Here is a 72089-nt window from a genome sequence, read left to right on the forward strand (position 1 = left end):
AGAAACTGGAGGATCATCGGGGAAAATATATATTTCCTTAATTTTATGGGGTTTACATTCTACAGGAAATGATACAAAATAAAGGAGTTGACGAGTAGGAAACACAACAATTTCAAGTAGTTATGAAGGCTTAAAGTTTAAAAATACATTTTCATCTTCATCATCCTCCATCATGATTCATATTTAGTAGTAAAGGAAAAACCTCTTAGCAATGTGAGAAGTTGAGGTCTGTTAGATAAAAGGAGTGAGTTTTTTAACCATCCTTGTATCCCTTATTCTATCTGAAGTGAGCGGCATTTATAAACCTGAAGGCTAGATAAAATTTGTTTTAGTAATAGAAAAAATAGTGCTGCTAATGCAGAATGATAAAATAATACTAGTATTAGATGAAGTCATAAAGTTAGACAGTAATACATTCATTTAAAACTTTGAAACATACTAAGAAATTTTTACATTTTTCTTAGTAAATTTTTAAAATTTTATTTTATTTAAAAAAAAATTAATGTATATCTTTATTTTTGAGACAAAGAGAGACAGAGCATGAGCAGGGAAGAGGCAGAGAGAGAGGAAGACAAAGAATCAGAAGTAGTCTCCAGAATCTGAGCTGTCAGCACAGAGCCCGACACAGGGCTCGAACTCGTCAACTGCGAGATCATGACCCTAGCCGAATTTGGACGCTCAACCACTGAGCCACCCAGGCACCCATAAAATTTTATTTTAAAGATTTCAAGATAGGAGGGAAGTAATTTGACATTGTTGTTGTTATTTCTTTACTTGTTTGCACTCTCTCTATATCTCTTTTTTTTTCCTTATTTGTTTTAAGATTAAATATCACTGGCCTGCACAGAAATATTTATTGAACAAGAAATAAACTTGGGAGATGGTTTAGGTGGCTTTTGTGGTAACATAACAAAGAATTGTAGTGGTGTGAACAAGTAAAGTCACAGATGATATGAATAATTGTTTTTAGATATCAGAGATATTTGGAGTAGGAGAGAATATTACTTGATATAAATTATCTGAAAAGGATAACATGAAGTAGAAAATCATGACCAGATCCTTGGGTTCCACTAAAAAGTAGAAGCTGAATTAAGGAGAAATTCAATGCAGGATAAAAAAGGGGGCACTTGGGGCAGAAAATTATGAGTGTATAGTTGTCACAGATGCCTAGAGAATATCATGTTTGAAGAATGAGGAGTGGTCAATGCTGTTGAATACATAGGCAAAAGATTATTTCCTGCTAATCATTAGTAAGAGAATTTTGCAGCTACGGTGGCTTTTGGACATTAACTTCAATGTCAGCTCTTCCCTGGATTTCCAGTAGTCAACCACTGGGCTTGAACTGACATATCAGCTCTCCCCTGGATTTTCAGCCTTCTAGCACACACTGCAGATTTTGCAATGCCAGATTACATAATTGCATTAGCCAGTTTCTTAAGATGTGTGTATTTACTTATCTACAAAGTTTGACTTTTCTTTTTATTTAATTCTACATATAGATAGTAACATAGAGTGTTTTTTGCTTGTTTCACTTAGAAATATGTCCTTCTGACAACTTATCTATAGACAAAGATAGATATATAAATGATAGCTAGATGATGTATAGATAGATACATAGATGATAGATAGATGGAAAGATAGAAAGATAGATAGATAGATAGATAGATAGATGATAGATGGATAGACCTATCTATCTATACACACATCCATCCTATTTATTCTGTTCCCTCCCTCCCTGGAGAATTTGAATATAGAGATCATCCAAGATCACTTTTGCTAGGGAAAGACATAGATTGGGAGAAGAAGGACCTGGGAAATGTGGACACAGACAATACTTGCAACTTTGAAGCTAAAATACTGGAACATTCTTTGATGATGTAAGAATTCCACACCATCCCCCTTACTTGCAAGAATCAACTAACACATATGCAGAATTTTTCCATTGGCTTCACCTATGAGAATTGTTTACCAGGTGAAATTCTCTTCTTGACATGTTTCCAAACTTTCCTAATTTCCTCCAATAACATAGGGAGACTAAGTTTCCAGCACAGCATTGCAGAAGCATAGAGCCTGTATTGAAAAATATTGCTATGAACTAAAAATAGTCACAGGATATTGACAACCTATGGTGGAAGAAATGTGGATAACATGTATGGAAGTTGATTCTAAGGTTATTAGATCAAAGAGAATGTAATATAAAACTGGATAGGACAGTACTCATTTCCACAGGTATACTCATCCAAAGTTTATAATTTATTGTGTTGTTTGAGTACCTGAGAAGAGTACGAATAGTCTACGGTATTGGCTAATTGAGGTCTGAATTTAAGGGTGGCCTATAGTAAATGAGACTGAGGTGCCAAAGCTTCTGTCAGTCACAGTTTAGCAAGGACACAAAGGCTCAGAGAAATGGGGATATGTTACCATCAATTTCCCAAGTCATATGTTATCTGTACCCCTTAGAAGGCCCAGAGAACATTTTTTTGTTGTTGTCCTTGTTTTGTCATAATAATATACATATTTGTAAACAGCACCAAAATCCTACAGCAGCTCATGCTGCTAATCCTCAGCAGTCCATGAATACAAGTAGGGATTCCACTTTGATTCTATTTGTTTCCCTAATTTCAAATAGTTGTAGGTATCTTAAAGTGGTTTAAAAATCAAATGTCTGCAGTGACACATTCTTCATGAAGGTTTTAGAAGTGAAATATATAAATGGATAAAGAGCTAGGAGACAGAAAAAATACTGTTCTAATTAGCAAAAGTATACCTCTAATACTTATAATATGGATTTGCAGGGATTCAAGGCAAGTAAAATTCAAAGTCATATCTATTGAGAAGATCTCTCTTTGAGGAGTAATCCTGCAATCTACCAAACTTGTAAATATTTATTTTTTTACATTTTATTTTTCTATTATTATAAAGTATAATTGATGAATAAAATTGAATATAACTAAAGTGTACAATGTGATGATTTTATACACATATACACTGTGAAGTGATTATAAGAATTAACATATTAACTCACATAATTATCTTTTTTTTGCCACAAAAATTAAAGATCTCAGAAAATTTCCTTTTTATTATTTCAAGTTTTTATTTAAATTTTAACATAAAGTTAACATAAAGTGTAATATTGGTTTCAGCAGTAGAATTTAGTGATTCACCACTTACATATAACATCTGTGCTCATCACATCACATAGAGTGCCCTCCTTAATACCCATCACCCATTTAGCCCATCCCCCACTTAATTTCCAGCAACTCATAGTTTATTCTCTATAGTTAAGAGTCTCTTATAGTTTGCATCCCTCTCTCTCTTTTTCTTCCTTCCTCTATGTTCATCTTTTTTGTTTCTTAAATTCCACATATGAGTGAAACCATTTCTTTCTCTGGCTGACTGACTTATTTTGCCAGGTGTAATACACTCTAGCTCCATCCACGTCATTGCAATTGTATTGTATTGTAAATAATGCTGCAATAAACATTAGAGTACATATATCACTTCAAAATGATGATTATATTACATTGCATAAATGCTTAAATGTGACATTGCTGGATTTTACAGTGGTTCTATTTTTTTTTTTTTTTTGAGAAACTTCCATACTGTTTTCCATTATGACTCTATGAATTCACATTCTAACCAACAGTGTATTAATGTGGCCTGTGGTCACATTCAGGTTGTTCCTGATGATGATGTGGGAGACAGCTTTAAACAGGAACCACAAGTTCTTGGTGTGGTTGGCACAGGTGAAGTGCATGTAGATCTCCTCGGTATCCTTGCTCTTGTGCAGGGTCTCAGACTTACCTTGGATGTGGCTGGCTACCTGGTCATATTTCTTGGCCCCTCTGTACTCAGGGAAACAGGTGGTATTGGGGTGTGGGTGATCTGCTCAAACAAGTTATTCTTGTTGAGGACAAGGATAGTGGACCAGTGGACCACTGGTTGTTGGAGAAGTCATTGTCAAAGAGCTTCATGTTCTGGTGCATGTGGTGCATCTCCTCATCCTCTGCTAACACAGGCAATGCGTGCCCAAGGTTATGCAGGAGATGATGGCTGTGACACTCTCAAAGCAGTGGATCCACTTCTTTGATTCAGACCGCAGACTGCCCACATCAAATATCTTGAGGGTAAGTCCCTGAAGGTGAGGTGTGTCTCCACGATGCCAGTGGTCTTCTCTTGAGACCATGGCACATCCTGCTCTGTGGGGATGTAGTTACTCCGTGTGATGCTCCCCAGGGCAGTGAGGTCAAAAGCAGCAGAGCGGTGGAGCTGGCACTCCAGCCAGCAGCCAGAGCCTACTTGCAGGCCAGGGTCAGACCTAAGCCTGTGGATGACACTGGGCAGACCCTCAAGAAGAACCCCCTGCCCTCAGCAGTTAAGGACAGTGAAAACAGCTGCCTGGCGTCATGTGTACAGGAAGGGCCAGCAAATTCTATCTTCAGATAGTCCATGGCTTTGACAGTGGCCATGATGGGTTGGATGGTGATGCTGTAGAGGACTGCCTGGGACTGCCAGCTTCCTGGATGTTCTTCCTTTGCTTGACAGTGATGCTCTTCCCTGACTCCTCAGCACCCAAAAGTAGCAGCTTCACCTCCCGTATCACCTTCTCACCATCACCCAACAGGTTTTGTAGATCATCTTAGAGCCCTGAGCCCCTGTCCTGTCCTGGGCACTCATGCTGCAACCCATTTCCTATCCCCTGCCAAGCCCCACTGATACATTCCACTCCCACTGCCAACCTTCCACAGTGCTTTGGTTGTCAGTATCCAATCTTTATATATCGAGTCTCAAAAACTACAGTCACATAGGAATTAAAGACATGACTATTTGAAGAATCACAATTAATTAAAAAAATAATAAAATAAAAAGTAATAAAAATTAAATCTATTCAAATGAGATATTAAAAATCCAATCTCAGAATACTAACATTAAATATTAAAAATAGTTTATTTTAGGGGCACCCGGGGGCTCAGCAGGTTGAGCAGCCAACTCTTCCTCAGGTCATAATCTCACATTTTGTGGGTTTGAGCCTGCAGGGAGCTTGTGGCTGTGAGTGCAGAGCCCACCTCAGATCCTCTGTCCCTGTCACTTGGCCCCTCCCCTGCTCCCTCTCTCTCTCTAAAAAAAAATACACTTTATTTATTTATAATAGTGGATAAATACACTAATATATTCCATATAAAATAAAAATAGTGTATAAAAATTAGCAGATAAAGGGATAAAATCTAAATTATTCCTCAAAATTATGAACATATTGATACGTTTTTGTTCTTTTCAATATGTTTTAACTTTAATTAAAACTTTTAGTTTCATAGTCTGTATACTTATTCTGAACAAATTCTGATTTAAGTGATTTTATACAGACAAGTATTCAATGCTTTTGTTAAATTTTTGTTGCTGCTGTAACAAATTATCACAAACTCTGTGTTTTATCATCACATACATGTATTATTTTATTTTATTATTTTTAATTTTTTAAGTTTATGTTTTTTATTTTTTAATTTTGAGAGAGTGAGAGACAGAGCTTGCAGGAGGGGTAGAGAGAGAGAGGGAGAGAGAAACAATCTCAAGTAGGCTCTGCACAGTCAGAACTATAGATCATGACCTGTGCCAAAACCAAGAGTTGGATGCTTTCCCAACTGAGCCACCCAGGTGCCTATAAAGTGCTGTAATTTAGAAATCCAACACCAATCACACAGGGGGCTAAAGTGCAGGAGCAGCTGGTATGGTTGCATTATTTTCTTGGGTCTCCACTGAACTATCTGTTCCTTGCATTTTCTAGTCTTGAGGCTGCCTCTGTCTATATCTGGGCTCATGACCACCTTCCATATTTGAAGCCAATAAGGGAAGACCACTCTTCATAAACACATCTCCTTCTAACAAAGCTTTGAGAAGTTCCGCCTTTAACAGTTTATGATTAGATTAGGACCCCTTAGGTGGTCCAGGATAAACACTTTAACTAATACTCCTTAGTTGAATTACATCCACAGAGTTCCTTGTGCCACGTAAAGTACTATATTAAGTTTAAAAAAATTGGTACGTGGACATCTTTAGTAAGCCACTTGAAAAACTGTCATATGTCTATAAAGCTTAATTTGCATGCACAAATTCTAGGTAATAAATATGCACTCTTGGAGGTTCTGAGATAATGACTGTTTATTCATAAGCATAAACATGTCAACTTTATCCTAGCACTTTTAAATAAGGTAAATATTTTATTGTATAGATATTGAGGTCCACATTAGATTATAAGAAGCCAAAAGATTAAAAAAATGGACTTTGGCTTTATAGATACTAGTTCTATTGTTTTTCTCCATAGAGTCTACAATGACTTACTTTCCACAGAAACTTCCTCAGAGCTTCCTTAATTTCCTTGTTCCTTAGGCTGTAGATGATGGGGTTCAAAGATGGAGGCAATACAGAATAGAATACAGACACTAAGAAATCCACAAGATGTGGGGAATCAGGGACTGGCTTTAGATAGGCCATGGTACCTGTTACGATAAATGTTGTTACAACTATGAGATGGGGGGTACAAGTGGAAAAGGTTTTTGACCACCTTTGTGATGATGGTATTCTCAACACTGTATTGAAAATGCAAATATATGAATATCCAATGGACACCAAACAGAAAAGTGCATACATAACCCCAATTGCCTCACTAATATCAATGGTGATATGAGTCTTTGAGCAAGAAACCTTCAGTAGGGAGGGGACATCACAGAAAAACTGAGGAAGATTTCTAGAGCCACAAAAAGATAAAGAGAAAGTGCCAGATGAGTATAAGACCCCAAAGATACTCCCAAGAAGCCAGGAGGTGACTGTCATCCCCATACAGACTCTCCTGTTCATGATGATATTATAGTGCAGTGGACGACAGATGGCCACATAGCGGTCATAGGACATGGCTGTTAGAATGAAAAGCTCAGACCCAGCAAAGTGAATCACCAACAACACTTGTAATATGCATCCTGAGAAAGAAATGGTATTCTCATGGCATAAAGTGCTCATAATACATTTTGGAACTGTAATTGAAATAAGGCAGGCATCAAAAAGTGATAAGTTCTTCAGGAAGAAGTACATGGGAGTATGAAGATACTGATCCAGAGTGATTAGGACAAAAATGAGAAGATTTCCCATAAGAGTTACCAAGTAAATAAGCAAAAACAGAAAGCCATGTATAATCTGGAGCTCCCTGGTGGCAGAGACTTCCATGAGGAAGAATTCCATCACTGCTGAGTGGTTGGCCATGTTTTCCACTCTATGCACATCCTCACTCTATATGACACAAAGGAGAGTAAAGACACAACATCAGGTACATGCTAAGCCTTCCTCCTTTCCAATACTGTTTTTGATTCCTGTAAGAATTCATCTGTTTTGTGTTATAAGTCATGTACATTTTCGGTCTTCCTACATGCATGTCAAGGTTTATGACCTCCTCAATCTGCCACTTTTAGTATGTGTCTGAATTTGTAATAGGTTAAGTGAGCAGATCAGGAAGAATAAGAAGAAAGAATAGGAAAATTGCTTTCATTTATGGGACTTCATAAATTGGCTGATGAAACATGTATCTTTATAAAATATATCCTGAATTATTAGTTCAATATGCTAAACAAAGCCTTTACTACAACAGAATCATTTTTAAAGCATTTCAGGCAATAGAAGGTAATCAATGAATATTATTGTAAAAGCACATGCTTTTACACATTACCTTTATCACCCCAAAAAGTAAGAAAACATTTTGTATTTAATTTTATGATAAAATACATCACACTACATGGTAAAAAATGAGGGGTCCCTGAGTAGCTCAGTCATTTAAGTGTCTGACTCTTGATTTCAGCTCAAGTCATGATCTCATCGTTGGTGAGATTGAGCCCCACATCTGGTCTGCATTGACAGCATGGAGCCTGCTTGGGATTCTCTCCTTCTCTCTCTATCCCTTCTCCACTTGCACCTGTGTGCAATCTGTCTATCAAAATAAAAAATAAACATTAAAAAAAAACAAATAAATGAAAAACAATGAGATTTATGGTATAAAGAAAATGCAAATGTGAACAGGAAATTAATAAATATGGAGTTGTGTCATTACCATGAAATAAGCAATAGTAGTGATAGATGTAATGTGGGAGAAGGATATGGAATATGGGGGAAGGTCTACCTCTCCCAACTCACTGGCTGCTTATACATCTACTCAACCACATGTGTTCATGAACACTCACAATCTTGCAGACACTCATTCCCAGGATGTTTATCCAATGTTTTTTATCATCAAAATGGTAGCACACTTTACAGAAAAAGCGGTTGAAATAAAAGTGAATATGATAAATAGAAACAGAGTAACGATGAATAACATCCCTGGCAAAAATATTTCCTTTAATGATAGGTTATTTAGTATCTGAGAAAAATACAGTGTAGGAAATATTTTATAAAAACAACACAGGGGCACCTGGGTGGCTCAGTCTGTTGGGCGGCTGACTTTGGCTCAGGTCATGATCTCACGGTTCATGAGTTCAAGCCCCGAGTCAGGCTCTGTGTTGACAGCTTGGAGCCTAGAGCCTGCTTGGGATTCTCTGTTTCCATCATTCTCTGCCAGTCTCCTGCTCACGATCTGTGTCTCTTTTGGTCAAAAATAAATTAAAAAAATAAAACAAAATTAAAAAAACTAAAAGCAATACTGAATAATTAAATGGAAAAAGCTTGGAACTATTTATTAACATACGAGAAATTTAGCTGTAGACCCCTTGTGGCTTTCTACAAAATATCTACTTGTTACTAAGTTTTTAAATTATTTAAATTCAAGTTAGTTAACATATAGTGTTACTACTTCTGCAGGAGTAAAAGCCAGTGATTCATCTCTTACACATGACACCCAGTGCTCATCCAAAAAGTGTCTTCCTTAATGCCCATCACCCATTTAACCTGTCCCCCACCTCCCCTACAGCAACCCTTAGTTTATCTCTGTACTTAATGTCTCTTACGGTTTGCCTCCTTCCCTCTTTTTTTAAAAAAAATATTTTATTTATTTTTAAGGCAGAGAGAGACAGAGCATGAGTGGGGATGGGGCAGAGAGAGAGGGAGACACAGAATTGGAAACAGGCTCCAGGCTCTGTGGAGCACAGAGCCCCACGTGGGGCTCGAACTCACAAACGGTGAGATCGTGACCTGAGCTGAAGTCCGACGCTTAACCAACTGAGCCACCCAGGCGCCCCTCCTTCTCTTTTTTTTATCTTAGTTTTCTTTCCCTTCCCTTATGTTTATCCGTTTTTGTTTCTTAAATTCCACATGTGAGTGAAATCATATGATATTTGTCTTTCTCTGACTTATAGGCGTTTATTAAAAGGATACAAAAATACCAATTCAAAGGGGCACATTCACCCCAATGTTTATAGCAGCGCTATACATGATAACCAGATTATGGAAAGAGTCCAAATGTCCAACTGACAAATGGATGAAAAGTTGTGGTATACATACATGTATATCTATCTATCTATCTATATATATATACACACACACACATATATATACACATATATATTCTTTTTTACTAATGTTTAAAAAAAGAAAGAGGATCTCAACTGAATTCTATTTGATATGTCAAGCTTTCACAGATTCTTGAAAGAGAGGAGTAAACAACTATTCTAGATAATACAGTAGCACCTTTAAAAGGCTCATATTACATGGGTGGCATCAATATGAATTTTAGAAAATTAATGTGTAATTCAAACTAAGAAAGCTATCAATGTAATGTGTAATTTATCTCCTAGTGTAAGGACTACAGTATTTTTGTTTTTATAACATCCAGTGCTCATCACAAGAAGTACCCTCCTTAATACCTATCACCGCTTTAGCCCATTCCCCAACCACTTCCCTCCATTAACTTTGTTCTCTATCCTTAAGAGATTTTTAAGGTTTGGTTCTCTCTCTCTCTCCCATTAGTAAACAAATATTCTAGATAATACAGTAGCACCCTTAGATGGTTCATATTAAAAGTGTGACATCAATATGAATGTTAGAAAATTAATTTGTATTTCAAACCCATAAGACTATCAAGGTAATTTATAATTTATTTCCTCATGTAAGGACTACAATTTTTTTTAATTTTTCTTTTATTGAGGCATATCATAAAAATATAGTGACTGCATTCATCATGAATGTAGAATTTGGTGTAAGGACCATTTTAACCTGGTACTTTTATGGATGTTTCCCGTGAAAAAAAGTATAAGAAGTTGAGATGGAAGGAATCTTGTCTGCTTTGGTGTTTGGCAATTAGGAAGCAGTGAAACCTAAAAAAAATCTCACTGCTATGTTAGAGTGACTTTCTTTCCCAGCCAGATTGCACTGTTGAGTAAAAGGTTAGCAAATTTTCCCAAAATATGCAAGAAGATACAGTAGGTTTTTATTATATCTTTACTAATAAAATCATTGGATATATTTTTTTGGAATTACTTATTCCCATAAAACTCAGAACTTTTCACTGTTTTATTTATATTTTTCCAAGTAACTATCTTCTGAGAGGACACATTTAAAAAAAATTAAGTTTATTTATTTATTTGAGAAAGAGAGGGAGAGAGAGAGGAGAGAGAGAAAGTGCATGGGTGGCGGAGGGGAAGAGAGAGAGAGGGAGACAGAGAATCCCAAGCAGGCTCTGCACTCTCAGCCCTGAGCCTGAATAAGGGATCAAACTCACAAACTGTGAGATCATGACCTGAGCCAAGATAGAGTCAGATGCTTAACCAACTGAGCGACCCAGGCACCCCTGAGAGGACACATTTAGAATATAAATTTTTGTGATGTAGAAAAAGAATCATTTGTCTAAGTCTTCTTTCAATATCCTATTTTTCACCCTTCTGGAAATGACAAAACTAAAAGCAATTTACTGGAAATGACTAAAAACTAAATGCATTGACAAAAGTTAAAGGAAAATGTGGAGACAGGATGGTAAAAATGACAGAAGACCAAAGAAGACATTTTTCCATTAAGCACTGTAATTAACATATTTTCTTATTGAGGACATTTGATTTTTACTGTCTGGCCCTTCTCCTTTCCACTACAAAATAGAGAGATTGGATTCATGTTTCCTGTGAAACTTTCATCTTTAACCTGGGTTTATTGTTTACAGTTCATAATATATTGATGAAATTCAAGTGTGTAGCAAGCACTATCTTAATAATTTTGAATATTATATTTCATTCCAATTTGAATGCCACAGCAACACCCTCAGTTAAGAATTGGTGTTATCACCATATTGTACAAGATAAGACAAGCTTAGGGAGCTTTAAAAATTTGTTCAGATTCACACTTATAAAAAGTGAAAGAGAGGATTCCTTTTGCTATGTAGATTTGTTTTGACTCAATATGTTTTTATTCTTTATGAAATATCATTGAACAGTTAGTGTCATTTTTTTTTTAGGTCTAAGATTTCATAGAGAATGTTTAGTGAGATTTTCTCTGTGATATTATAAATATGATTCAAATTTAGTTTCATGTCCATGGTAAAAGAAGGCAATACATATCTTTGATTCCTAATAATTTCCATTGGAATCATCATTTTCACAGAGCCTGAATCAGACATAACACCTCGTAGATATGCTGTCTAGACAAAGACTGTGATCTTTGCTATCTTGGCCTCCTATTTAATTCTGGCCATTTTAAGGGGGGGATTCTTCAAGCAATTAAAATGAATACTTAATAGGAAATGTATATAAACATTTGTATATGTCATGCTACTTACATATATCAGCTATTTGTTTGAAATGAACTTTTTCAAAGAGAAAGGCATTTTTGCACCTTTCTGGTCAAAAGTAGCCCATGGAGGCTTTTTTTTTAACCCATTTATGCTCCTACAAATTTGTGAATCCCCAATGTTTATGCTCACCTGCTGTGATTCAAAATTCTAGTGTTATGTTGATTACCAAAATCTTCTTTTTCTTTCAGCTCTTCTGCTATCCATGGTATGAGAGGGAAATTAATGAAGTTCATCTTGTCTGAGGTTTTCCACTCATAGTTTCAAAGAACATAAAATTCTTTTCAATTTGTTATATGTGACCCTTTGGGGAAACTATGGTCTTGCAGAGAAGCGATTTTCCCTTAAATACTATGGGTACATTTCTGTGTGAAACATTTCAACTAGGAGTAATCATGGGATGTAGCCCTGGCATGAATATCTGACACCTCACAGTCTTGCTTTTGAGCTGTCATCTTGTCCCAGGTGTATCATTAGAAATATCTTATCAGGCCTCTTCAAATAGGAAAAACAGGGGATAGAGCCCAGTGCACTATATTTAATGTTAGATTTAAATCAAGAGAGAATGAAAATATATGTTCTAAATTATATAACAAGCTGAATATTGATCTGGTATATATATTTGAGGGTGCAAATAAATTTGGTTTTAATTGTTTTGTTATTTATATTTATAGCACTGTGTATTGTTTTTCCCAAGTTTGTAAAATCTGCTTTCATTTAAAATATTTACCATGAAAATCCAAGAGAAGAACACAGACAGCAACCTCTTTAACCTCAACTGTAGCAATTTCTTACTAGACACATCCCCAGAGGCAAGGGAAACAAAAGCATAAATAAACTATTAGAAGTTCACACACACACACACACACACACACACACACACACACGTTCTGTCCAGCAGAGGAAGAAAAAATCATCAAAACAGGCTACATAAGGGGAGAAGATATTTCCAAATGACATATCTGATCAATTGTTAATATCCAAAACATATAAAGAACTTATCAAACTCAACACCCAAAAGCCAAATAACCCAGTGAAGAAATGGGAAATGGGCAGAAGACATAAATGACACTTTTCCAAAGAAGACATCCAGAAGGCTCACAGACACATGAAAAGATGCTCAGCGTGATTCATCATTAAGGAAATACAAATCAAAACCATGATGAGATACCACCTCACACCTGCCAGCATGGCTAAAATTAACAACTCAAACAACAGCTGATGTTGGTAAGGATGCAGAGAAAGGGGAACCCTCTTATACTGTTGATGGAAATGCACACTGGTGCAGCCACTCTGGGAAACAGCAAAGAAGTTTCTCAAAAAGTTGAAAATACAACTATCCTACCACCCAGCAGTCACACTACCCTGTACCAATAGAATATGAAAATACAGATTTGAAGGGGCAGATGCACTCCGATGTTTATAGCAGCACTATCAACAGTAGCCAAACTATGGAAAAAGCCCAAATGTCCATCAACTGATGAATGGATTAAGAAGAGGTGGTATAAATATATAAAAGACACTATTACTCATCCATCAAAAAGAAAGAAACCTTGCCATTTTCAATAATGTGGATGGAACTAGAGTGTTATGCTAAGCCAAATGGGTCAGAGAAAGATATATACCATACATTTTCACTAATATATGGAACTTAGGAAACAAAACAAAGGAGCAAATGGAAAAAGAGAGAGATAAGGCAACCAAGAAACAGAGTCTTAACTATGGAGAACAAGCTATGGTTACAGGATGGGAGTGGGATGGAGAGATGGGTTAATAGAGGATGGGGATTAAGGAGTGAACTACTTGTGATGAGCACTGGGTGTTGTATGGAAGTGTTGAATCACTTGATTGTACACCTGAAACTTATATTACACTGTATGTTAACTAGCTGGGATTTCAATAAAACTTTTAAAAAAAGAATGAAATTAGATGTTGTATTACACCACACATGAAAGTTAACCCCAAATGGATTATGAGTTGACTTGAAAGAGTAAGTAACTAGATGAAACATATGGAAAAAAGCTCTTTGATATCAGTCTTGGCAAAGATTTTTCAGCTATGACCAAAAGCACAAGCAACAATTGCAAAAACCAACAAATGATACTGCATCAAATTAAAAACCTTTAGTAGTTTGTGACATGGGAGAAATTATTTGTAAATCATATTTTGGATAAGGTATTAACATGTAAAAACATTTAAAAATCATATAATTAAAATGTTTTAACTAAATATGGATATATATAAATATATATTAAAATATATACCTACATTTAATTAATTAAACATATGTAAATGCAAATAAACATATGTGAAATATAGATTTATAAATAAAAGTATATAAAAATCATCAGCAAACAATTTTTAAATCCATTAAAAACTGGCAAAAGACATAAAAGTCATTCCTCTAAGGAAGATATATAAATGGTCATCAAGTATATAAAAAGGTGCTGAATATCACTAATAATCAAAGATATAGAAACTGAAATCACTATTTGTCACATGATACACATTATTTGCCTTTTATCAAAATGAAAGTTGAAAATAAGTGTGGTGAGACTGTAGAGAATAGTAGATCCTTGTATGTTATTGAAAGGCATGTAAATTCCAACCCCCATTATGGAAAACAGTCTGAATGTTTCCCAATATATATATTGTATTGTATATGTGTTTTCAATATATGTATTAACTACATTTTTTTCTATCCATTTTATATCAATGAAAAACAATAACACTTTTGTACAATGATGACAACAAATGTTAGCAGCTATATGTTTATTACAGGGTTCAGATAAATGTTGATTTACAGTAATATACAAATATTTTTAAAAACTTGCAAAAACCACTGGAGAATATTGGAAAATAATACCCACTATTGGAGAATAATATCAAAATATGTCTTTAGCTAATACAGAATAGTTTCTTTGTTAAGTTTAGATGGTTATAGTGTTAATTATTGGCTAACCGACTTAAGATTCATTTCTTACCATTTATTGATTCCAATTTTTTGTATAAAAGTCAGTAGTAGTTATCTTTCAGAATGTTTATGCAGAAATAAAGGAAATAATTGGCAAATTCACACATATAACTTAGATATACTCAGAAATCTCATTCTCATCATCAAGTTCTCTGTTCCAAGACTAGAACAAACTAGCATCACATCACCTCCAATATTATCACAAAGAGGAAACATAAGGAAGAAACTTATGGGTAAAAACTAGTGAGATGCCAGAGAAGAAAACAACCAAATAACAAAGAAATTATGCTATAATTGATGACAAATCTGGAAAAATTTTTAAGAAAGAAGAAAAATAAATATGAGGTAAATGAGATGGACAGAAAGACATATAGAAGGTCAAGAGTGTGAAGATAGTAGGGGGACATGAAGGGAGAGATAATTGAATAAAAGCTAAGATAGTTTAAAAGTAAATTGTTTTTTTATTCAAAGGTATTCATACACATAAGTTAACCAGAAGTACATTTAAAATAATAAGAAATTAGGAGCGCCTGGGTCGCTAAGTCGGTTAAGCATCCGACTTTGACTCAGGTCATGATCGGTTTGTGGGTTTGAGCCCCACATCAGGCTCTGTGCTGATAGCTTAGAGCCTGGAGCCTACTTCAGATTCTGTCTCCCTCTCTCTCTGCCCCTCCTCTGTTCATTATTTGTCTCTCTCAACAATAAATAAATGTTAAAAAAATAATAAGAAATTTAATGTTAAAAAACAAGCATAAAAAGAAAAAATTAAACTAAGAAATAAGTGAAACCAAATTTACTAAAATTTAGAAAGCAAATTAAACTTTACTTTCAATTTCTTGCTATACAAATTTAAATTTCTACATAAATTTATGTGAAACATAAAAAGTTCAAAAATAAGTGTATAAAGAATAAGTGTAGGAATAAAACGTGTTGTCTTTTTTAATTATCCTGTTACTGGATATGTGAGATTAACATACTATTTTTTACTGTTTGGATTGCATAATGAGTATTGTCTCCTTTACAAACCAATTTCAGTACTTTAAAAAATGTCATTATGTGACTCTCACTGACACCAGCTAACATTATACTATACTTACAAAATTTTTCAAAGTCTGTTATAATTGTAATATTTGCAAGTCTAATATTGTGAGACTAATTTAATAAATCAGTTAAAATGAGCTTGTAATATTATTCTTGCCAATACAAAGAAAGGAAAAAAATATAACAAATTTGGTATTACTGGTTTTCCATAACTACTGCAAGAGTAAGTTAGAAAAAAAATTGCAATCTGTGACTATACTAAATTGTGTAAAATTTGAAATTATCATAAAATATTCCCAAGTGAGAATTAACCCAGGGCTGATTGGGTTAAATTTGAAATGAAAAACAATATTACATTATACCAGGGGCCTATTGATGTGAACACAGAGATTGAAACATTTCCCCTGAGTTAGAAATTGCTAAGACACTCCACCAACATTCAGACCCATGTAACCATGTAAATGCAGCATCCTGTGGAGCAGTACCAATGATACAATGGATATCTAATAACTTTACAACAATTTGTATTAACCAGATATTTTGAAATTATTTGAATTTGTATTAGAAAATATTTTTATTTGTGATTATTGAATTACATGTACAAACCAATAGTTTGATGCTGCCAGATCATTATTATTGATAACAATTTGAAGGTAGGTAATAATTTGAAGTTAGTAGGTATCAGAGACATTGACATTTTGCATATTTATATATTTGGTATCATTTTCTCACCCAAAAATTTTCCAAGTGCCACTTTCATGTCCCTGTTTCTCAGGCTGTAAATGACAGGATTCAGGCTGGGAGGTAACAGAGAATATAACACAGACATAAAGAGGTTCAGTGATGATGGGGATTTTGAGGTTGAACCTAAATATGCAATACATCCAGAAAAGAGGAACAAGGCTACCACAGTTAGATGGGGCATGCAGGTGGAGAAGGTTTTAAACCTGCCTTGTGAAGAAGGAATTCTTAGAACTGTGGAAATAATATAAACATAGGAAGCAACCATTAAAATAAAACATACAAAAGCAAAACAACAACTAACAATAATAAACATATATTCTAGACTTTGCTCCCCAGAACAAGCAAGAGTAAGCAATGCTGGAATATCACAGAAAAATTGATGCACCATGTTTGGCCCACAGAAATGGACAGAGAATGTACCTGCAGCATGAATGGATCCATAGACACACCCACTAAACCATGATGCTGTCACCATCTGCACACAGGTACCTCTACTCATGATGGCCTCATAGTGCAGGGGACAGCAGATGGCAGCATAACGATCATAGGACATCACTAGAAGGAGGGCAAACTCTGTGCCAGCAAAGAAAACAACAAGAAAAACCTGTAAGGCACATCCCACAAAGGAGATGGAATGACTGTTGTTCAGAGAGTTCATGATGGATTTGGGGACAGTGACAGAAATATAACAGATATCAATCAAGGACAGATTTTTCAGGAAGAAATACATAGGGGATTGGAAATGCTGGTCAATGGTAGTGATTGTGATAATGAACAAGTTGCCCATCAGTGCTTCCAGGTATATCAACAAGAAGAATGTGGCATACAGTCTCTGAAGCACCTCATTATCGGGAAGTCCCAGGAGCAAAAATGTGTTACTAGGGTCACATTGGTTAGTTTCTCAGGCATGATGATTCTTTTATCTGGAAACATAAGAAAAAAAATTCTTGTCATCTTCAGAAACTGTCTCTTTTTGTTGGTTCTGTTTTCAGTTTATTGTGAGAAAGTATTATATTAAGACAGTCATTTAGTCAGATGAGGAATTTTTTTCATGTGATATCCTAAAATTTGTGCATAAAATAGAAAATATTACCTCAGACATCCATAGATGAGGGATTTTTTTTTTACCTTGATGGAATAGGTTAAAAGTAGCAGGAAAATTTGGAATGAAATGAGTAATTTCTTTACCCATTCTTGGAAATTTGCTTTAGTTCATTGTGACCTGTGTTCTTGGTATATTTCTGGTTTATTTATGCTTCAAGTTTGTATTTAAGATCTAGTTAGTTAACATACAGTGTAGTATTAGTTTCAGGAGTGCAATTTAGTGATTCACCACTTACATATAACACCCAATGTTCATCACAAGTGCCCTCTGTTATGACCATCTCCCTTCTAGCCCATCCTCCTCCTACCTTCTCTCCAAGAAAGCTCAGATTGTCCTCTATAACTAACAGTCTCTCTTATGCTTTGACGACTCAGTATGAATAATGGGGAGGTTATTTCTCTACTTATCTCTATCCTATTACAGCATAGGTAAATAAGGAGGGAAGAGATGGGTAGAGCTGAATATTATCTTTGTATATTTTTCTGTGACAATGATAGAGACTGTGACAATAATATACATTTTGAGTGTAATCACGGTCACAATAAAATCACTACATTCATACCAAGACTTTAAGAAGAAAATATGTAAGATTTATTTGAAGTCAATAAAATCCAAAAAGTATTTATATATTATGAATTATGTATTTTCCTTCAATAAGGACACATGACTACTAGGCAGCTAATAAACAAAATTAAAATACAATACTATCTTATTTTCATGAAGGAAAGTGGAATGTAAATGGTGAAATAAACTTACCTACTTAGACATATCAACAGAGATGGAATTACATTGGGATGCTTATAATGAATTCATAGAGGTTTGAAAGAAATTCACTTACCTAATACAAATCCAGTTTCCCTAATTTTAGGAGTCAATTATTTAAGACACTGTGGACCTTAAAGAGAAAAATGAAGCTAACAAAGTACACTTTCTCACTTCTGAATCAAGTTGAAAGCTGGATCTTTAGTCCAACAGGTAAAAATTTCTGTTTAAATGCTGCTACTGCTCTGGTTTCTGGTGCATTGCTGAATGACAGTCTCCTCTCCGCTGGAGCACAGATTCAGTGGGCACTTATATGGGTCTTAGATTTTTGTGTGTATTTACAATTGACTAACTAGAATGAGAGCTAATTAACTGCATTAACCATATGCTCTGATTGTCTCATGTTGTCATCACATACAATATGAAGCTGGAAGTGCAAGCAATTAGGTCCACATTGAGATTTTTTTCCCCCAGTAAGGCTGCATACCATGAAACCTTCTAATTAGTAACAAGAATACTGTTAATAGACCTTTGTGAAACTTTACTTTGTCAGGTAATGGATTGATTTCAGTTATAAACTAATATTTTTAAAAATTTTTATGTTTATTTTTGAGAGAGAGAGAGAGTGAAAGAGAGACAGAGAGAGAGACAGAGAGAGAGAGAATGGGAGAAGGGGAGGGGCACAGGGAAAGGCAGACTCAGAATCCCAAGCAGGCTCCAGGCTCGAGCTGTCAGCACAGAGCCCAACTTGGGGCTCAAACTCGTGAACCATGAGATCATGACCTCAGCCAAGTCGGACGCTTAACTCACTGAGTCACTCAGGTGCCCCTATAAACTCATATTTGAACAAAAGTGATTGACTCTTTCTTTTTATTTTGCTAATTATTTGATTTTTTAAAATATTTGTCATAAGCAGGACATCATTCCTTACACCATATAAAATATGTAAGATATAAGATGATGGAGAAACTTAAATTCCCCTTTTTTTTAAATCTCTGCTGTATTTTATTTCCTTGGGGGGAAATATCAGGTATGTTACCTGTACTCATTTTTTGCAGTTTCCTGTGTATTTGGAATATACAAATGCAAAAGGCATATACATTGATATAAGTAAGATCTTACTAGGTTTTTTTTACCGACTTTTTAAAACATTTTTCAGAAGCACATAGAATACTATTACAATTTAAAATTGATTGATTGCATAACTAAACTCATAATTCTTCATAAAAGTCAAAATTATTCCCAATTCCAAATTTACCAATGTATGTACAGTAATTAAGTAAAATATCAGGGAGCCTGGGTGGTTCAGTTGGGTAAGTGTCTGACTTGATTTTGGCACTCCCAGTTCATGAAATCAAGCCCCCTGCCAGGCTAAGTGCTGACAGTGCATAGCCTGCTTGAGAGTCTCTCTCTCCCTTTCTACCTGTTAAGCCCTCAAATTAAATAAATAAACATTTTTTAAAAGGTAAGTAAAATGTCATTTTTTCCCACTTAACTCTTGGCTACTATATACAATTTATTTTCAAGTCTTATACAATTTGATTGATGTTACCAAATCATGGAATTGGAGTTTTATACATTTTACCCCCAAAAAGCACCAGGTTTGACAATTACCTATGGATAAGAATGTCTTTGCTTGAGTCCAGGAGTCCAGTACCAAAGCTCAAGCAAACCATTATAGCAAAGTGTCCATGACTGAATGCATTGAAGACAGAAAGGGAATATTTCACTCTACCCATGTCACCATTTTCCTATGGCAGCACAGATCCATGTCAAGAGAGATCCTCTTGCTTTAAAATGTCTTCCAAAGAGGGAAGTAAGAGCATGTGAATAAGCACTCCTATCTCTACATTATGTGGGAAACTGCCAAAGAGACCATGCACAATACTGAGGTGATTTCCAAAGTGAGAGGTGGGGACAGGCCTGAAACAGTGAGAAAGGCCAGAATGCATCAAAAGTAGATGGATCCTATTAGCCATTTCAAAGACTCCATCATGAAGCACACACAGGAGCCATTTGTTACATTACACATGCAGATCTTCCAAGTGGTTCATGGGTACCCTCCATGCTCTGCATGCTTCATTCACACACACACATCCTGCCTTATGGCCAAGTCCCTGTGCATTTCTCAGAGGGAAACAAACAAACAAAAATAGAATGAGTTTGCAGACAGTGAGTGAACATGTATATAAAGGTGACCCAAATCTGTGGGATTAGAATGAGTACATAAACTTAAACATTCAGCATTACAATAGGGAAAACAAATAAGAGGTTTCCAGCACTTATCTCACTTGGCAGGTGGAAGAGAAGGCATAATATCTTGATTCCTCCAAAAAAGGAAACAGGAAGTGTTGAGTCTGTATATAGAAGAAAGAGGTTTGGAAAAACCTGAATACCTAGTAGGTCTGACAGATGATGGTTCTTGCTTGATGCCATCCATTAAAGACTAGAGGAGGTGACTACTTTTTCAAGTGCAAGACAGTAATATAAGACTTGAAGGAATTTGAAAAATCCATTAAATATACCACCAAAGGAATATAATGATTTTCTAGTAATTGGTCCCCTCAAGATAAAGAATTCTAGTTTGCCTCCTAAATAATTCAAAATATCTATTATAAAGAAGCTCAGTGAGAACTACAACAAATCAACAGAGACAGAAAACAATAAAGAAAAAAATAGAATTCAAGAGAGGGAAATCATAAAAATGAACCAGATGAAAATTCTGGAGCTCTGGAGAATAGTAAATGAAATTTTGAAAAATTGCAACAGAAAAATCAAGAATAGATTTGATCAAACACACAAAGAAAAAAAAGGTACTGCAAACTTGAAGACAGGTCATATAACATTAACCAGTCAGAGGTGAACAAACACACAAAAAGAATGAAAAAGAGTAAAGAAAACTAACACAATTGGGTGCCTGGGTGGCTCAGTCGGTTAAGTGTCTAACTTTAGCCCAAGTCATGATCTCACGGTTTGTGAGTTCGCGCCCCACATCAGGCTCTGTGCTGACAGCTTGGAGCCTGGAGCCTGCTTTGGATTCTGTGTCTCCTTCTCTCTCTCTGCACCTCCTCAGCTCATGCTCACACTCTGTCTCTGTCAAAAATAAATAAAATTAAAGAATTTTAATAAAAAAATTAAAAAAAGAAAACTAACACAATTAGGGAATATCATCAAGGAAATGTGTGTATATATATATATATATATATATATATATATATATATATATACACATATATGTATCTATACACACACACACGTACACATGCACTACAGAAGCCCCAGAAGAGAGAAAGTGTAAGAAAGTGTATTTAAAGTAATAATAACTGAAAATGTCCTAAATCCAGAGAGTGGATGGACATCCAAGTTATTAAAGCTCATGGTGCCCAAGATTTATAATTAAACTATATAAAACAAAGATAAAAACACAATTTTATAAAAAGGAAGAAATTCCTCACATACAAGGTAACAAATAATCTATCAGCGTATTTCTCAGAAGTAAAAATACAGGCCAAAGGGGCCCCTGTGGCTCAGTCTGTTAACCTCCAACTTCAGCTCAGGTCATGATCTTGCAGTTTGTGAGTTCAAGCCCTACATCTGGCTCTGCGCTGGTGGTGTAGAGCCTGCTTGGGATTCTCTCTCCCTCTTGCCTTCTCTCACTCTCTCTCTTTCTCTGCCTCTTCCCCCATTGTTCTCTCTCTCTCTCTCTCTCTCTCTCTCTCAATAAATAAACTTAAAAAAAAGAAAAGAAAAAGAAAGAAACAATACAGGCCAGGAGAGGTAGGGTGATATATTGAAGGAAAGAAAGAAACAAAAATGAAAGAAATTAGAGAAAGAGAAGAAGAAAAGAAAGAAAGAAAGAAAGAAAGAAAGAAAGATCCAACCAAGTATTCTTTACCTATAACAGTTGTTCTTCAGAACTGAGGAAAAATAATTTCCCAAACAAACAAAAGCAGAAGTAGTTTAACATTAAATCTGAATTAAAATAAGTGTTAAAATGAGTTCTACAAGCTTAAATTATTATAAAAAACACGAATGCATGAAAATATATAACACATTCATAAAGGTAAGTATATAGTTTGAAGCATCATTCTCTAATACTGTAATATGGTTGTGAGTTAATCACTTAGCTTTCATATAAAGGTTAGAGTGCAAAACTATTAAAATAACAATAGCTACAATAATGTGTTAATGGACATACAATATAAAACAATATATATTTCGGAGAGAGAGAGGGAAGATGGCGGCGTAGGAGGACGCTGGGCTCACCGCATGTCCTGCTGATCACTTAGATTCCACCTACACCTGCCTAAATAACCCAGAAAACCGCCAGAGGATTAGCAGAACGGAGTCTCTGGAGCCAAGTGCAGACAAGAGGCCCACGGAGAGGGTAGGAAGGGCGGCCAGGCGGTGCGCGCTCCATGGACTGACAGGAGGGAGCCGGGGCGGAGGGGCGGCTCGCCGGCCAAGCAGAGCCCCCGAATCTGGCTGGCAAAAGCAGAGGGGCTGGATGGACTGTGTTCCTCCAGCAAGCGCGACTTAGAGTCTGGGAAGCCATAAGTTAACACCTCTGCTCAGAAAGCGGGAAGGCTGGAGGACAAAAGGAAGGAGAGTTGCTGAGCCCCCGGACAACAGAGCTCAGCTTGGCGGGGAACAAAGGCGCTCACCAGCGCCATCCCCCCCGCCCATCCCACAGCCAAAATCCCAAAGGGAACCAGTTCCTGCCAGGGAACTTGCTCGCTCCGCGAAAACACCCAACTCTGTGCTTCTGTGGAGCCAAACCGCCTGCAGCAGATCTGACTCCCTCCCATGCTACAGGGCCCCTCCTGAAGTGGGTCACCTAAGGAGAAGTGAGCTAAGCCTGCCCCTCCTGCCCCCATGCACCTTGCCTACCCACCCCAGCTAATATGCCAGATCCCCAGCACCACAAGACCGGCAGTGTGCAAGTAGCCCAGATGGGCCACGCCATCCCACAGCAAACCCCACCCCTAGGAGAGGGGAAGAGAAGGCACACACCAGTCTGACTGTGGCCCCAGCGGTGGGCTAGGGGCAGACATCAGGTCGGACTGTGGCCCTGCCCACCAACTCCAGTGATACACCACAGCACAGGGGAAGTGCCCTGCAGGTCCTCACCACTCCAGGGACTATCCAAAATGACCAAATGGAAGAATTCCCTTCAGAAGAATCTCCAGGAAATAACAACAGCTAATGAACTGATCAAAAAGGATTTAAATAATATAACAGAAAGTGAATTTAGAATAATAGTCATAAAATTAATCACTGGGCTTGAAAACAGTATAGAGGACAGCAGAGAATCTCTTGCTACAGAGATCAAGGGACTAAGGAACAGTCACGAGGACCTGAAAAGCACTTTAAACGAAATGCAAAACAAAATGGAAACGACGACAGCTCGGATTGAAGAGGCAGAGGAGAGAATAGGTGAACTAGAAGATAAAGTTATGGAAAAAGAGGAAGCTGAAAGAAAGAGAGATTAAAAAAATCCAGGAGTATGAGGGGAAAATTAGAGAACTAAGTGATACACTAAAAATAAATAATATACACATAATTGGTATCCCAGAGGAGGAAGAGAGAGGGAAAGGTGCTGAAGGTGTACGTGAAGAAATCATAGCTGAGAACTTCCCTGAACTGGGGAAGGAAAAAGGCATTGAAATCCAAGAGGCACAGAGAACTCCCTTCAGACGTAACTTGAATCGATCTTCTGCACGACATATCATAGTGAAACTGGCAAAAGACAAGGATAAAGAGAAAATTCTGAAAGCAGCAAGGGATAAACGTGCCCTCACATATAAAGGGAGACCTACAAGACTCGTGACTGATCTCTCTTTTGAAACTTGGCAGGCCAGAAAGGATTGGCACGAGATCTTCAATGTGCTAAACAGAAAAAATATGCAGCCGAGAATCCTTTATCCAGCAAGTCTGTCATTTAGAATAGAAGGAGAGATAAAGGTCTTCCCAAACAAACAAAAACTGAAGGAATTTGTCACCACGAAACCAGCCCTACAAGAGATCCTAAGGGGGATCCTGTGAGACAAAGTACCAGAGACATCACTACAAGCATAAAACATACAGACATCACAAGGACTCTAAACCCGTATCTTTCTATAATAACACTGAATGTAAATGGATTAAATGCGCCAACCAAAAGACATAGGGTATCAGAATGGATAAAAAAACAAGACCCATCTATTTGCTGTCTACAAGAGACTCATTTTAGATCTGAGGACACCTTTAGATTGAGAGTGAGGGGATGGAGAACTATTTATCATGCTACTGGAAGCCAAAAGAAAGCTGGAGTAGCCATACTTATATCAGACAAACTAGACTCTAAATTAAAGGCTGTAACAAGAGATGAAGAAAGGCATTATAGAATACTTACAGGGTCTATCCATCAGGAAGAGCGAACAATTATAAATGTCTATGCGCCGAATACCGGAGCTCCGAAATATATAAAACAATTACTCAAAAACATAAGCAACCTTATTGATAAGAATGTGGTCATTGCAGGGGACTTTAACACCCCACTTACAGCAATGGATAGATCTTCTAGACACACGGTCAATAAAGAAACAAGGGCCCTGAATGATACATTGGATCAAATGGACTTGACAGATATATTTATTTATTTTTTTTTATTTTTTTATTTTTTATTTTTTAATATATGAAATTTACTGTCAAATTGGTTTCCATACAACACCCAGTGCTCATCCCAAAAGGTGCCCTCCTCAATACCCATCACCCACCTTGCCCTCCCTCCCACCCTGCCCTCCCTCCCACCCCCCATCAACCCTCAGTTTGTTCTCAGTATTTAACAGTCTCTTATGCTTTGGCTCTCTCCCACTCTAACCTCTTTTTTTTTTTTTTTTTTTCCTTCCCCTCCCCCATGGGTTTCTGTTATGTTTCTCAGGATCCACATAAGAGTGAAAACATATGGTATCTGTCTTTCTCTGTATGGCTTATTTCACTTAGCATCACACTCTCCAGTTCCATCCATGTTGCTACAAAAGGCCATATTTCATTTTTTCTCATTGCCACGTAGTATTCCATTGTGTATATAAACCACAATTTCTTTATCCATTCATCAGTTGATGGACATTTAGGGTCTTTCCATAATTTGGCTATTGTTGAGAGTGCCGCTATAAACATTGGGGTACAGGTTACTGATGCATAGGGACAGATATATTTAGAACTCTGCATCCCAAAGCAACAGAATATACTTTCTTCTCGAGTGCACATGGAACATTCTCCAAGATAGATCATATACTGGGTCACAAAACAGCCCTTCATAAGTTTACAAGAATGAAAATTATACCATGCATACTTTCAGACCACAATGCTATGAAGCTTGAAATCAACCACAGGAAAAGCCTGGAAAACCTCCAAAAGCATGGAGGTTAAAGAACACCCTACTAACGAATGAGTGGGTCAACCAGGCAATTAGAGAAGAAATTAAAAAATATATGGAAACAAACGAAAATGAAAATACAACAATCCAAATGCTTTGGGATGCAGTGAAGGCAGTCCTGAGAGGAAAATACATTGCAATCCAGGCCTATCTCCAGAAACAAGAAAAATCCCAGATACAAAATCTAACAGCACACCTAAAGGAAATAGAAGCAGAACAGCAAAGACAGCCTAATCCCAGCAGAAGAAGAGAAGTAATAAAGATCAGAACATAAATAAGCAATATAGAATCTAAAAATACTGTAGAGCAGATCAATGAAACCAAGAGTTGGTTTTTTGAAAAAATAAACAAAATTGACAAACCTCTAGCCAGGCTTCTCAAAAAGAAAAGGGAGATGACCCAAATAGATAAAATCATGAATGAAAATAGAATTATTACAACCAATCCCTCAGAGATACAAACAATTATCAGGGAATACTATGAAAAATTATACGCCAACAAATTGGACAACTTGGAAGAAATGGACAAATTCCTAAACACCCACACTCTTCCAAAACTCAATCAGGAGGAAATAGAAAGCTTGAACAGACCCATAATCAGCGAAGAAATTGAGTAGGTTATCAAAAATCTCCCAACAAATAAGAGTCCAGGACCAGATGGCTTCCCAGGGGAGTTCTACCAGACGTTTAAAACAGAAATAATACCTATCCTTCTCAAGCTATTCCAAGAAATAGAAAGGGAAGGAAAACTTCCAGACTCATTCTATGAAGCCAGTATTACTTTGATTCCTAAACCAGACAGAGACCCAGTAAAAAAAGAGAACTACAGGCCAATATCCCTGATGAATATGGATGCAAAAATTCTCAATAAGATACTAGCAAATCGAATTCAACGGCATATAAAAAGAATTATTCACCATGATCAAGTGGGATTCATTCCTGGGATGCAGGGCTGGTTCAACATTCGCAAATCAATCAACGTGATACATCACATTAATAAAAAAAAAAAAAAAAAGAGAAGAACCATATGATCCTGTCAATCGATGCAGAAAAGGCCTTTGACAAAATCAGCACCCTTTCTTAATAAAAACCCTTGAGAAAGTCGGGATAGAAGGAACATACTTAAAGATCATAAAAGCCATTTATGAAAAGCCCACACCTAACATCATCCTCAATGGGGAAAATCTGAGAGCTTTTTCCCTGAGATCAGGAACATGACAGGGATGTCCACTCTCACCGCTGTTGTTTAACATAGTGCTGGAAGTTGTAGCATCAGCCATCAGACAACAAAAGGAAATCAAAGGCATCAAAATTGGCAAAGATGAAGTCAAGCTTTCGCTTTTTGCAGATGACATGATATTATACATGGAAAATCCGATGGACTCCACCAAAAGTCTGCTAGAACTGATACATGAATTCAGCAAAGTTGCAGGATACAAAATCAACGTACAGAAATCAGTTGCATTCTTATACACTAACAATGAAGCAACAGAAAGACAAATAAAGAAACTGATCCCATTCACAATTGCACCAAGAAGCATAAAATACCTAGGAGTAAATCTAACCAAAGATGTGAAAGATCTGTATGCTGAAAAGTATAGAAAGCTTATGAAGGTAATTGAAGAAGATATAAAGAAATGGAAAGACATTCCCTGCTCATGGATTGGAAGAATAAATATTGTCAAAATGTCAATACTACCCAAAGCTATCTACACATTCAATGCAGTCCCATTGAAAATTGCACCAGCATTCTTCTCGAAACTAGAACAAGCCATCCTAAAATTCATATGGAACCACAAAAGGTCCCAAATAGCCAAAGTAATTTTGAAGAAGACCAAAGCAGGAGGCATCACAATCCCAGACTTTAGCCTCTACTACAAAGCTGTCATCATCAAGACAGCATGGTATTGGCACAAAAACAGACACATAGACCAATGAAATAGAATAGAAACCCCAGAACTAGACCCACAAACGTATGGCCAACTCATCTTTGACAAAGCAGGAAAGAACATCCAATGGAAAAAAGACAGTCTCTTTAACAAATGGTGCTGGGAGAACTGGACAGCAACATGCAGAAGGTTGAAACTAGACCACTTTCTCACACCATTCACAAAAATAAACTCAAAATGGATAAAGGACCTGAATGTGAGACAGGAAACCATCCAAACCCTAGAGGAGAAAGCAGGAAAAGACCTCTCTGACCTCAGCCGTAGCAATCTCTTACTCGACACATCCCCAAAGGGAAGGGAATTAAAAGCAAAAGTGAATTAGTGGGACCTTATGAAGATAAAAAGCTTCTGCACAGCAAAGGAAACAACCAACCAAACTAAAGGCAACCAACGGAATGGGAAAAGATATTTGCAAATGACATATCGGACAAAGGGCTAGTATCCAAAATCTATAAAGAGCTCACCAAACTCCACACCCAAAAAACAAATAACCCAGTGAAGAAATGGGCAGAAAACATGAATAGACACTTCTCTAAAGAAGACATCCGGATGGCCAACAGGCACATGAAAAGATGTTCAACGTCGCTCCTTATCAGGGAAATACAACTCAAAACCACACTCAGATATCACCTCACGCCAGTCAGAGTGGCCAAAATGAACAAATCAGGAGACTATAGATGCTGGAGAGGATGTGGATGTGCACCGCTCTGGAAAGCAGTGTGGAGGTTCCTCAGAAAATTAAAAATAGACCTACCCTATGACCCAGCAATAGCACTGCTAGGAATTTACCCAAGGGATACAGGAGTACTGATGCATAGGGGCACTTGTACCCCAATGTTTATAGCAGCACTCTCAACAATAGCCAAATTATGGAAAGAGCCTAAATGTCCATCAACTGATGAATGGATAAAGAAATTGTGGTTTATATACACAATGGAATACTACGTGGCAATGAGAAAGAATGAAATATGGCCTTTGTAGCAACGTGGATGGAACTGGAGAGTGTGATGCTAAGTGAAATAAACCATACAGAGAAAGACAGATGCCATATGGTTTCACTCTTATGTGGATCCTGAGAAACTTAACAGAAACCCATGGGGGAGGGAAAGAAAAAAAAAAAAGAGGTTAGAGTGGGAGAGAACCAAAGCATAAGAGACTGTTAAAAACTGAGAACAAACTGAGGGTTGATGGGGGGTGGGAGGGAGGGGAGGGTGGGTGATTGGGTATTTAGGAGGCACCTTTTGGGATGAGCACTGGGTGTTGTATGGAAACCTATTTGACAATAAATTTCATATATTAAAAAACAAAAACAAAAAAACCAGTATATATTTCAATATCAAAACAAACGATGTGAGAGGGAAATTAAAGAAATAAAATGTTGGTATATGATCGAATTTATCAGTTAATATAGGTTGTTATAACTATGTTTTAGATAAGCCCTATAGTAAACACACAGTAGACACACACACACACACACACACACACACACACACACAATGTATAGTAGATGAACAAATGCTAAACAGAAGGAAATTAAATTATAACACCACAAAAATTATTAAATTACAAAGACAACATATGTGAAACAAAGGGATAAGTAAAATAAAAATCAGCCAAAAAATAATAAGATAATAATAATTCATCATTTAATATAATTATTTTTTTTATTTTTAAGTTGTGTGTTTATTTATTTTATTTTTTTATGAAATGTATTGTCAAATTGGTTTCTTTTTTTCAAATATGAAATTTATTGTCAAATTGTCAACACCCAGTTTGACAGCCAGTATTGTTAACACCCAGTGCTCATCCCAACAGGTGACCTCCTCAATGCCCATCACCCACTTTCCCCTTCCTCCCACCCCCATCAACCATCAGTTTATTCTCAGTCTTTAAGAGTCTCTTTAAAAGTAAATACATTAAATACTCCAATCAAAAGACAGAGTAGCTAAATTGATTTTAAACTAGAAGACACAACTTTATCATGCCTACAAGACTTAACCTCAGCATTAAAGGTACACAGGCTAGAAAGGAGGAAATGGCAATAGTTATTCTATGCAAATGAAAATCAAAAGTGAATAGGGTAACCATGTTTATATTAAACAAAATAGGCTTTAGGACAAATATTGTAACATAGATAAGGAAAGTCATTATATAAACAGGTCAGTATATCAAGAAGGTATAACAATAGTAAATGCATGTGCACCCATTATAGAAGCACAAAATATATATTCATAGGAAATATTAACATATCTGAAGAAAGAAATAGAAATACAAAAACAGTAAGGGACTTCAATATTCACTTTCAATAATGGATAGATCATCCATGTAGGAAATACATTTTAAAAATGGCCTGGAGCTATACTTTAGGCCAAATAGACATATAAACATGTACCTGTTATTTTGTCCAACAATAGGAAAATAAAGATTTTTCTCAAGCCCACATGGAATATTCACCCACACAGATAATATGTTAGGCCACAATAAATTTCTTAAAAATTTAGGAAGACTGAAATTATACCAAATAACTTTCTTTTATTAATATGTTATTTCACATTGGTTGATTTGCAAATATTGATCCTTCCCTGCAGCCCAGGAATAAGTCCCACTTGATTGTGGTGAACATATCTTTAATGTACTGTTGGATTCAATTTACTAGTATTTTACTGAGAATTTTTATATCCATTTTCATCAGAGATATTGGCCTGTAATTTTCATTTTTTTTTTTTTTTTTTTTTTTTGTGGAGTATTTGTCCTGTTTTGGAATCAAGGTAATGCTGGCCTCAGATAATGGGTTTAGACGTTTTTCTTCTATTTCTATTTATTTGGAAGAGTTAGAGAAGAATAAGTATTAACTTCTTCTTTAAATGTTTGGTAGAATTCCCCTTGGAAGCCATTTGGCCTAGGACTGTTGTTTTGTGGGAGGTTTTTGATAACTGATTCAATTTCTTTTCTTCCTACGGGTCTGCTCACATTTTCTATTTCTTTCTGTTTCAGTTTTGGTAGTTTGTGAGTTTCTAGAAATTTGTCCATTTCTTCCAGACTGTCTCATTTGTTGGCATATGTTTTTTTTTTTTTTCATAGAATTCTCTTATAACTATATTTCTGTGGTGTTAGTTGTGTTCTCTCCTCTTTCATTTGTGCTTTTATTTACTTTGATCCTTTCCTTTATCTTTCTGGTAAGTGTGGCTTTGGGTTTATCAATTTTATTAATACTTTCAAAGAACCAGCTTTTAGTTCCTTGATCTGTTCTGTTTGTTTGTTTGTGTAGCATTTATTTCTGCTCTAATCTTTATTATTTCCCTTCCACTGGCTGTAGGCTTCATTTTCTGTTCCCTTTTTTCCTCCTTTAGGTGTAATGTTAGGTCGTGTATTTGAGACTTTTCTTGCTTCTTTCCGAAAAATATTGGAATATTTTTAGAATAATAGGTACTAACTCTTATTTAAATGTTTGGTAATAATCACCTCTGAAACCACCTGGTCCTGAACTTTTGTTTCTGGGGAGATTTTTGATTACTGCCTTAATTTCTTTGGTAGTTTTCAGTCTGTTCCATTTTTATATTTCTCCCTGCTTCAGTTTTGGCGGTTTATATGTTTCTAGGAAAGTATTTGTTTCTTCTCAGTTGGCAAATTTGTTGGCATATATGTTTTCATAATATTCTCTTTTCACTGTATATCTGTGTGTTGGTTATTTCTTCTCTCACATTTGTGATTTTATTGATTTTGGTCCTGTCTCTTTTTTCCTGGATAAGTCTGGCTAGATGTTTATAAATTTTATAGACTTTTTCAAAGAATTAGCTCCTGGTTTCATTGATCTCTCTCCCTCTCTCTCTCTCTCTGTCTCTCTCTCTGTCTCTCTCTTTTTTCCCTAGGTCCTTTGAGAGTAAGGTTAGGTTGTTTATGTGAGATTTTTCTGTCACTTGATATAGGCCTGTATTGCTATAAACTTTCCCCATGGAACTTTCTTTTCCTCATACAGAGGTTTGGGGACATTGTGTTTTCATTTTTACATATTTCCATGTACTTTTTATTTCTTCTTTGATTTATCTGGCTGATCCATTCATTGTTTTGCAGCCTGCTATTTAACTTCTATGGATTTGTGGTCTTTCCAGCTTTTTCCTTGTGGTTGACTTCTGGTTTTATAGTATTATGTTCAGAAAATTTGCATGATATGATTTCAATCCTCTTAAGTTTGCTGAGGTTTGTTTTGTAGGCCAATATGTGATATATTGTGGAGACTATTTCTTATGAACTTGGAAAAATGTATATTTTGCTTTTTTAGGATGCACTTTTCTGAATATGTCTGTTAAATCCATTTTCCAGTGTGTTCTTCAAAGGTATTGTTTCCTTCTTGACTTTAAGATTAGATTTTTCTGTTCTAGATGTTCTAGATGTAAGTAGGCAGTAAAGTCCTCTTGTGTTAATTGTATTTCTTTTGATTAGTTCCTCTGTTTGTTATAAACAGTTTCATGTATTGGAGTACTCCCTTGCTGGGTGCATAAACATTTATTATCCTCTTGCTGGATTGTTTCCTTTATTAAAAAACGTCTTTCACTGTCTCTTTTTACAGTCATTGTTTTAAAATTTATTTCATCAAAAAAACCTATTTTTTTCTGAAATATGTATTGTGACTTTGTCTTTCTTTTGACATTCATTTTCACGATAAATAATTCTACATCCTCTCACTTTAATTCTTCATATGACTTTAAGTCTGAAATTGCTCTCTTTTAGGCAACATATAGATGGGTCTTGTTTTGGCTTTTTTTGTTTTTTGTTTTTGTTTTTTTTTAACTCGCATTCCAGGGAATTACTGATAGATATGTATACATTGACTTTTATTACTTGTTTTGTGTTTTTTTTCTGATCATTTTTTTTCTCTCTTTCATGGTTTGCTGGATTTCTTTGAGCATATATTTGGGTTTTGTTTCTCTTTATTCTTTGCATATCTATTATTGGTTTTTGATTTGTCATTACCATTAGGTTTGCATATAACATATTCTGCATATAGCACTCTATAGTAATTTGATGGCTGTTTAAGTTTCAACCTGTTCTTTATTCCTCTCCTGCAAACGTTTTTGGTATGTGGTGTCATATTATTACATCCTTTTATTGTTTTCGTTCCTTGCCTGATTTATTTTACAGAAATACTTATTTTTACTGCTTTTGTGTTTCCTACTTTTATACTGTATTTTTGGTCTTTCCTTTCCTCTCAAAGAGTATCCTTTATCATTTCTTGCAGGAGTGGGTTAGTGGTCATGAACTCCTTTAGTTTTTGTTTGTCTGGGAACTATCTCTCTTTCTATTCTGGATAGAGAAATCTTGGCTTCAAATTTTTACCATTCAGCATTTTAAATATATCATGCCACTCCCTTCCAGCTTGCAAATTTTCTGCTGAAAAATCTATTAATAATCTTATGGGTTTTCCCCTACTATATTCCTGCCTTCTTTTGTTTTGCTGATATATATTTTCTTCTTTATCATTACATTTTGCCATCCTAATTACAATTTGTCTTGGTGTAGATCTGCTTTTGTTGATTTCTTCTGAGACTCTGTATGCCTTGGATCTAGCTATCTAATTCCTTCCCCAAATTAGGAAAGTTTTCAGCTATTATTTTTCAAATACATTTTTTTTGCCCCTTTTTTCCTCTTTCTTCTTCTTCTGGGATCCCTATAATACAAATACTATTATGTTTGATGGAGTCACTGAGTTCCCCAAGTCTATTCTCATTGTGCATAATTATTTCTCTCCTTTGTTCAGTTTGATTACCTTCCTTTACTCTAGCCCTTAGGTCACTACTTCATCCTTCTGCTCCTTCCAGCCTGGTGTTCATTCTATCAAGTGTGTTTCTCATTTTGTGTTTGAATATTTTATTTCTTTTATGTTATTCTTTATCTTTGTGTTACGGGTCTCACTGATGCCTTCTCCTTTTTTTCTCAGGTCCAGCAAGTATCTTTATGGTCACTACTTTAAATTCTCTATCAAATATGCTACTTATATATGCTTCACTTTGATCTCTGGGTTTGGCCTTGTCCTGTTCTTTCATTTAAGACAATTTCTCTATCTTTTCTTTACGTCTAAGTGTCTGTATCTGTTTCTGTGTGCTAGGGAAGTTAGCCACAACTGCTGTTCTTGAGGGTAATGGCCTTATGAAAAAGATGTCCTTAGTGATCTGCCACATAGTGTCCTCTGTTCCCCAGCATCTCATTCATGTTTCATGTAACATCTCCAATGTGTGCTATGTGTACTCTGCTGTGTGTTCTGGTCACTTTATTTTTTTCAGGTCAGAGGATCTGCAAAGGCTCTCTTTGCCTGTTGTGGGTGATATTTTGTCCCTGGCCTGAATGGGGTGAGTTTTAACTAGGTATGCTCTGGTCTGCTTGTGAAATATGACCTTTCACCACCTTTGCCAGAAGTGAGGCCCTGCAAAACTCTTGGATCATGAAAAAGTTTTGGCAGGGGCTCATTCTTGTCTTCTATGGGAGGGAGCTCACCATGCTGAGACTGAAGCAAGTGTGACTAGCAAGGGCAGTTCTGCCAGAGCAGTAGAGGGTGGAGGCTGGGTGTAAGCAAGTGAGGTAGCAAGGGCTGGCATTGCACTGGTTCCTGCAGATAACCCTTTGCTTACACTGAAGGGTTGGGGAGAGAGAAATTGTACCTGCCAGTTTGTTTGTTTGTTTGTTTGTTTGTTTGTTTGTTTGTTTTCTGGAGGAATATCTTCATAAATGTTACTTGTCTGGGACATGCTCTGAGATGACCAAATATCATCCCCGCCCTGTGCCCCAAGTGCTGTTTAGATTATTATTTCCATACTGTGTATGTACAGGCTGTTTGCCCTGAGTCCTCTCTAAGAGCAGCCCTATGCCTACTGGTTCTCCCCCAGGCAAACTTGCTGACTTCTGCAACACCAGGCTTTAAGCTCTGCTGGTTTTAAGTCTCACAAAATTCGACCCCTGTCACTTTTCCAGCCAATTTCTAGGGGGATTTGTGGCCCTGTGTGAGTTCTCCTGTGTGGTAGACCATCTCTCTCTCTTTTCTGACTACAGGTACCTCCCCACCATGGTCTCAGGATCCATTTGTCTCCTAAACCACATCTCTGCACTTCCTATCTTCTTCAATATGGCTTCCTATTTACCTTTAATTGTGGAGTTTCTTCTGTCAGTCTTCAGGTTGATTATTGAAGTATTTACGTATTTTTACCTAGTTGAATTCATGGGATGAGGCAACTCTGGTGTCTTCCTATTCCTCCACCATCTTCCTTTCTCTTAACCATTTCAATCTAAATTAGATTCTATTAAATTAATTCAAAAAATGTGTGTGAATTTCTACTACCAAGTGACAAGTGTTTTCCTTTATCCTGTATCTCTAGCCATAGATAATTTGAAATCACCTTTTATTTTTTGTAAATGTCAAGACTAGAAAAAAATTACATTACATTCTTATTATAAATTGCATACCACTGAGTATCAGTTGATTCAGCACATAATTTTTTGCTAAATAAATGTATTATTTATGTGTATTTATTTTCCTATTTATTATTATAGGATTATATATGCATATATATGCATATATATGCATATATGTATATCATATATATGCAATATACGCATTCATACTGTATGCTTTATATATATATATTCAAATTATACCCTGTATACTATATATTTATTCACTGTTTAGAATGTTGCAATTTTTTTAAACCTAAAATATTTATGATTGAATTCAGTGCATGATCATATAAATATATAAAACTACCAATAAAATAAGGAATTATTAGATAATTACCCTTATAACTGGAGCAAATAAGGTTGAGAACCATCCATGTGCTCAGTATTTAATATGACAGAGTTTATAATCATTGAAATTGACAGGGAAATGATATTAAAGTTTATTTAATTGGAAAAGAGAAAATAAAGCTTCTATTCTTTACAGATGTCATATTTTCTAAATAACAAAACCCAAAATTATCTATAGTCAAATGTTATTTTATTTATTTATTTTTTAAATATTTATTTGTTTTTGAGAGAGGGAGAGAAAGACACAGAGTGCAAATGGGGGGTGGGCAGAGAGAGAGGGAGACACAGAATCTGAAGGAGGCTCCAGGCTCTGAGCTGTCAGCAGAGTCTGACACAGTGCTTTAATTTGGAAACCTCAAGATCATGACCTGAGCTGAAGTCAGAAGTTTCACTAAGTCACCAAGGTGCCACAAAATGAGTACTCTTCTTAATACTCATCACCCATTTAACTCTTCCCTCTGTGAATCTCGCCTCCAGCACTCCTCGGTTTGTTCTCTATATTTAAGAGTCTGTTTCTTTGTTTGCCTTGCTCTTTTGTTTCTTCCGTGTTCATCTATTACATTTCTTAAATTCCACATATGAGTGAAGTCCTATGGTATTTGTCTTTCTCTGACTAACTTAACTTAGCATAATACTCTCTAGTTCCATCCATGCCATTGCGAATGGCAAAATTTCATTCTTTTTGATGACTAATATTTCATAGTATATATATATATATATATTTAATATTATAATATATATAATATAATATAATATAATATAATATAATAATATAATACCACATCTTCTTTCCCCATTCACCGGTCGATGGACATTTGGACTCATTCCATAATTTGGCAATTGTTAATAATGTTGTTAAACATCGGCGTGCATGTTTTCTTTCAAATCAGTATTTTTGTATACTTTGGGTAAATATCTCTCAATTGCTGGATGATAGGGTAATTCTATTTTTCTATTTTTGAGGAACTTCCATACTGATTTCCAGAGTGGCTGAACCAGTTTAGTTTCCCACCAACAGTGTAAAGAGTCTCCTATTTGTAGACATCCTTATCAATATCTGTTATTTCCTGTGTTGTTAATTGTATCCATTCTGACAGGGGTGAGGTGATATCTCATTGTAGTTTTAATTTGCATTTCCCTGATGATGAGTTATATCGAATATCTCTTGTGGCTGTTAGCCATCCCCTTGTCTTCTTTGGGAAAATGTCTATGCATGTCTTTTGCTCATTTCTAACTGGATTATTCGGGTGTTTTTTTTGGGGGGGGTGTTGAGTTTGATAAGTTCTTCATAGATTTTGGATACTAACTCTTTATCAGATAAGTTATTTGTAAATATTTTTTTTTCCATTCTGAAGGTTGGTTTCTAGTTTTGTTGATTCTTTCCTTCACTGTGCTTTTTATCTTGATGAAATCCTAATAGTTTGTTTTTGCTTTTATTTCTCCTGTCTCAGGAGACATATGTAGTAAGAAGTTGCTACAGTTGATGTCAAAAAGGTTACTGCCTATGTTCCCTAGGATTTTGATGATTTCCTGTTTCACATTTAGTTCTTTCATCCATTTTGAATTTACTTTTGTGTATAGTGTAACAAAGTGGTCTAGCTTCATTTTTTTTTTTTGCTAAACAATTTTAAAAAATAAGAAAAGCCTGAGGCATCTCAATGCTGTACTTCAAGTTATATTACTAAGCTGTAGTCATGAAGACAGTATGCTACTGGCACAAAAACAGACACATAGTTCAGTGGGACAGAATAGAAAACCCAGAAACAGACCCACAACTATCTGGTCAACTAATGTTCAACCAAGCAGGAAAGAATCTTCAAAGGAAAAAAGACAGTATTTTAAAAAAACTGGTGTTGGGAAATATATATTATTATTATTTAAATTATAGAAATTTTAAAACAGTTACAAATGAGACTTTTGCTCATTTGTTTGTTTGTTTGTTTGTTTTACTTAATAACTGAATGATAGAGAATGTGTGAATAGGTAAAAACAATACTAATTAGACCAAATTTTACAAGAGTGCTTTAGGAGTTTCAAGCTCAAAAAGAGAAATTGAACTTTAGGCTGTTAAGAAAATCCAGCTACAGCTGATAAAAAAAAAAGAAAAAGGAAGAAAAGAAAGAAAGAAAGAAAGAGAAAGAAAGAAAGAAAGAAAGAAAGAAAGAAAGAAAGAAAAGATAGTGAGTCTAAATATAATGTATACACTGCATGCAATTTGGGTAATTTTGGTGTGTCTTGACTGGTCACAAAAACATAGCTTCTAGAAGGTAAATGAGAGCATCTTTGGCTAACTAAATCTGCAAAATGAATATCTATATGCAAAATAATATTTTAGATCCCAACCTTACACTAACCTCAAAAAATAATGTAAAATTAAAGCAAAAACATAAAATAGCTAAAAATAAAACTTAAGTTATAAAACTCTTAGAAGAAAACATTGGTATAGTTTCATGACAACTGATTTGGAAATGATTTATTGGTTATGACAAAGCACAGACAACAAAATAAAGACTAGACAAGTAGGACTTCATAGAAATAAAATATATATATATATATATATTTTTTTTTCAATGAACAATAATATCAACTATGTACAAATTATATTTCTGATAAGGATTGATATCAGAACACATATATTACTCCTACAGCTGAAAAACAAGAATAAAAACAATCTCATTAAAACATGGGCAAAGACTTGTATAGAAATTCCCATAAAGAGGATATACTGATGACCTATAAGCACATAGTAAGTTATTTAATTATTAGAGAAATGCAACACAAAACCACAAGTTTTTGTCATTATTTCATTATAATGAGATAAAGTATGAACAATGTATGATTTGCTTATATGAGGTACTTAGAATAATCAAATTCTTAGAGACAGAAATTGCAACAGTAGTTGTCATATGTGGAGAAAGAGTTAATGGGGAGGTATTTATTTTATTATTTTTATTTTAATATACTTGATACACAATATTACTTTAGTTTCAGGTATACAACATAGTGATTTTACAAGTTTGTAAGTTATGCTATGCTCACCACGAGTGCAGCTACCATCTGCCACCATACAAATCTATTACAATATCATTGACTTATTTCCCATGTTGTGCCTTTTATTCCTATGACCTATTCATTTCATAACTGGAAGCCTGTATCTCCCATTCCCCTTAACTAATTTTTCCCATTCCCCTCTTCACATCCCCTCTGGCAACCATTAGTTTGTTCTCTGTATTATAGATCTGATTCTTCTTTTTGTTTGTTTGTTTGCGTTCTTGTTTATTTATTTAGATCTATATATGAGTTAAATTATATGGTATTTGTTTTTATCAGTCTGACTTACTTCATTTAGAGCAACACCTGCTAGGTCCATCCATGTTGTTGCAAATGGCAGAATCATATCCATTAAGGAAAATGATTCAAAATATAGAGAGAACTTAAATAACTCAACACCAAGAATCCAATTAAAAGTTGGACAGAATAGGGGCACCTGGGTGTCTCAGTTGGTTGGGCATCCAACTTCAGCTCAGGTCATGATCTTGTGGTCTGTGAGTTTGAGGCCCATGTTGGCTCTCTGTTGATAGCTCAGAGTCTGGAGCCTTCTTTGAATTCTGTGTCTCCCTCTCTGACCCTCCCTCGCTCATGCTCTGTCTCTGTCTCTGTCCCTGTCTCTCTCTCTCTCTCTCCTTCTCTCAAGAATAAATTAACATTATTGTTTTTTCAATGGACAGAATCAGTGAATAGACATTAGGCCAAAGAAGTAGTATTGATGGACAACAGATACATAAAGATTTACTCAACATTACTAATCATCAGGAAATGCAAATCAAAAACCCCGTGGTAGTTATTATTTTTAATGGGTATACAGTTTTAGTTGAGGAATATGAAAGTTCTAGAGGTGGGGGGTAGTGATTGTTGCACAACATAGTAAATTTACTTAATACCACTTACCTGTATATTAAAAATGGTTAAAACAGTAAATTTTTGTTTATGTATATTAACAAATTGAAAATGGTAATTAAAGTGTGCCTGGGTGGCTCAGTGGGTTGATCATCTGACTTTGGCTCAGGTCATGATCTCACGGTCTGTGAGTTTGAGCCCCACATTGGGCTCTTTGCTGACAGCTCAGAGCATGGAGTCTGCTTAGGATTCTTTGTCTCCCTCTGTCTCTGCCCCTCCCCCACTAATGCTCTCTCTCTCTCTCTCTCTCTCTCTCTCTCTCTCTCTTTCTCTCTCTCTCTGTCAAAAATAAATAAACATTTTTAAAAAATGATAATTAAAATATTACATAGTCTGCGTGCCCCTGGGTGGCTCAGTCAGTTGAGTGTCTGGATCTTGATTTCTCCTCAAGTCATGATCCCAGGGTCATGGGATTAAGTCTTGCATTGGGCTCTGCAGTGAGCATGGAACCTGCTTGGGATTCTCTCCCTCTGTCCCTCTGCCCCTCTCTCAAACTTGCATGCTCTCTCATTCCTTCTCTAAAAAAATTAATGCATAAATATAAATAAAATGTGAAATAGTCTGATATACTGTTTAATGCAAAATGCTTGAACATGTGGTAAGAATTGACACTCAAAAACATTTTAAGAAACAGTTTAGTAGAATCTATTAAAAATTGATATGACCATATCATATATATACTAATTACCTTTCAAGAGACTTAGTCAAAGAATCATGTACGTACATCCACAGGCAAAGTATATAAAATAATGTTAATCATAAGGTTACATATGATGGTGAAAATAAACTTGCCAAAATATTGAATATCCATAATATTTAATAGTATGCTATTACATAAAACAGGAAGCCATGTGAAATATTGTTGTGCGTAAAATGTAATTTTCTAAATTATGCATGGTGAATATCAGATGTTGCATTTTTATGATTATGTATGCAAAGTCACAGGATGTGTATTGGATTCACATTCCAAATCTTGCACCTCCTATGGTCCCTAGGAAGACAAGTGGGAGTGAGATAAGTTTCACTTTAATTATGGTTTCCTACATTGCTTGGTATTTTACATGGATAACATTTGCATGTATACCCGTGTTAAAAATGAAAAACAAAAAACAAACAAACAAAAAAAACCAAACCATAGAACTGGAAGGAAATAAAGCAAAATAGCATCCATGACTTAATGTATGGTCCTCAATCAAAATTTCAATTCTTGAATTCAAATGTTCTCTTTCCATTAAAATCTTCATTTCATAACACATCAATATATAGAAAGGCACATCCTGAAACTATTTGTAGACTTGTTGTAATATGCTTAGCATGGAAAATTGCAAGAAGCAAATAAATTGTCTTCCTGAGTTGTCATAGGTCTTGGTTTTAAGGTTGCCTTCTGGTTCCTCACGGGATGCTCACTACAGTCAAAAACTTGGTAATTTCTTCTAATTAATTCCCATTCCATTTATGCAACTACAATCTCATGTGAAAGTCATAAGATTATTAAACTTGAACAATGTTGGAGACTGAAATAAAGCTTGCACCTCAGCAATTACACATGAATTGTAGAGATAATCAAGCATAGCTGATTGTGGAAAAAGCAGCTATTATGAATGAAAGTATCTTCTCAGAGAAGATACTTAAGACAAAATATTTCTTTCACACATATGAGAACACAGAATTAAGGGATGGAACAGAAATATGTGCCACATCTCAAAGTACTTACTTGGCTCTTCTCACTTTATACTGAACTGTTACATTTAATGAATGGTAAGAAAGAAAAAAGTACATACTTTTAGGGGTAAATTTGCTCAAGGTTTTTTTTTTTTTCCTGTGTCCTCAGGAAGAAGGAATTTTAACGTTGCTATGTATATCACCTGTAATAATTGGTGAGGATATTGTTCACCATTCTGTTTCAAGAACTAAGGGGAATGGAGAATGTTCCAATTATCGAACTTGTTGTCTCTGTATTCCTAGACCACCTATGTTTTGCTTAAATGAAAGTTAGAATCAAGGAGACAACAGATTATAGAAGTAGCCTTGACTCATTATTAAGGAAAGTGAGGGAGACATAGAAGCCACAGCAGGCTCCAGGTTCTGAGCTGTCAGCACAGAGCCCAATACAGGGCTCCAACACATGAACCATGAGATCATGACCTGAGCTGAAGTTGGACGCCTAACAGACTGAGTCATCCAGACACCCTTATATTTTTATTTTATTTATTTTTTGGTCAAGAGCAGTATTTGGCCAATGATCTCTAGAAGGAGTCATCATAGAAGGTAACTTTATTTTTGTTTTTTTCAGCTGCACCTGTGAAGTATGTTAGCTACTTCCTAGAGAGATTTGTCTGAAAGGATTTATGACTCTCTGTTAGACTCCTAAGGCTATATATATATATATATATATATATATATATATTTGTTCTACTAGCCAACACTCGGAACTTTACTGGATTTTCTGCCTCTTTAAATTGTCCTTAAAGCCAACCATATTTCATTGACCTCTGAGTAAATATCTCAATATGGATGGTAGGGGGCTATGTGCTCATTGACCTCTGTGTAAATATCTCAATATGGATGGTAGGGGGCTATTGCTGTATGCTGTGTATCTCTATGCTGGTATTCTGATGAGCTACACCTCACTCAGAACCAAACATTGCCAAAGGTCAAGTAAAGATGATATGACAATATCTGAAAGGACTAGTTATCAGTGTCATCTTTATTTCTGCAGATAAGAATTAGCGTGGCTGAGAAATAAGCCACCATGACCAACATAACAAGATTCTTGCTCATGGGATTCTCTGATGATCAGGTGCTACAGAGACTTTATGCTGCATTCCTCTTCCTGGTTTACCTAGCAGCACTAATGGGGAACCTCCTCACTTTCACCCTCACCACCATTGACCAGCATCTTCAATCCCCCATGTTTTTTTTCCTAAAGAATTTGTCTTTGATTGATATCTGTTACATTTCTGTTACTGTCCCCAAATCTGTCATGAACTCTTTGACCAACAGCCATTCCATCTCTTTCATAGGATGTGCCTCACAAGTTTTCCTTGTTATTTTTCTTGCTGGCACAGAGTACGCCCTTCTCCTAGTGATGTCCTATGACCGCTATGCTGCCATCTGCTGTCCTCTGCACTATGAGACAATCATGAATAGAGGTGCCTGTGTGCAGATGGTGACAGCATCATGGTTTAGTGGGTGTGTCTATGGATCCATTCATGCTGCAGGAACATTTTCTGTTCGTTTCTGTGGTTCCAACATAGTGCACCAATTCTTTTGTGATGTCCCATCACTGCTCACACTTGCTTGTTCTGGACAGAAAACTCTAGAATATGCATTTATAATTGGTAGTTGTTGTTTTGGGTTTATATGTTTTATTTTATTGATTGTATCCTATGTTCACATTTTTTCTACCGTTCTAAGAATCCCATCTGCAAATGGGAGAGGGAAATGTCTTTCCACCTGCCTGCCCCACCTCACCGTGGTGACACTGTTTATCCTTTCTGGAAGTATCACATATTTAGCTAAAAATTTTAAATCTTCATCTTCAGTGAAAGTGTTGATATCAGTGCTTTACACTGTGTTACCCCCCATCATGAATCCTGTCATCTACAGCCTCAGAAACTGGGATGTGCAAATGGCCTTGGGCAAACTGATATCTGGGAAACTGTTCAGGATACCTTTTTAAATTTAAATACGTAAAATTTCATTAAAATGAATAATTTTATTGACAATAATTGTTTCCAAAGAGATGCCTCCATTTCCCTTTGCAGGTCCAAAAAAACTCCGTAATTTGTTGCCTAACAGGGTACCAGGGTAAAATTTAACTGTCTTATGTAGTGGTCTAGGGTGTTGAAAATTTTTAATTAAATGGTTCTTTCCTGTTTTGATTGTATATCACAGTATTTTACTAGGGTAACATTCTAAATGATTTGTATTTATCATAGTATTCATAAGCGCATTATGATCACATAATCTTTTCAGGGTAGTCACAAAATATGGCACCTTTTACTTTTATTCTAGGAATATAGTTCATATTTAAAGTAAAAATGAGGTTTCATATTTTTTAAATTATTCGTAAGTATCCAGGTTTACTTACTAAATGGCAAGTTTGTACTCGTTGAGCATTGAAAAAATTCTTTTTTGTTTTCTCAAGTTATTTGCATAAATCTTAAAATTTGAACTTAGAGAATCTTTTTGGTTATGCTAGTTAAATATTTTTTTGGTGGGTATCAGAGGAAATCCATCAAAGGAGTAGTAAAATTGCTGTGGTTACTGTTCATTCAAGAATTAAGAATATCTAAAGATGATGATGACAGCATTCATCTGAAAGACCTGGTTCAAAACAGAATTTCAATAGGAACGCTTTATTTTGTTATAAATAAATTTAAAATTACCCAACATTGAAATGATATCGAACACATCTCTTAAATCTCTTCTTTTTCTTTTCTTCTTTTGTTCTTTTCTCATTCCTCAATCATTTTTTTATTCCTGTTATTTATTGTATTTGTATCATTTTTATTTTTTTCTTTATTTCTACTTTTTTTTCCTTTTTTGGTCTTTTCTTTTTCTGTTCAAAAATAAATTTACTTTTTCTTAAATCTACTCAATTATGAATTCCTCTCAAACTACTTTATAATCTACCTCTCTTCCCACTCAGATAACCTTACTACTTACAAAAAACATAATACTTCTACATTTTTTGTGATAATCTTGGTATAGAAATAAGGACCACTGAATCTGAGCCCAAGTGTTACCCTTGCCTATTTAACCTCCCTCCAGTGGATGAAGATGGCTTAAGCCTGTTATATATTTATATGTGTATGTGTGTATAACATGTATAACAATGCTTTATTTTAATCTATATCTATCTATCTATCTATCTTTCTATTTAGGATATATATATTTATGTTATGTATGTATGTATATAATGTATAATATTAATATATTATGATATATTATAATTATATAATAATATAATATAATTTATGATATATTATACTTATAAATATAATATAATATATTATATTATAGAATAATATATATATTCTTTCACTTCTCTGTCATTTTAATGTAATAACTTAAAAGCATTATTTCTTGAGCATTTTTAAACCAGATTTAGGGAGAGAATATTTAAGCAAAATACTGAGTTTTCATGTTTATTTGGAAATATATAACACCTTTTGATCATTATATATTCAATTTACAATTATTTAATTTAAAATTTTAGGCTTTCCTGATGTTGCACTCAATTTTTTCTGCTTTATGTTCACTGTATTCTTCCAGTAGTTCTGGGTGTTACTTGGTGTAATTTGGATTCGTGTGCTCTCTCTTTCAGCCATATTAAATAACTCAACAATAATTTTCTCACTTTTCGAAAAGTATATCTAGGAACTGAGCACTTCTTACAAATTACAATATTACCAGAGTTGCACCCCTTATCACCTGTCATTCTGATTTTGTCATAGTAGAGACATTGTGTACTGCCTTTCTCCCTCTCCTTCCTTCAGTTCATTCTAGACTTAGAGACTTAGAGCTAAGTAAGGGTAGAACCAACACTAATGTCTCCTTGAGTCACGTAAGGATAAGCCAAACCCTGTGTTCTCCATTGTTTTTTTTTTAATATATGAAATTTATGGTCAAATTGGTTTTCATACAACACCAGTGCTCATCCCAAAAGATGCCCTCTTCAATACCCATCACCCACCTTCCCCTCCCTCCCACCCCCTATCAGCCCTCAGTTTGTTCTCATTTTTTAAGAGTCTCTTATGCTTTGATTCTCTCCTACTCTAACCTCTCTTTTTTTTTTCCCTTCCCCTCCCCCATGGGTTTCTGTTAAGTTTCTCAGGATCCACATAAGAGTGAAAACATATGGTATCTGTCTTTCTCTCTATGGCTTATTTCACTTAGCATAACACTCTCCAGTTCCTTCCACGTTGCTACAAAGGGCCATATTTCATTCTTTCAACAATAGCCAAATTATGGAAAGAGCCTAAATGTCCATCAACTGATGAGTGGATAAAGAAATTGTGGTTTATATACACAATGTTCTCCATTGTTTTTCACCGTTGGTGCTTCTCGTGTTTGAATTATCCCACTCAAATGTAGTGTTCCCAGGGTTCAGATGGCAAATATACCTTGTCCTTGATGCTTCCCCTGGCTGGAATGCTTTTTTCCCAGGTATGTGTTCAGCTTCATCTTCCTTTTACTAAATATTTTCTTTGCTTTGTAAATGCTGAATGAAATAGAATTCTGTGTGTGTAATTCTTGTCTGTGATCCATAGTAAAATTTGATGACTCTAAGTTCAAGTAAACACAAACCAAAGATTTAACCAACCTAACACACAATGTGATTAGTTCTGTTGAGTACAGATGAATGACTACATTACAACACAAATCTAGAACTAGTATGATTTTGTGAGTTAATTTGCACCAAATTAATAATTAGTATGTTTCTTTTGATAGTGGATTTCTGGGATTTTATTTGGAGATGCTGGTCATTTTTATAACATTGATATTGAGGGGAAAATTGTTAACAATAACACTGAACCTACAACTCTATACTGACAAATTATTTAATAAATTTAATTAAAATATATTTTATGTGATTTGAAAGGAGACTATTAATTCCTCTAAACATAGTAACATAAATTCTGAACATTGGATTCATTACCTGATTAACAAATTACTTTTATGTTTGTTATTACATTTCCCCAACATGTGCTCAGATATTTCAATGTCATATGTAAGTCAATACAATTTCTTAAAAATATATATTTTACTATATAATATGGAAGTCTATACATATATCAAAGGCTATTGATATATCTATAGTCCTTAACCAACTCTTATAAAGAGATTATTTCTAGTTTATGGTTGTTATGAATAAATGCCCAAATAATTTTGTACATGTAAAATTTTATTTGCATTTATGATGACATTTAGGACAGCTGTATAAAAGTAGAATCTTTTCCCCTCAATATCAAAGTTATAAAAATGGTCAGCATCTCCAAAAAGATCCCAGAAATACGCTATGAAAGGAAATTTGACCATAAATTACATAGCATATTTAAGGCAAAATAATTGCCTTAAAACTATAGATTGTTTTGGGTAGCATGGACATTTTAACAATAATAATACTTACAATCCATGAATACAGAATAACTTTTATTCGTGTTTGATTTAACTTCTTATATCAATGTCGTAGTTTCAGTCTGGAAGTCTTTCAGGTCCTTGGTTAAATTTATTCCTAGATATTCTATTCTTGTTGATGCAATTGTGAAATTGTTTTATTAATTTCCCTCTCTGACAGGTGATTGTTATGGTATAGAAACACAATAAAACTTCACATATTGTGTGCTGCAGTTACACTGAATTTAATTATTAGTTCTACTAATATTTGTATAATCTTTAGAGTTTTCTATAATAATGTCATGTTATTTGCAAATAGTGAAAGTTTGTTTCCTTTCAGATTTAAATACCTTTACTTTTTCTTTACTAATTTGTGTAAGATTGCCAGGTCATGTTGAATGAAAGTGGTGAGAGTGGTGAATATGATGTTAGCTTTAGCCTTGTAATATGTAAACTTTATTACTTACAGGAATCTTCCTTCTATACCAAATATATTGACTTCTTATCATGAATGGATGTCGAATTTTGTCAATTATATTTTTCTGCGTCTATTTAAATAATCATATGATTTACATACTTGTGTTACTGTGATGTATCACACTGATTGGTTTGATGATGTTGAATCATCCTTGCATCCCTGGAATAAATCCCCTTGATCATGGTACATGATTATTTTAATTCACTGTTGAAAGTTTTGTTAATATTTGATTTAGCAATGTGTCTATTAATTCCACTGTCCATTTTGCAAGTGGATTTTTTTTGCTTTTGAGTTGTATGAATTTTGTACATATTATGGATATTAACATTTTATCAGATAACATGATATGCAAATATTTTCTCCCATTTTGTAGGTCATTCTTTCATTTCATTGATTACTTGCCATACAAAATCTTTTTAGTTTTATGTAGTCAATACAATTATACTAGGGGGCATTAACAACCAACTGATATCAATGAACAGATCATTTAAACAGAAAATCAACATGTACACGATGGCTTCGAATGACACACTGGACCAGATGGACTTAAAACAAACACTCAGAAGATTCCATCCTAAAGCAGCAGAATGCACATTCTTTTCTTTTCTTTCTTTTTTTTTTTTCTTTTGCATCTATACTTATCAGGGAAATTGGCCTATAGTTTTATTTTCTTGAAATGTCCTTGTCTGTTTTTTCTAGTTATTTTTTAAAATTTTCTTAATTTTGTTTATATATTGAGAGAGAAAGAGAAAGCACAAGTGCAGGAGAGGCAGAGAGAGAATCCTAAGCAGACTCCATGCTGCCAGCACGGATGGGGCTTGAACTCTGCTATAAGATCATGATCTGAGCCATAACCAAGAGTCAATTAACTGACTGACCCACCCAGGTGCTCCTGTACTTGTCTGATTTTGATACAGTCAAAGAAACTAGACTTTAAAACAAAGAATGTGAAAAGAGACAACAAAGGGAACGATATAATTATAAAAGGGACATTCCAACAAGAATATCTAACAATTGTATATACTTATGCACTCAGGATGAGAGCACCCATTTGAAACAAAAATAATAGTAAACATAAAGGAACTAATTGCTAATAACACAATAATATTAGGGGGCATAAACAACCCACTTACATCAATGGACAGATCATCTACACAGAAAGTCAACAAGGACACAATGGCTTTGAATGGCATACTGGAACAGATGGATTTAAAACATATGCTCAGAACATTCCATCCTAAAACAGCTGAAGGCACATTCCTTTCTTTTTTTTTATTTTAATGTTTATATATTTATTTTTGAGAGAGAGAGAGCAAGCATGTGTGGGGGAGGGACACAAAGAAAGGTAGAAAGAGAATCCCAAACAGGCTCTGCACTCTCAGCACAGAGGCTGACATGAGGGTCTATCTCATGAACCATGGGATCATGACCTGAGCCAAAATCCAGAGTTGGATGCTTACTGACTGAGTCACCCAGGAGTCCCTGAATGCCGCCCCTTCTTGACACTTTTGCTAATAGCAGCTCATTAGTCTGACTAATTGAGTGGCACAATATTTCATCATAGTTTCTGACTAGTAAGAATTTTCTTGCAGTCATCCCGAGGCTCATGAGAGGTCTCGTTCTTCATTTCAATCAAAGGTCACCTTGTTAATTTTTCCTCCTCCATCAGAATCATTTTCTGAAGGATCCCACATAATAAGGTCCTAATTGTCTTGAGATATAATAGTTCTCACTTTAGTAGTGGTAATCTGTGCCCACATCATTGTCATCTTACATGCTATATTTTCCAAGCATTTCTCCTACCATTGAATTATTTTGTATGTAATGTCTGTATTGGAGGAACATGCAGCTTTTATATCTCTTTCTAAAGACAACATTTTCCTAGCCTATCCCAATTTTGTCCTTACTTGTGATACCTTTTTTGTGGCATTCATAACACACAGAGCAATGGTCAACCTACCACTTACAATAACTCGCTCACTTTTTCTTCTCCATTTTCCCTTCCTCACTGTTTTGTATAAGGTATCTAACAAGAGTGCGGGCACTTTTCAGGATGCCCTCATACCCACACACCTATCTGAAACACTCAAAACACTTGGCCAAGTCTCCAAACATGAGGGTGGAGAGCAACGTTGGAATTTCCCACAGACCAAAGGCTTTCCTCCCAGCATGGCTCATTTACCCAGTTGTGGTTTCCTCCTGGTTGGCTTGACAATTGTTGGAAGGTGAAGTGACTGTAAAGTATCTCCCAAACTAAAAGACATTGAGGCTAAATAACAAAGCAGGGCACTCCATACAGTTTACAAAGAGTTTTATTCAGGTCCACTTACTAACAGAAAAGGTTGAGCAGGAAACGATCCAGCTATATAGTTATGCTCTGCAAAGTATGGACCTCAATTTAAAATTTTATATAATTGTATAAAATTTTATAAAAGAGGACATGTACAATGGTATTGTAGTGATATGAAAGTCTTGACATGATTTTAGGAAGATGGCGGTGTACGAGGACACTGGGCTCACCGCACATCCTGCTGATCACTTAGATTCCACCTACACCTGCCTAAATAACCCAGAAAACCTCCAGAAGACTAGCAGCAGAACGGAGTCTCCAGAGCCAAGCACAGACAAGAGGCCCACAGAAGAGGGTAGGAAGGGCAGAGAGGGGGTGCGCACTACACGGACTGGTGGGAGGGAGCCGGGATGGAGGGGCGGCCTGCCGGCCAAGCAGAGCCCCCAAGTCTGGCTTGCAAAAGCCGAGGGGCCGGATGGAGGGTGTTCTGACAGCAAGCAGGACTTGACATCTGGAAGGTTATAAGCTAACAGCTCTGCTCGGAGAACAGGAGGGCTGGATGACAACAGGAGGGAGAGTTGTTGAGCTCTGGACAACAGAGCTCAGCTTGGCTGGGAACAAAGGCGCTCACCAGCTCCATCTCCCTCACCCATCCCCCAGCCAAAATCCCAAAGGGAACCAGTTCCTGCAAGGGAACTTGCTTGCACCACGCAAACACCCAACTCTGTGCTTCTGCGGATCCATCCCTCCACCGGATCTGACTCCCTCCTGGTGCCGCAGGGCCCTGCCGAAGCAGATCTCTGAAGGAAAAGTGAGCTGAGCCTACACTTCCTGCCCCTGCGTACCTTGCCAGTCCACCCCAGCTAATACACCAGATCCCCAGCACCACAAGTCTGACAGTGTGCAAGTAGCCCAGATGGGCCATGCCACCCCACAGTGAATCTCGCCCCTAGGAGAGGGGAAGAGAAGGCACACACCAGTCTGACTGTGGCCCCAGCAGTGGGCTGGGGGCAGACATAGTGTCTGACTTCTGCCCCGCCCACCAACGCAAGTTATTCAAGACAGCACAGGAGAAGTGCCCCTCAGTTCTGCACCACACCAGGGACTATTCAAAATGACGAAACAGAAGAATTCCCCTCAAAAAACGTCCAGGAAATAACAACAGCTAACGAACTGATCAAAAACAATTTAAACAATATAACAGAAAGTGAATTTAGAATAATAGTCATAAAATTAATCGCTGGGCTTGAAAACAGTATAAAGGACAGCAAATATCTATTGCTAACAGAGATCCAGGGACTAAGGAACAGCCAGGAGGAGCTAAAAAATGCTATCAATGAGCTGCAAAATAAAATGGAGACAACCACAGCTCGGATTGAAGAAGCAGAGGAGAGAATAGGTGAACTAGAAGATAAAATTATGGAAAAAGAAGAAGCTGAGAAAAAGAGAGATAGAAGAATCCAGGAGTATAAGGGGAAAATTAGAGAACTAAGTGATGCACTAAAGAGAAATAATATACGCATAATTGGTATTCCAGAGGAGGAAGAGAGGGAAAGGTGCTGAAGGTATACTTGAAGAAATCATAGCTGAGAACTTCCCTGATCTGGGGAAGGAAAAAGGCATTGAAATCCAAGAGGCACAGAGAACTCCCTTCAGAGGTAACTCAAATCGATCTTCTGCATGACATATCACAGTGAAAGTGGCAAAATACAAGGATAAAGAGAAAATTCTGAAAGCAACTAAAGATAAACGTGCTCTAACATATAAAGGGAGACCTATAAGACTCATGACTGATCTCTCTACTGAAACTTGGCAGGCCAGAAAGGAATGGCAGGAGATCTTCAATGTGATGAAGAGAAAAAATACGCAGCCGAGAATCCTTTATCCAGCAAGTCTGTCATTTAGAATAGAAGGAGAGATAAAGGTCTTCCCACACAAACAAAAAATGAAGGAATTCATCGCCACTAAACCAGCCCTACAAGAGATCCTAAGGGGAATCCTGTGACACAAAGTACCAGAGACATCGCTACAAACATGAAACCTATGGACATCACAATGACTTTAAACCCATATCTTTTTATAATAACACTGAATGTAAATGGACTAAATGCGCCAACCAAAAGACATAGGGTATCAGAATGGATAAAAAAAACAAGACCCATGTATTTGCTGTCTACAAGAGACTCATTTTAGACCTGAGGACACCTTCAGATTGAGAGTGAGGGGATGGAGAAATATTTATCATGCCACTGGAAGTCAAAAGAAAGGTGGAGTAGCCATACTTATATCAGACAAACTAGACTTTAAAATAAAGGCTGTAACAAGAGATGAAGAAGGGCATTATAGAATAATTACAGGGTCTATCCATCAGGAAGAGCGAACAATTATAAATGTCTATGTGCCAAATACAGGAGCCCCCAAATATATAAAACAATTACTCACAAACATAAGCAACCTTATTGATAAGAATGTGGTAATTGCAGGGGACTTTAACACTCCACTCACAGAAATGGATAGATCATCTGGACACACGGTCAATAAAGAAACAAGGGCCCTGAATGATACATTGGATCAGATGGACTTGACAGATATATTTAGAACTCTGCATCCCAAAGCAACAGAATATACTTTCTTCTCGAGTGCACATGGAACATTCTCCAAGATGGATCACATACTGGGTCACAAAACAGCCCTTCATAAGTATACAAGAATTGAAATCATACCATGCATACTTTCAGACCACAATGCTATGAAGCTTGAAATCAACCACAGGAAAAAGTCTGGAAAACCTCCAAAAGCATGGAGGTTAAAGAACACCCTACTAAAGAATGAGTGGGTCAACCAGGCAAGTAGAGAAGAAATTAAAAAATATATGGAAACAAACGAAAATGAAAATACAACAATCCAAAAGCTTTGGGACGCAGCGAAGGCAGTCCTGAGAGGAAAATACATTGCAATCCAGGCCTATCTCAAGAAACAAGAAAAATCCCAAATACAAAATTTAACAGCACACCTAAAGGAAATAGACGCAGAACAGCAAAGGCAGCCTAAACCCAGGAGAAGAAGAGAAATAAGAAAGATCAGACAGAAATAAACAATATAGAATCTAAAAAAACTGTAGAGCATATCAATGAAACCAAGAGTTGGTTTTTTGAAAAAATAAACAAAATTGATAACCCTCTAGCCAGGCTTCTCAAAAAGAAATGGGAGATGACCTAAATAGATAAAATCATGAAAGAAAATGGAATTATTACAACCAATCCCTCAGAGACACAAGCAATTATCAGGGAATACTATGAAAAATTATATGCCAACAAACTGGACAACCTGGAAGAAATGGGACAAATTCCTAAACACCCACACACTTCCAAAACTCAATCAGGAGGAAATAGAAAGCTTGAACAGACCCATAACCAGCAAAGAAATTGAATCAGTCATCAAAAATCTCCCAACAAATAAGAGTCCAGGACCAGATGGCTTCCCAGGGGAGTTCTACCAGATGTATAAAGCAGAGATAATACCTATCCTTCTCAAGCTATTCCAAAAAATAGAAACGGAAGGAAAACTTACAGACTCATTCTATGAAGCCAGTATTACTTTGATTCCTAAACCAGACAGAGACCCAGTAAAAAAAGAGAGCTACAGGCCAATATCCCTGATGAATATGGATGCAAAAATTCTCAATAAGATACTAGCAAATCGAATGCAATAGCATATAAAAAGAATTATTCACCATGATCAAGTGGGATTCATTCCTGGGATGCAGGGCTGGTTCAACATTCGCAAATCAATCAACGTGATACATCACATTAATAAAAGAAAAGATAAGAACCATATGATCTTGTCAATTGATGCAGAAAAGGCCTTTGACAAAATTCAGCACCCTTTCTTAATAAAAACCCTTGAGAAAGTTGGGATAGAAGGAACATACTTAAACATCATAAAAGCCATTTATGAAAAGCCCACAGCTAACATCACCCTCAATGGGGAAAAACTGAGAGCTTTTTCCCTGAGATCAGGAACACAACAGGGACGTCCACTCTCACCGCTGTTGTTTAACTTAGTGTTGGAAGTGCTAGCATCAGCAATCAGACAACAAAAGGAAATCAAAGGCATCAAAATTGGCAAAGTTAAAGTTAAGCTTTCACGTTTTGCAGATGACATGATATTATACATGGAAAATCCGATAGACTCCACCAAAAGTCTGCTAGAACTGATACATGAGTTTAGCAAAGTTGCAGGATACAAAATCAATGTACAGAAATCAATTGCATTCTTATACACTAACAATGAAGCAACAGAAAGAAAAATAAAGAAACTGATCCCATTCACAATTGCACCAAGAAGCATAAAATACCTAGGAGTAAATCTAAGCAGAGATGTAAAAGATCTGTATGCTGAAAACTATAGAAAGCTTATGAAGAAAATTGAAGAAGATATAAAGAAATGGAAAGACATTCCCTGCTCACGGATTGGAAGAATAAATATTGTCAAAATGTCAATACTACCCAAAGCTATCTATATATTCAATGCAATCCCAATCAAAATTGCACCAGCATTCTTCTTGAAACTAGAACAAGCCATCCTAAAATTCATATGGAACCACAGAAGGCCCTGAATAGCCAAAGTAATTTTGAAGAAGAAGACCAAAGCAGGAGGCATCACAATCTTAGACTTTAGCCTCTAGTACAAAGCTGTAATCATCAAGACTGCATGGTATTGGCACAAAAACAGACACATAGACCAATGGAATAGAATAGAAATCCCAGAACTAGACCCACAAACGTATGGCCAACTAATCTTTGACAAAGCAGGAAAGATTATCCAATGGAAAAAAAGACACTCTCTTTAACAAATGGTGCTGGGAGAACTGGGCAGCAACATGCAGAAGATTGAAACTAGACCACTTTCTCACACCATTCACAAAAATAAACTCAAAATGGATAAAGGGCCTGAATGGGAGACAGGAAACCATCAAAACCCTAGAGGAGAAAGCAGGAAAAGACCTCTCTGACCTCAGCCGCAGCAATGTTTTACTTGATACATCCCCAAAGGCAAGGGAATTAAAAGCAAAAATGAACTATTGACACCTCATGAAGATAAAAAGCTTCTGCACAGTAAAGGAAACAACCAACCAAACTAAAAGGCAACCAACGGAATGGGAAAAGATATTTGAAAATGACATATCATACAAAGGGCTAGTATCCAAAATCTATAAAGAGCTCACCAAACTCCACACCCGAAAAACAAATAACCCAGTGATGAAATGGGCAGAAAACATGAATAGACACCTCTCTAAGGAAGCCATCCGGATGGCCAACAAGCACATGAAAAGATGCTCAACATCGCTCCTCATCAGGGAAAGACAAATCAAAACCACACTCATATATCACCTCATGCTAGTCAGAGTGGCTAAAATGAACAAATCAGGAGACTATAGATGCTGGAGAGGATGTGGTGAAATGGGAACCCTCTTGCACTGTTGGTGGGAATGCAAATTGTTGCATCCATTTTGGAAAACAGGGTGGAGGTTCCTGAAAAAATTAAAAATAGACCTACCCTATGACCCAGCAATAGAACTGCTAGGAATTTACCCAAGGGATACAGGAGTACTGATGTATAGGGGCACTTGTACCCCAATACTTATAGCAGCACTCTCAACAATAGCCAAATTATCGAAAGAGCCTAAATGTCCATCAACTGATGAATGGATAAAGAAATTGTGGTTTATATACACAATGGAATACTGTGTGGCAATGAGAAAGAATGAAATATGGCCCTTTATAGTAACATGGATGGAACTGGAGAGTGTTATTCTAAGTGAAATAAGCCATACAGAGAAAGACAGATACCATATGTTTTTACTCTTATGTGGATCCTGAGAAACTTAACAGAAACCCATTGGGGAGGGGAAGGAAAAAAAAAGGAGGTTAGAGTGGGAGAGAACCAAAGCAGAAGAGACTTTTAAAAACTGAGAACAAACTGAGGGTTGATGAGGGGTGGGTGGGGGGTGGGTGGGTGATGGGTATTGAGGAGGGCACCTTTTGGGATGAGCACTGGGTGTTGTATGGAAACCAATTTGACAATAAACTTCATATATTGAAAAAAAGAGTCTTCACATGCATTTCAAAGATCTTATATGCACCTAATTAACATGTAATATTTAATTAGATATAATAGAATCACTTGTGCATAAGGAAGAAGAGTGATGATGTTATATTTAACATATTTATGGAGGACTAAAGCAAGCCTCTCTCCATTCTAGATTGGTGGACATTTATAAGGAATTCATGTCCAAGGGCCCCAGAGCACATAGCCTCAGGAGGACCACCTAGTGGATGGTCTGACTTGTTCACAAGTCAGAAGGCTAACATTGGAGTCACTAGTGTAATCTCTCATACATTTCTCAAACTTTTCCAAAAAAATAAAGGAGAAGGAAACCTTCTAAATGCATTCTATAAGGTCAACATTACCCTGACACCAAAAGCAGACAAAGACACTGAAAAAAAAAAAAAAAAAAAAAAAAAAGGGAAAAAATCAAAACAAACAAACAAATAAAAAGCCAACGGCCAATATAAGTTCAAATACACTCACCAAATCATTAGTGAACCAATCTAACTATATATTAAAAAAAAAGTTACTACAATCAGGTGGTATTTTTTCCAAGGGTACAAGGATAGTTCAACATTTGTAAACCAATCAATATGATACATTCATTAACAACCGAAAGGATTAGAACCCTATTACCATAATAGATACAGAAAAAACATGAGACTATGAACAACATCAGTTTGTGATAAAAAAAAAAAAAACTTGCAATGCAGTAAGTTTATACGAAATATGTATCAATTAATAAAGGCCAAATATGAAAAAGCCAAAGCAAACATCATACTCAATGGTGAAAAACTGAAAAGTTTTTCTCTACTGCCATGAGCAATACAAAGATATCTACTTTCACCCCTGTTATTGAACGTGGTACTGAAAGTCCTAGCCACAGGATCAGACTAGAGAAGAAATAAAAGGCATCCAAATTAATAAGACAAATGTAAAATTTTCACTATTTTCAGATGACATAATACAATGTATAGGACACCCTCCAGACTCCACCAAAATCTACTAGAATTGATAAATTAATTCAGTTGCAATTTTATATGCCAATAATAAGGTAGAGGAAAAAGAAATTAAGAAAACAATCCCACTTACAATTGCACCAAAAGAGTAAAGTCCCTAGGAATAAACTTTGCTAAGGAAGTAAAACACCTACCCTCTGAAAAGTAGACTGATAAAAGAAATTGAAGATAACACCTAACAAATGCAAAGATATATTATTCCCAGGTACTGGAAGAACCACCATGTATTGTAAGAACCACAGTTGTTAAAATGTCCATACTACCCAAAGCAGTCTAAAGATTTATTGTAATCCTTTTCAAAATACCAACAACATCGTTCACAGAACGAGAACAAATAATCCTCAAATATGTATGCAACCACAAAGACCTCAAATAGCCAAAGCAATCTTGATAAAGAAGAATAAAACTGGATCATAACAGTTCCAGATTACAAGATATACTATAAAGGTTTATTAATCAAAATAGTATTGCACCGGCACAAAAACATACACATAGATGAATAGAACAGAATAGAAAACCCAGAAATATAACTCGGGCTTTATAGTCAATGACACAGGATGCAAAAGTGTACAATGGGGAGAAGAGAGTCTCCAACAAATAGTATTGTGAAAATTGGGCACCTTTATGCAGAAGAATGAAAGTGGACCACTTTTTACACCATATACCAAAATAAACTCCAAATGAATTAAAGACATAAATGTGATACCTGAAACCATCAGACTCCTAGAAGAAAAGTTAGGCAGTAATTTTTTTACTTTGTCTGTTGAAACATTTTTCTATATATGTGTTTTCAGGCAAGGGAAACAAAAGCAAAATTAAACTACTGTGACAACATCACCAAAATTAATAATCTTTTGCATAGTGAAGGAAACAATCAACTAAACAAAAAGCCAACCTTTTTTTTTCATTTTATTTATTTATTTAGCTATCTATCTTTTTTTTATTTTTTAATATATGAAATTTACTGTTAAATTGGTTTCCATACAACACCCAGTGCTCATCCCAAAAGGTGCCCTCCTCAATACCCATCACCCACCCTGCCCTCCTTCCCACCCCCCATCAACCCTCAGTTTGTTCTCAGTTTTTAACAGTCTCTTATGCTTTAAGCCAACCTTTTTTTAAAGGCAGCCCATCAATGGATGAATGGATAAAGAAAATGTTATATATATATATATATATATACACACACATACATATATATGTATATATATATAATATTTAAATTTTAAATAAATATTTATAATTTAAATTTAAATTTTACATAAATATTTATATATATTTTATATGAATATATATATTTCATATATACACACACACACACACAGTGGAGTATTACTTGGCAATCAAAAAGAATGAAATCTTGCCATTTGCAACTACATGTATGGAACTGGAGGGTATGAGGCTAAGTGAAATTTGTTTCACTCATATGAGGACTTTAAGAGATAAAACAGATGAACATAAAAGAAGGGAATCAAAAATAATATAAAAACAGGGAGGGGGACAAAACAGAAGAGACTCATAAATATGGAGAACAAACTGAGGGTAATGGGAGGGGTTGTGGGAGGGGGGATGGGCTAAATGGGAAAGGGGCACTAAGGAATCTACTCCTGAAATCATTGTTTCACTATATTCTAATTTGGATGTAAATTTTAAAAAAAAGAAAAAAATAAAATTAAAAAAAAAATAAAGGCAACCTGTTTTGAACAAGACATTTGTAAATGATATATAAAATAATCAGTCAATATTCAAAATACATAATAAACACACAGTACCAAAAAAAGGAGAAATAAAATAAAAAACAAAAATTCAATTAAAAAATGGGCAGAAGACTTGAGTAGACATTTTTCCAAAAAAAAAAAAAGATACACAGGTGGCCAAGTGATGCATGAAAAGATGCTCAAAATCACTCATCAGAGAAATGCAAATCAAAACCACAAGATATCACTTTGTATCTGTCAGGATGGCTATAATCAAAAGCACTAGAAATAGCCAAGTTTTGGAGAGGATGTGGAGAAAAATAACCTTCATGAATTGTTGGTGGAAATGCAAACTGGTGCAGCCACCGTGGAAAAAACAGTATGCAGGTTCAAAAAAATATTAAAGTGGAATTACCATATGATCCACTAATTCCACTACTTGGTATTTACCAAATAAATTAAAACACTAACTGCAAAAGATATATGGCCTCTATGTTTAATGCAACTTTGTTTTCAATAACCAATATATGGAAGCAACCCAAGTATTCATCCACAGATGAATGGATAGAGAAAATACCATTTATGGCACAAAATCAGATATATACATCAATAGAACAGACAATAGAGTTGAATTCAGATGCATACATATATATATATATATATATATATGCATTCATATATAAATATATGAACTTCCTTATACATGTATGTATATATGTATTAATATGGTGGAATATTACTTAACCATAAGAAGGAGAGTTTGGCATTTATTATTTTTTTTAATATGTTTATTTCTGAGAGAGAGAAAGAGAGACAGAATGTGAGAAGTTGAGGGGCACGGAGACACAGAATCCGAAGCCGACTCCAGTCTCTGGGCTGTTGGCAAAGAGCCTGACATGTGGTTCTAACTCACAAAGCATGAGATCATGACCTGACCCAAAGTCAGATGCATAACTGACTGAGCCACCCAGGCACCCAAGACTTTGGCATTTTTTAACAACATGAATGGATTTAGAGGGTATTATGCTAAATGAAATGTCAGAGAAAGACAAATACCATACCATTTCACTCATATGTGGAATTTAAGAACCCAGAAAGACAAAGAAAAAAAAATAGACCCTTAAATGCAGAGAAAAAACTGTTGGTTATTACTAGAAGGCAAGTGCGTAAGTGGAAAGGAAAAATAGTAAAAAAGGGTTAATAGTACACTTATTGTGATGAGCACTGTAATATATAGAATTGTTGAATCATTATCGTGTATACATGAAATATTATACACCATATGTTAATTATACTTCAAGAAAAAAGAAAATAAATAATTTTTTATTTTATTATACACCATATGTTAATTATACTTCAAGAAAAAAGAAGATAAATAAAAGGTAATACCGACAATTCACAGTATTTAATAAGCAAATTACACTGTGATTCATTTTATCCTAATTGTTGTAATCTTTATATCAGAGAGACTCTTATTATGCTTTAATTTGTTCTTGAAATTTTATTTGATATATAATGGTTATTTTTAAAAGTATGCTAGTTTTTCAGATGCCCCATGTTCTTTCTGGAGTATTTATTTTAATTTAGTTGAACTAATTTTCTTTACCTTCATTGGTTAAAGTTGGTAGTAATTCCTATCAGGGGTAGAGGGTTTTTTTTTTTTTTTTTTTTTTTAGTACATATTAAAGAATATATCTTTTTAATTTATAGTTCATATGCTTTGCTATTATCTGTTATCCTAAAGTGAGAGAACATACTATAAGATGTTATTATGGAGTGGAGCTTGTCCATTTGCAAATTTCACTCTCGAACACAAGGTAAAGGGCAGTTGAGTAGGCTGGACACGATTTTAATTCTAAAAATATGGATAAAATTCTTGGGTTCCAGAAATAACCCCAGGATTGCTAGAATTTCCTGGGCAGATTGTTACCTTTAAGGGGACACTCATCTAATTGCAGATTAGGGCAATATGTCAATGTATTGGTGACAATGTATGAGGGCAGTAATTAGGATCTAGTACTAGGGAGATTTTAAAAATATATGGTACCCCATGAATATAAAGTAACAAATTAAAAGTGCTCCTTACCACAGCATTAATCATTATTCAACATATTTAATCACAAAGTGAAAACAATTAAGCTACAGTATGATGTGTATAGTATACTAGGTTTTTGTGTAGTAAGTATTGTAAGTTCCTATTTATTTCATACACCTGTGTCTTTAGCTTTTTACAAAGAAAATCTAGGAGAATGGAATGTCAAATAAACACTGGATCTGAATACAAGAAAGCACTCTAAATTGTTTCCCTATGTAGGCAAAAGAAAATAGGGTAGACAAGAAAAGTGAAGTGTTGTGATTTCTAAATGTACGTCTTCTTATAATAGCTTTGATTTTTGATAACCATGACATAATTTATTATTTGAAGTGAAATAAAATAACATGAATTAGGTACTATGAATACATAAACATATGAACTATGTGAAACTTTAAGTGAGCAATGTTTGAGTGAAAGATACCTGTTGAGTGGAAAATGGTGCTATAGAAAGGGTTGAGTTTTTCAGTGAGTTCAAAGACTGCCTTTAGGAAGTGATGCCCACAAAAACATCCTGAAGGAAGAGGAGCACACTGTGATTGCTGCTGGGGGGAGGGGTCCAGTGGAGGAAGCAATGTGAGCCGTGGCATGTGGGAGAACGAACATGGTTAGGACATAGTGATAAGACAATCTAGTGAGGCTTTACCTTTGAAAAAAGAAAGAGCAAGGCAATTAGTGATGGGCCATACAGGGCTTCTCAGTCAGGATGACTTATTCAGTTTATATTTTTAAAGCATGACAAAGGTATTGATCTATTTTCAGCAGGGAGAAAACGTGTTCTGTAAAATGTCACCTCTGGTTGTGCATGTAGTTCTCACTGAACTATGTATGTCCTGAGAGAAAGATATTCAAGTATGAGTGCATTGTAGTTCAGACTCTGGAAATGTCTAAGGACTTGGAAATATGTTCATGCATTTTGAAATAATTTGGTAGTAAAAATAAGAATTTGTGATGGATTGGCTATAAATCATGATAGCATAGGAGAATAGTGATGGCGTTGGTGCCCTACTTTCCAACCTAAATACTGAGGAGCCTCTAACAATATAGTTTTCTTTTCTTTTTCTTGAGGAGGGTAGAATAAAGCTGACTTCAGTTTTCTACGTGTGAGGTTTCACAGCACAAGCCTACAAAAGCCTTTGATTTCACTATGAAATCATCAATGAGACAAGTAGATATTTTACATGAAATCCCATAACTAGTATTTCAGAGAAATACATAAGTAAAAAGTTGGCGTTAAAAATATAAAAGGTAACATTTATTCTAACACATTTACACCGCAGAGAAAGCTATAAGACCAATAAGATGTTTACAAATTCCTATTTCAGGAAGTTTCTTAAATAGTTATAAAAGTAATGTTTACATACACATTTATTGCCAACTCTGTTCACAAAACTTTATGTATGAATATATTGTCTCAACTTAGAAAACAACAAGTAAATGTTCTCTTATTAATATATTTCTCATCTCCAGTACCTTTTGTGAAGTTTCATAAAACACTCTTGTAGTCCTATAATCAAAGTAAAATTAAATATTATTTGACTTTTATTTTGATGTTTCCTCATTTTTTTAAATTTTTAAACTAGTTTTCCTCATTTTTTTAAACTCACATTTGCATTTTGTCTTATGCTATTACACTGCTTTATGAAGATCATCAGCAGGATAGATTTTGAGATTCCATGATAATTTGCTTTAATGCATCCTGCTTAAACATGTACTAGGGTTACAATGAACCAGCTTGTAATGGATAGCTTTCCAATGAACCACCTTGACTGCAGTTTTTGAAAGTAAGACCAAAGAAGTTACAAAAATATAACAATGGGATGAAAATGAATGAATGGAACAGGAAAACTTCTTGTGTATGTGTTTAAACTGAGTCATGAATGTCTCAAGAACACATTTGTTCCCAGGTTGGCCCTAGCATTACAAGAAATCCAGATACTTGGGTGCCTGGGTAGCTCAGGGGGTTAAGCATCTGGCTTCAGCTCAGGTCATGATCTCACAGTTTGTGAGTTTGAGCCCCACGTGGGGCTCTGTGTTGACAGCTCAGAGCCTGGAGCCTGCTTTGGATTCTATGTCTCCCTGTCTCTCTCTGCTCCCTCCCTCACTCACCCTCTGTCTCTCAAATATGAATAAATCTTAAAAAAATGAAAAATCCAGTTAGAGCTTTGGGATGACTAGCATAATAAATAAAGGGAAGATATAGATTTTTTCTGGCCAAAAAATTAGATTTGGAAATATTACCATATTAACAAGTATAAAGAATTCTATTTTCAGTTGTGGGTGGTTAAGAACATGTCACCCAAAATATGCCACTTTAACATATTGGCTATTTTGGGAAACAGAATATGCAGGGAGGGCTCCCTGATTTCCCTCTTTTTATCTAAAAGCAGTTCATAACATTCCCTAATGAAAGGTGTGTACCCTGTCCCAGGAAGAGAACATTCTCATCACTGTGGACTGAGAGTTGATCCCAATATGTACCTATAAAACAAACCTATTAAAATAATACTTGAATTGCTTTAGTTTCTCCCATATATTTCCTTAGGCACTTTCCCATAATTACTGCTCAAGCCTATTTGTCTGTCACATAACCACAATTAATCATTCTTTGTTTAAAAATATATATAAGCTCTTGGGCCAAATGCTTCTTCAGGTTCATTCACCTTTTACAGACCCCCATGTGCACATGGAAATTAAAATAAAATGTGTATGCTTTTCTTATGTTAATCTGTCTCATGACAATTTAATACTTAGTTTTTGCCACAGAACCTGGGAACATAGATGTTTTCCTCTCCTGCAGTAAGATGGCATTCAAAACAACAGTGTGTTGATACAGAATGTTTCCTTGTTATTGTGAGAGTTTTACATAGCTTTTGATATTTTGATGGAAAAACGAAGGGTTAGAAAAAATGGTGATGTATGGCACAAGTTTTTTATGTATATGTATAGGGAATTTTGACAACATTTTCCCATGGATGTGTTCTGTTTTAAAAATAAAACCTAATTAGGAATTCAGGAAAAAAAATATTACACTGTTCATAATACTAGAAAATGACACACCAAAGTTAACAACAATTTTAAGCATTGGCATGTGTAAGAAACTCTTGGTTTTTTATATACTCATGCCATTAAAAATACATTATTTAAAGCCTTGGTTTCCTAAAGTAGTGTGTCTAGTGATTTAATCTCCCTTTTAGTCAACTAGGGATCCTATTGAACTGTGTCCTTTCATTCAAGAGGTCTGGGGTTTGATATTCATTTCTAACAAGCTCCCTGACTATTCAGATGCTTTTACTGCACTGATATCACTTTGAATGGAAAGAGTTGAGGAAGTGATTGGGTGGAAAACACTTATCTTAAAAAGTTTAGAAAAACGTATTTCCTCTAGCACTTTGTCATCCCTTTTGTCACTAAACTGTATTTAAAATATAAAGTTTCTTCATAACATAAGAAGGCAAACATAAGAAAGGAAAACCTGGTTTGTGCTCCTATTTTCTACTTTTTCTTCTCTCCTTCTTAATTGGTTTAATTTATTCTGATCTGATTGTCTGCTTGAATATTTTATAAAAATGCAAGATAATTGATACGTGTTTTACTATGTTAGATATCCTATTATGGTACTGTCCAGTTCTAAGTTTTTTCTTTCTTTTTCCTTCCACTTCTTATCCTTGTTAACATCTGCTAAAGTTTTGAAATTAAATTATCTAGAAAAATCTGAATTATATAATATTTTCCTATTTTTAGTGAAATTTTCTATTTATGTTTATATGCATAATTTAAAAATCAACTTTAAAAATAGTGCTGGCTTATCATATGTGTATATTATATGTTTATTTACTAAGTTATATTCACATACAAAGTGATATGTTTATAAGAGCACAACTACCAGACAGAGTAACACTGCTCGATTCAACAGAAACAGTCTTTGTCCCATAGTTATTGATAAAGTATAAATTATAAAAGTACTCAACTGAAATATGGGACTAAGACTACTTTCCTATTGTTCATTATGTGTGGGCAGGGAGCTTGTGTGATTTATCTCTTTATCACAATGGCTCAATGCCAACATTCTTAAACATAGCAATTACAGACCATCTACTGCAGTAGAATTCAAAGCAAAATGTAAAGAACACAGACATGTTCATATTAGGTGATGGCAATTTTGCAATATACTTTTTAGTACTTACCATTTGTAAATGTGGTTTGGGAACCCATTCTAAATTGACATTCTAAATTGATTATTTTAGAGTATCTCTCAAATCGTTCATATATCAGGCCAAGAGCAGTCTCTTTTGTGATAGAAGTTTTCTGAAAGCTTTCTTCACATCTTTGTTTCTCAGGGTGTATATGAGAGGATTTACCAATGGAGTGACCACACAGTAGAACACTGAGATCACTTTACCAATAGTGAAGTTGTACTTGGCTGGAGGGCGAACATAAGCAAAAATAATGGTGCCATAATAGATAGATACTACAGTGAGGTGGGAGGCACAGGTGGAGAAAGTTTTCTTCCGAGCCTCCCGAGAAGACAGCCTGATTATTGTGACCACAATGTGCCCATATGAGGACATAGTGAGAAGGAAAGAACTTAAAATCACAACAGAGCTACATGTATACCCCAAGGCCTCCACCAAAAATGTATCAGAGCAAGACAGTTTAAAAATGGGGTCTGAGTCACAAAAGAAATGGTTGATCTTCTGGGGGCCACAGAAGTTTAGATGGGAGATGAGTATAGTAGGTAGCAGAGGGGCAATGAAGCCCCCAATCCATGATCCAGCTGAAAACTGCAGGCACACCCGAAGACTCATGAGAACTGAATACCTTAAAGGGCTGCAGATGGCCAGGTACCGGTCATAGGCCATCACCGCGAGCAGGATGCACTCTGTAGCTCCCATGGAGAAAAAGAAGTAGTACTGGGTTATACAACCAAAAACAGAGATGGTAACAACCTGTGCGAGGCAGGTGGCCAGCAACTTAGGCACCGTGGCTGTGGTGTACCAGATCTCCAGGAATGACAGATTTCCTAAAAAAATGTACATGGGTGTTTGGAGTGCGACATCCGTGAGAACAATGAAAATAATAAGAGTGTTTCCCATGAGGGAGAGCAGATACACAGTGAGAAATATCACAAACAAGGTGAGCCGCAGATAGAGAACACTAGAAAACCCAAGAAAAATGAACTCTGTCACTGCTGTTTGGTTTGTTCCATCCATATCTCATTGTCTCTGATCTGAAATAAGCCAACAAGTCCAGAATATGGCATATGAGCAAGAATGGAATATTTATTTATTTATTTATTTATTCATTATTTCATTATAAACCTAGACTCAATAATAATAAAAATTAATTGCTAAAAGAAACATTTTGAATTTTTATAAAAATTTTCCCTGAATTAGTTCACTTGATTTACAAAATAATTTTCCATAGTAAATAGTATAATAATTCACTTTTAAAGGAAAGAAATTGAGCTAGAAAATATATTTTTCACAGTTATATCCCTTTAAGTGATGTAACTTAAAACAACAAGGTAGGTTGTTTTAAAAGACCATAGTACCAGCTAATACATCAAATGTGGCTGCTGGAAGAACATGGCTTTATTCCACCACTATTTCACATACTTGCATTAGAAAATGGTGAAGGTTAGATCTGCAACATGTAGATCAGGAGCTAGTGGATGGGGTGGAACTCTTATAATGGAACTCGTAGGCATAGCTGTTGTCTTATGACAATAAATGTATTAACTTTGTGACCCCTGTTATACACCGTCATTTAGGGTTTGGTTGGAGATTGATAGACAAGTAACTTCTATCTCCAGAAAATAAGAGAGTAAGGTTCTACAATTGTGTGGAAATAATTTTTTGTATGTATTCCTTTAAACTTCCTAATTTTGGCTTTTTTTATTTTTAGAGTCATTCTATTCACTAATTTTCCTGCATAAGTTAGGAACAGTGAAGAAAATAACTTTGATGTCAGAAATTCTTTCATTCTTCAAGGAACGTAGAATTTGTTTCCATTGAATCATTAATGTGAAATAACATTTAATATAAGATATTACTAAGTGTACAATATAGTATTCAGAATTGTAGTTTTTTAACTTTTTCTGCCAAAATATAAAAAAAATAGGCTTAGAATTTATAATTTAAGAAAACAGTTGGAGGAAAGAAGTGGGACTATTTTAAAAACATTTTTCCTGAGTTGATTCTTTATTTCCATAAGAAAAATATTAACATTTAGATGATAAGTGTAAGATCAAAAGTCCAAAGTATTTTTTATTGCTTTTATAAAATAATTATTCAATGGACATTTTTCTCCTAGTATTAATATAAAATGAATAAATAACTGTTTGAAAAAGAATATCAATAGAGCTGTGGCAAAAGAATCAGGTCTATATCATCCCAAAGAGAAAAAATTCCTTTTCTCTTTTTAAAAGTTATCATGGTTATTTAATTCTGCCTTTATCAAAAATAAGGTTACACATGTTATATATAACTGTTGGAGGAAACTTGGTGGTAGAAAAAATTAATTTTAAATCATTTAATGCTTTTATACAAATAAAATATTTAAATACAAAGATAAACTTACACGTTTTTAAGATTAGTTTATATATTTAGTTTATATTATTTTATATGTCTATAAGTTTATATATGTTTATATAATTTATATTATATATATTTATATATTTAATAGTTTAAAATTCTTCAAAATTTAAAATTTAATGTATAAATTGTTGAAATTTACTTATAATGTTTTTTTTAAGCTTATTTTTTGAGAAAGAGAATGAGAATGAATGCCAGAGGGGCAGAAGGAGAGAGTGAGAATCCCAATCAGGATTTGTGCTGTCAGTGCAGAACCTGACATGGGGATTGATCCCATAAACTCATGACCTAAGCCAAGATCAAGAGTCAGGAGGCTTAACAGACTGAGCCACCTAGGCATCCCTATAGTGGTTTTGATTTATAAGCTATGCTTGCCTATTCTACATGCCAAATCAATGTCTGAGAAAGAATATTGTCCCATACTGCAGAAATATCCAAAATTATAAAAGTACTATTAAGTAACTCCACTACTATCTAGGCAAGTGAAACATAGTACAGAGCATATCCCAGGTGTACTCACAGCCTTTATTCTGTTCAGTTATTTTTCAGGAATTGAATTTTATTAGTTAAATGTTCTTTAAATGTTTCTTTTCAGCAAGCTGTATATTAGAGCACTCTACATTCAGTTTGTCCATAAGGGAAATAAGCTAAGTAATCGCCCTGCTATTTTATTGGCCCTTTTATACCATCTATGCAATAAACAACATATTCCCTGTGTGTATTTTTTTCTCAAATTTTGTATACCCAATAGCCAGAGTGCAGAAAAAAGCATGGTCTGAAATTGCCCTTGTGAGAAGTGTTAGAATTTAATTAACACTGAGGTCTGGAAATTTGCCTTGTGGCTTCCATGTAGATTCCCTGAGGACTTCCCTTTGGATAGTATCAGAGCCTCTCCAGTTAAGACCAAAGAATAAACAAAGCAACTATGAGAAACATTAAAAAGGTCTTTATAGAAACTGAAGGAATAGCTTTCTGAGTGGCTTCATTAGTTGCTACTACCTGTGGTATTCACCATTCATTTATGAGTATAGAATTGTATCTTTCAACATTTCAGCCACCATAGGCATGCCCAGAATATAGTATTCCCTGGCTGCAAAGTACATACTAGATCAGCATCGAAAAGTTTTTTTTTTTTTTTGTTTTTGTTTGTCTTTTTAATGACAGAGTACAAAAAAAAAAGACAAAAGTAAACACGGACTTGGAATCATTTTATAACAAATAACTAAGAAAGCATTACCTAAGTATGTAAAACACAATGCTGCCTATTATGTAGATTCCAAGGTTAAGCTGTTTCACAGAAGTTTTAAGTACAAGACCATAGAGAATATATGCAAAGTGTATGAAAATCTGACAAACTTTGCATCAGAAGGTAAGAAAATTATAATCTAAATAACTAAATAAAATAAGTCTGGGTGGTATCCTCATATATGTTATAATAAGGGAATTTACTGTATAAGTTTGCGCTTGTTCAAATTATTCAAGAAAAAGTATGTTTTGTTCATCATGTTGCTTTGTGAACATTGGTAATCCCACATATATGCATATAAATAAATAAATATATATATATATATATATATATTAAAAACTCACATTCTATGCAAAAATCCCAAGAAAATCACTTATTTAATAAAGAATGAAACTGTTAACAGTGGTTATCAACATGTAAATGGAAATCACCAAGGAGATACTTGAAAAATGCTAATTATCTAAGGATGCCAAATACTGTACCAAGGTATTAGTTATGTTCTCACTGAGAATAATTTTCCAAAAGGTGATGAGAGGTAAACTTAAAATAAATTTTGGAACTATATTTGGTATATGATGGAATACACCTATTATAAGTGTAGATTTCAATATTCTGGCAAATATATAAATGTATGTAACTACAACCACATTCAAGGTATATAGTCTTCAGAAAGTTTTCTCATGCCTCATGCACTCAATTATTATTATTTTTTTTCATTTAGAACCAAGCAATCACTGCTTTCCTTTTTGCTATCATAGCTTAGCTATTTTTTTCTGGGTTTTCATATATGCACAATCGTAAAGCATATATTTCTGGTGCTGGACTTACTTCATACAGTATAATAAATTATAGATTGAATTTATGCTGCTTATGTATTTCATAAGCCTATTTCTTTTTAGTGCTGAGTTGTATTCCCTTGAATAAATATAGCAAAATTTAATCATCCATTAACTTTTATAGATTTTGATGTCCATTCCTATTTTGGTTTAAGAAGAATAAAGCTGCTTTGAACTCTCATGTACAAATCCTTGGCACAAATGTGTTTCCTTTTATTTGAATAAATAGCAATGAGTATAATTGCAAGATTATATGTAAGTGCCATTTAACATTCCCCAGTAGTGATAGCTCTGTTCTTCACATTCTCACCAATGCTTATTATTGTCCCTATGTAATTTTAGATGTTCTGATGAGTGTGTAGGGTATCTTATGTCTCACTTTGAAATTTTCTGATAATTAATGATAGATTTTTTTCATGTGTTCACTGACCATTACAATGAAACTTAAGTGTTCATATGTGGTATACATTTGTAATTGGGTTATTTTCTCACATATTATTACATTGTTGTAGTTCCATTTAAAATGTGTATATGTATTTTTTGGATATGTGCATGTGAGTATATTTTCTTCAAATTTTGACTTCCTTACTTATTTATTTAACAAAGTCTCCTAAGGAGCAAAAGGTTTTTAATTGTCATGAAGTCAATGTTATCATTTTTATCTTTCAGGGTTTATGCTTTTTGGTATGTGATTTATATCAGGATTAGTCTACTCTAAATTATGATGATTTCTTCTATTATTTTCTTCTAGAAAAATTACGGTTTTATATTTTAAATTTAGGTCAATAACTCTTTTCTAGTGAATTTTCTGCTTGGCAACTGTTGGGACTTCATCAAGATAAAAAGCTTCTCAACAGCAAAGGAAACAGTCAACGAAACAAAGAATGGAATGGTAGAAGGAAATTGACATATCTGATAATGGGTTAGTATCCAAAACTGGGTAGAAGGGAATGACATATCTGATAATGGGTTAGTATCCAAAATCTATAAAAAAATTTCCCAAAAGCAACACCCCAAAAACAAATAATCCAGGGAAGAAAATAAAACAGAAATAGATATTTTTCCAAAGAAAACAACCAGATGTCCCAGAGACACATGAAAACGTTCTCAACATCACTCATCAGCAGGGATATATATACAAATCAAAACCACAATGAGACACCACCTCGCACCTTTCAGAATGGCTAAAACTAACAACTCAGGCAACAACAGATGTTGGTGAAGATACAGAGAAAGAGGAATCCTTCTGCATGGCTGTTGGGAATGCAAACTGGTGCAGCCACTCTGGAAAACAATATGGAGCTTGCTCAAAAAGTTAAAAATAGAACTACCCTACAAACCATCAATTGCGCTATTAGGTATTTACCCAAAGGATACAAAAATACTGATTTGAAAGGCACATGCACCCCAATGTTTATAGCAGCATTATAAACAATAGCCCAAAAGAGCTCATCAAACTCCACACCCGAAAAACAAATAACCCAGTGAAGAAATGGGCAGAAAACATGAATAGACACTTCTCTAAAGAAGACATCCGGATGGCCAACAGGCACATGAAAAGATGTTCAACGTCGCTCCTTATCAGGGAAATACAAATCAAAACCACACTCAGATAACACCTCACGCCAGTCAGAGTGGCCAAAATGAAGAAATCAGGAGACTATAGATGCTGGAGAGGATGTGGAGAAACAGGAACCCTCTTGCACTGTTGGTGGGAATGCAAATTGGTGCAGCCGCTCTGGAAAGCAGTGTGGAGGTTCCTCAGAAAATTAAAAATAGACCTACCCTATGACCCAGCAATAGCACTGCTAGGAATTTATCCAAGGGATACAGGAGTACTGATGCATAGGGGCACCTGTACCCCAATGTTTATAGCGGCACTCTCAACAATAGCCAAATTATGGAAAGAGCCTAAATGTCCATCAACTGATGAATGGATAAAGAAATTGTGGTTTATATACACAATGGAATACTACGTGGCAATGAGAAAAAATGAAATATGGCCTTTTGTAGCAACATGGATGGAACTGGAGAGTGTGACGCTAAGTGAAATAAGCCATACAGAGAAAGACAGATACCATATGGTTTCACTCTTATGTGGATCCTGAGAAACATAACAGAAACCCATGGGGGAGGGAAAGGAAAAAAAAAAAAAAAAAAAAAAAAGAGGTTAGAGTGGGAGAGAGCCAAAGCATTAGAGACTGTTAAAAACTGAGAACAAACTGAGGGTTGATGGGGGGTGGGAGGGAGGGCAGGGTGGGAGGGAGGGCAGGGTGGGTGATGGGTATTGAGGAGGGCACCTTTTGGGATGAGCACTGGGTGTTGTATGGAAACCAATTTGACATTAAATTTCATATATTAAAAAATAAAATAAAAAAAAAAATCTAAAAAAAATAAATAAATAAAAAAAAAAAAAACAATAGCCCAATTATGGAAAGATCCCAAATGTCCATCCACTGATCAGTCAATAAAAAGTTATATGTGTATTTGTATATATATGTATGTATGTATATATATACACATATATATGTATGTATGTATATATATATACCTATATATGTATGTATATATATGTGTGTGTGTATATATATGTGTATATACACATATATATAATGTAATATTACTCTGATTTCAAAAAGAATGGAATCTTAACATTTTTAACAATGCAGATGGAGCTAGAGGGTATTATATTAATGAAAGGAAGAGAGGGAAGCAAACCATAAGAGACTCTTAACTGTACAGAACAAATTGAGGATTGCTCTATAAAGAACTTATCAAACTCGACACTCAAAACACAAACAACGTAGTTAAGAAATGGGCATAGAACAGAAATGGACACTTTTCCACAGAAGACATCCAGATAGCTAACAGACACATGAAAAGATGCTCAACATGGCTCATCATCTGGGGATACAAATCAAAACCACACTGAGATACTACCTCACACCAGTCAGAGTGGCTAAAATTAACAACTCAGGAATTAATAGATGTTGGTGAGGATGTGGAGAAATGAGAACCCTTTTGCACTGTTGGTGGGAATGCAAAGTGAAGCCACTTTGGAAAACAGTGTAGAGATTCCTCAAAAAGTTAAAAATAGAATTATCCTATGACACA

The 72089-nt window shown here is 35.3% G+C and overlaps 3 protein-coding genes and 1 pseudogene across 3 annotated transcripts; 1 reads left to right on the forward strand and 3 right to left on the reverse strand.

Annotated features, from left to right (window-relative positions):
• Nucleotides 1-3628: 3628 nt before the first annotated feature.
• Nucleotides 3629-4689, reverse strand: LOC132680488 (guanine nucleotide-binding protein G(i) subunit alpha-2 pseudogene; annotated as a pseudogene).
• A 1611-nt stretch (nt 4690-6300) lies between these two features.
• On the reverse strand, nt 6301-7251 carry LOC132680489 (olfactory receptor 14K1-like). The gene has a single exon (XM_060634169.1). The coding sequence runs from the start codon at nt 7249-7251 to the stop codon at nt 6301-6303; it is 951 nt and encodes a 316-aa protein (XP_060490152.1).
• A 34986-nt stretch (nt 7252-42237) lies between these two features.
• LOC132680491 (olfactory receptor 14A16-like) lies at nt 42238-43167 on the forward strand. The gene has a single exon (XM_060634171.2). It carries the CDS (start codon nt 42238-42240, stop codon nt 43165-43167), a length of 930 nt encoding a protein of 309 aa, XP_060490154.1.
• Nucleotides 43168-64568: 21401 nt separating this feature from the next.
• On the reverse strand, nt 64569-65510 carry LOC144613098 (olfactory receptor 6F1-like). Its single transcript, XM_078434047.2, has one exon. The coding sequence runs from the start codon at nt 65508-65510 to the stop codon at nt 64569-64571; it is 942 nt and encodes a 313-aa protein (XP_078290173.2).
• Between the last annotated feature and the right edge of the window lie 6579 nt (nt 65511-72089).

Source organism: Panthera onca, chromosome A1 (genome assembly GCF_046562875.1).
Source record: "Panthera onca isolate mPanOnc1 chromosome A1, mPanOnc1 haplotype 2, whole genome shotgun sequence".
NCBI lineage: Eukaryota > Metazoa > Chordata > Mammalia > Carnivora > Felidae > Panthera > Panthera onca.

What these genes read in the sequence shown, in the direction of transcription:
- LOC132680489 (XM_060634169.1), bottom strand. Translation starts at nt 7,251, where the DNA reads ATGGCCAACCACTCAGCAGTGATGGAATTCTTCCTCATGGAAGTCTCT.
- LOC132680491 (XM_060634171.2), top strand. Translation starts at nt 42,238, where the DNA reads ATGACCAACATAACAAGATTCTTGCTCATGGGATTCTCTGATGATCAG.
- LOC144613098 (XM_078434047.2), bottom strand. Translation starts at nt 65,510, where the DNA reads ATGGATGGAACAAACCAAACAGCAGTGACAGAGTTCATTTTTCTTGGG.